Source organism: Ochotona curzoniae, unplaced genomic scaffold (assembly GCF_017591425.1).
Source record: "Ochotona curzoniae isolate NIBS_2020 unplaced genomic scaffold, NIBS_Ocur_1.0 contig_3703, whole genome shotgun sequence".
Taxonomy (NCBI): Eukaryota; Metazoa; Chordata; class Mammalia; order Lagomorpha; family Ochotonidae; genus Ochotona; species Ochotona curzoniae.
The window spans coordinates 490,490-562,578 of NW_024465951.1; positions in this window are offsets into that span (position 1 = coordinate 490,490).

Genomic DNA, 72,089 nt, shown 5'->3' on the forward strand with positions numbered 1-72,089 from the left:
TGCCTAGTCACTCTCTCCAGTCCATATGCCCAATCCAAGTATGCCATGAATTGCTCAATTCAGGCACCATTCACTGTGTTTTGTTCGTGAGATCGGATCAGGCACCCTACACCAAATATTGTTCCCAAAATCAGTTTTGGCACCCTTCACCGCATTTTGTTCCTGAGATCCACCTGCCCCTCTCCCCCTACTAAGGGTGGACACTTCCCTGTGTTAGCGACTGACCGAGGTTCACTCCCTGAATTTCCCTCACCAAATTTTGCTCTGGTCTCCATGGCCCAGGGCACCCTCCTTGTACTTCTCAGTTTGCTGATACCAGTCTTTTCCATTTGTTTTGCTGCTGTGTGTTGCCTTTCTCATTTCTGGCAGCACTGGGGGACTTCCCACTGTGTTCCCCATGGTTCTTTTCCTCTCGGGCTCACTTCAGACTGCTTCCATCCCTAACTTTCGAGACCCTTGGTCACATTGGTCTAACTCCATCAGCCGTCTTGACTCTTCAACCATCTCCAATAGTCTTGTATGATGGTGACAGTGCCTCAGTTACTTGGGTTAGACAGTAGTGGTTTATGCTTAATGCTTGGGTTTCATTTTTTAGATCCTGTGCAAACATGGCAGGGGGTTGCATGCCAGGCCCATATGAGGTTGGTGGTGATAAATACAGAAACAATTCCAAACTACACTATCTGATACTCGGGAAATTCTAGTGATGTTTTCCACAGAGACAGGAACCATTAGAATCTACTGAACAATGGGTTTTATCAACTAAGCACTAAATAACCAGACACTATTGTGGTTCCTTGATTTTGGTTTAGAATTATACAAGAGTGATAAAATCAGCCTTCTGTCTGTTTGGACTGGCTCTAGGTTTAGTCACACTGGGTGTCACAGTCAAATTTTCCTACCAAGTCCTGAGAGTGTTTTACAGTCCCCAAGGAAGGCTTGTCTTCACCTCATGTTGAGGCAAGTCTAGAGACTGCATGTGAGAGCCTAAGACTGGGTATAGATAAATTTGTGCTTTATCGCTGACAATGTTTTATTGTGGTTAACTGGGTTTCCAGTCACAAGACAGGGTCCTAGGCTGTTCTCCTGACCTACTCTTAGAGTCCAGAGTCTTTCTCTAGCTTCCTTCTGGGAATTGGAGTAGCGATTGTTGATATTTTTGGGAGGAAAATCAAGGTGCAAATCAGAGTACTGTAACCACTCTTGTGTCTTATTTGCTGCTATTATTCTGTTAATTGGATTCCCAGCAGCAGCTAAACCTCAGATGCTTCCTATGTGAGGAAGACGATGGGAACTGTGTTTGGGCACTTAGGACATTTGCCTCCTATTATACACCAAGCTTGGCTGTGACTTGGTGTTAAATATTCAAATGTTGTTAATGTCTTTCTTTACAGTGTAACATAACTTTATTAAAATAATGTAGACATTCAGAAAGATCTGTAATTAGCTTCTAGGACACACCTCCCTAAAGCAGCCCTGTTGTTGTCTGCTGGCCTACCACCAACAGTTATTGTTTGTGCAAAATGTTTGCCAAAGCTCAGGATACTTGTCTTTGATCACTGATGGAGATTAGCTAATACCTGAATACAGTTGGCTGCACCAGGCTCAGATGTCAGTAAGTGGGGTCATGCAATCTATGTACTTCAGGTTATAAGGCAGAATAATACACCTTATGTCATTTGATTTGGGAGATGTATCAGTTCTGGGTTGTAATCACTACTAATTTCAACCAACATTTAAATAACTAATAATTATTTTCAAGTGCTTTGTTTTCTAATACTGTGAACACTTCTGATATTTGATACTGATTATCACCCTTGGCTGGACTTTGAAACAACTTTGTTGATATATTTTTCAGGGTTTCATTCCTACAATACTCTCCATATTCAGATTCTCAGCAAATTGCCTTGCTATGCTGTTCAGAACAATACATGCCTTAGCCATGTTTCTTAAGGGGAAGAATTTCTCTACAAGCCACTTTCTGATGATTGGATAGGATCAGATTCCTAATCCTCTATCTAAATGGAGCTATGGAACACTGTTTCATCAGCTCGGACTGAATAAAAATTCAGTTTCATGGCTCCTTGCTTTTTGCTCAAAATTAGACAAGATTGATAAAGGCACTCTTTTGGCTTCTTGGACTGGCACTAGGTTTAGTCACACTGTCTCTCACAAAGTTTCTTACCAAATCCTGGGAGTGTATATCCATCCCAGTGGAGGACATGTCTTCAGCTCATGTTGAACAAAGTCTTGAGGCTACAGTTCTGAGCCTCACTGGGCACAGATGCCTTTGTACTTTATCAATAACAAAATTTAACTGTGGCTGGCTGGGTTTTCAGTCTCAAGAAAGGCTTGTAGGCCTCTTTTCCTGCCCTTCTCCACAAAGGCTGGACTCTTGCTCTATGGAGGTCACCTAGTTACAAAGGCCATATATTTTGCTGTGTAAGAATGCCCCATGTCCACATCAAAAGCAATTTGACAGTGATGAATCCCCTCCAGGAGGAGGTACTGGTGACAACAAAGTGGAGAATTACTTCAGAGATAAATTGTAAAATAATATACTCTACCTGTAAATTTCAATGGTAAAAGAGTAACACGTTTGTTTGTATTAGATATAAACATGTAGTTTTTCAGGATAATGAAATAAATATCCAGGGGATATATGCAGAAACCCAATTTTAGAGTTAATAATTAGGAGACTCAACTTGAGAATTAGCTTGTAAACTTTCTAGAACACAGATAGAAATGTTCCTAATTATTTTGACATGTAAATAAATGCAACATATTTTATCTTTTTTTTTAGTGCTCTCAGTGAACATGGAAGGCAAATATTCTTATTATTCTTATTACAGTGCTTGTCCTAATGAGGGGTTAGAGGAGATTGTCAGTGTATTCTTATTTATTTATTCTTTAGTAAACGGATTTAACCCCTTAATATAAAGAGAACTAATTTCATGTATTTAATAGGTCTTATTTATTATCACTCATTGATGTGAATAAACATATTTTTGTATTTTGTATTTTGTATTTTATATTTTCTATGTGGTGTTAGTAGTTTAAATTAACATTGTTCTGGAGCTTGTCCAAGAAGTAACTCACCTTGTTTCCTTCTAGCCTCCATCCTCCTAATTCTAACCCATTTCCTTCATTATTTTTCATGTAGTATTTTACTGATATAAATTGAACAAGTTCCCTTTCATTTTGTTTAATACTCAACATTTTTCTCTATGTTTATTTCCTGGGCTTCAATAATGTACCAATGATATCATTTTACAGTATTAAAATCATTAAGACTTATCTCCTGAGTATATTGTTATTTGTTTAATTTTCTGCAAGTAATTTTAGATTCAATAAACCATAGAGTTTCTAAGTTGGCATTACCTTTTATGTATTCATTCTAATTTTCCCAGTCCTCTCTTTTCCTAGATATCTCTAGAGTGGTGATACATCCATTTCATGGCCATTACTTTAAAGAAATCTTTTCAACTGATATCCTCTGCAAAGTGCTGTTAGTAGCTCAACAAATTAAGGTTCTACTTTTCATTTCAAAAAATTCCCACATAAAATACGTCAGATAATACTGTTTGGGGTCAATGTGAACACAAACTGAACAGTCTGGATTCCAGTTTAATTGAGTGAACCCAATCTTTTTTACACAGGAATGTCAGGAAACTCTTCAGTAAAAACAGAAGGTGAGTTCCTTTACCTTTTTTTTTTCTTTTGCTTCTAATTATTCGCTGTTAATATTTTTCAACTTTTTAATTTCTATCTTGGGTCTTAGTTTCTTTACATTTCTAAGATGTTACTACTTATATAAATGTTGATAAAATTAGTCTCTCAATTTGAACCCTACAAAATCCTTGGTTTAAAAGCTTATAATAATTCCTAAATGCACATTAACTTCCATGCATTGCTTGCATTTGGCATACCCAGTAATGAAAGATAATTTCTATCTCAAGTCTCAAGACCCTTAACATGTTTACATTTGCAATGTCCCCCTTAGTATGAAAGATAACATAACAGAGCAAGTAGGAATTCAATTTCTTTCTGTATATGTTTCAAGAATATCAGCATTTGTTTTAAAGAATATCCACATTTGTTAGGCTTACAAGGGATTTATCTTCAAAATATAATACAATTAGAGAAGAAAATTGAGCATCACAAGACATTCAAAGATAAATTATCAGTATATAAGTATAAACTTACTTAAAAATAGAAATGATTAGAACAGCTTATAGCTCCTGAGTTTTTAATAAAATATTTCCTATGATATAGAATTCAATGTAAATTATATTGTACATTATGCTCTTTTTGGCTTATTTCACTACACATTATGATTTGAGGTTTTTTCCAATCATAGCTTGCAAAGATATTTACATTTATTTATTTGTAAGAGATTTGTTATTGTATAGACACAGCAGATTTGTAGATGAGACTCTAGATTTATTTCCATTTTTTGCAGATTAGAAAAAAATACCTTGCACTTTTGTACAAGTCTCTTTTTCAAGGTTTACTAATTTTTATTGGAATGCCAGATATATAGAGAGGAGGAAAGACAGAGAGGAAGATCTGTTCATTGAGTCATTCCCCAAGCTTCCAAAATGACTGAAGCTCAGCTGATTGTAACCCAGGATCCAAGAGTTTTTTCCCGGTATCCCATTCAAGTGCAGTGTTCCAAGGCTTTGGACCATTCTTTACTGCTTTCCAAGGCCATAGGCAGGGAGCTGGATGGGAAGCAGCACTGCCAGGATTGGAACTGGCACCTATATGGGATCCCAGCGTGTGCAAGATGAGGACTTTAGACACTTAGGCCACCATAGTTGGCCTTGGACAAGTCTTTTCATAGATATACAATAATTTTTTTTGAATCCTGTGGTCTCTAGTAAATTAATAAGCTCATTTTTAAGAAATTCTATTTCTTTCCTCTTTTCATTATAGTTGGGATAATTTTGCTATTATTTCTCTGAGTCTTGAGTTTTGAAATATGGTTTATGGAGACCATGATGCCTAGAAAATTTAATTTTTATTATCAAAATTATTACATAAAACATGGATCTTAAATATATGGGGAAAGAAGAAGATTGCAAAAACAATCTTGTTAGAGAAGAAGAAAAAACAAAGATCATAGCACAAATAAAAAATTAAGAAAAGAATTCTTAAGACAGGTGTTATGGTTATATACTTAATATTAGCTGGCAATTTTTTTTTATTACAGTATGGAATTTCAATATTGATCAAACAAGAGTAATTACCATTTTCTTTTTCCACTTTTCCATAATTGAGACATTAGAGATTCTCTATTCTACCTGTTTTTTAATATACAATATTAAAATATATAAATATTTTTCTTTATTCACTGATTAACCTTGCTGACTGCATATCTTAATTGCTATGATTAGCCCTACAATAAACATGATGGATATGGTATCTCTTTAATTATTTCATGTTTTTAGATATATGCCCAGTAATATGATTTCTGGATCATCTGGCAATTATATTTCTAGTGGTTAAAGGAATCTCCATTTGGTTTTCCATAGTTGGCATATTAATTTACATTCCCACTACCAACTATGAGAGTTCTCCCTTTCTTAACATTCTTGTCAGAATTTATAATCCTTTGATAATAGCTAATATAAGTGAGGTGATATGGGGTGATCAGGCCCCTGAGACAACAAAGGGATGAGCCAATGGTGTTCTTCTGCCACAGAAACTACCAGAGATGGTCTAATCAAGCATGTCTATTCATTGTAAGGCTAGCACAACTTACATAGACTAGAAAAGGGGAAGGTAAAGGAAGGCAGAAGGGCATTCCTTGATAGTTTTCCAACCCAATAGTGACAGTCACTGGCTTGAAGGCATGCCTAGCTCTCTGGACTCTCCAACCAAGTTACAGCTTACATTCTGCATGTAGGCTGAAAGTTGTGCCTCAGATCACATTCACAATGTGTGGCTGGAAAATGGAATGTGGGTCGCATTTGACTTCTTAGAGCTGCTTTTCAAAAGAGGCCCAGCACAGCTCATCCAAAGACAGAGAAGAGACTGGCATGTAGCCCACCATTCTTGCCTATGTGACCAGTGACCAGGTCTGGTTGAAGTCTTGCTGAGGCAAAACCATTGTCAGGGAGTTCCCCTGAGGACATGATGTGCACCTGTGCACCTACCCATGATGTTCCATATAAGCCAAGCAGGCAGAGATCTAGGCGCGATCTCCCACAGGGTGATGTACAGTTTTATGGTAATTTTGATATACACTTCCCGATGAGGAAAAATAATGAGCTTTTTTTTTCTTGTACATTTATTTGGAGAATCTTCTTAGCTCAATGTAATGGAATTTATTTATGTTTGTCTCATTTTCCTGTACTTCTGGTACCTTTTCCAAGAAGCATCATCCTGTATTTTGTCTTACAGAGTTTCCTTCATCTAACTATTTGAGGGACACATAAGGGAAATTCTGCAAACCACGATTTGGGTATATGGCTAGCAATTTTATATATATATATAAGTTATATATATATATATATTATATATATATATGACACACACATATCCCATATATATGTTAATTTTGCCAGCATTTTCAATGAGAAAAATTTAATTTCTTTGTTGTATGTTATTGGTAGCTTTGTCAAAGAAATCAGCAATATGCACATGGAAAACTTTCTGGGATTTCCATTCTTTCCCATTGTTCCATGTGTCAGTTTTCATGGCAGTATCACACTATTTAATTACTTAGCTTTGTACAAGACTTTGAAATTGGTATTTTTGGTGTCTATGTCTATTTTTTTATTATTATTCAGGATCACTTTACATATTTTGGAACTTTTGTGATTCCATTTGCATTTTAGAACCTTTTCCTATTTCTATACATAACATCATTAATATTTTGATAGGGGTGGCACTGAAGCCATAAATTCAGTAGAAAGTATGGTCATTTCAGCAATGTTTTCCAAATATGAACAAGGAATTTCTTGATATTTGGTTGGCAGTCTAGAATATTGATAAATGTTTGATTTACTGAAGCATAAAAACAATGTTACTATGTTGTTGCTAAGTGTATTATAATTACATGGTTGTATTAGAGAGGTATATGCTTCTTTATTTATGTCCTCTGTGTATTTGATTGTCTTCAAGTTTTTAAAATAAAATGCTATGAATAGATTATTGAAATACTCATATAAATCTGTGAAAATATTTTTGCTTGTACATATATCACTTTTCACACATATACCCAAGAGATATTACAAATATCTTTCTAACTTAGGTCTAAAAATTTGTAAAATTATCATTCCTTTACTTCCTCTTATTTTTCGCAGTATTGCTCTCATTCATTTATGCACAATTTACAGCTTAATATATCTAATTATGCTCTTGCACAAAAATGTTATTGTTTTTTAATAAAGTAAATTCAGTATATTTCACTCATGAGTTGAAATTATGCTTTTGAAATATTAAAGAAATAATAAAGGACTATGGGAGAGAAAGGGAGAAGAAAGGAAGAATGATTATCTTCTGAGAATTATGATTACAAAAGTATAAAATATTTTCCATTAAATGCTGTTTTAAAATGGTTTTAAATATTTATACATAACCTGTAAACCAATATTCAACTTAAGTTTCTATTAACTGGTGTATATAATACTCTGCTGAAAATCAAAATCATATCCATTAAATTATATTGCAAAATTTATCACCATATTACACAAAGAAAGAAATAGAAAACAGCCACAAAACTAAAAGGCCTAGAGACAGTGAATGAAAAATATTTCAATATTGCTAACTATAAGGAAATTGTTGTTTTGTTCTGTTACACGCACTCTACTGTACACTCTTAGGTGAAAGAGAAAAAATCCATTTCTGTACTAACACAATATTTAGCAAATGAGACAACCAGAAGTATTCCATTTAATATGCTTGTATCTTTTTATTTTTAGCAATTAATCATTTTAATAAAAAGAATTCAAATTTTTCAAAGCTCAGGCTGATTTGCTGAAATTAAACAAATATCTGTCACATCCTTGAAATTATAAATTATTATACATCTGGGATATAGAACTGATGGAGGACAATGAATTGCTTAACATGTATTTAATCATACACAGTGTTTGAGGAAAATTAAAATTAAAGTTAAAAGGTATTAAAATTAAAAGTAACCATTGTGGTTACTTGAATGAAGCAGTAGATTGAAGATCTTTATCTCTTCTTTCTGTAAATCTGACTTATCAATAAAAGTAAAAAAAAAAAAGAAAAGCAAATCTTAAAACTGCATAAGTATTTATCAGAGATTTTTCAAAAGTTTAGTTGCTGAATCAATTAAATATGAATTGAAGTTTATTGAATCTGAAAAATTAATGTATGTATGTATCAAGACATTAATTAGTAACCAATAAATATTCATAATATCATTTTGAAAGTCTACCACATTAACATATTGAATACTAATTAAGAGAATTCTGTTTTAGTTAAACACAGATTATTTAACCTGCCATCTCCAGAGAAATCTGGCACAATTAAAATGCAAAATCAATCCTTTACTACTGAAATAATATCTGTTACAAAACACACAGAATCCACAGAGAAAAGCAATGTGTGAACACATACAAATGATTTCAAAAGCTTCATCTACAACTCTCATCACATATTATAAACTTTAATTCAGTTATTTAATGTGAAAGGCAGGGCGCTTTACCACTGCTCTGAATGCCAAACGTATCCTTTAACTTTGTTTTCTTGTCTATCCGAAAGATAGAAACTTGGAGAGACAAATGGAGAAGTATTATCTTTAAATATTTTCCAATAATTCCTTGCACCATTCCATTCACATGTGTGTTGTTGTTGTGTTTTTATGTTGTTGTGTATCTGTGTGTGGTTTTGGTGTGATGGACTTGTTGAGTTATTCAAATATTTTAATCTATATAAGAATGTATGATATGAAATACTACTTTCTCTTTCATGTCATCTATATTCTTTTAACAATTTTCCTTTTCTTGTCCTTCTTTCAGTTTTCTACACTAGAATTGTATTTCATTCTCAATTTGTTATTTTTCTATTTATGCTACCAATTTTACTTATTTGATTCTTTTGTCCTTTGCAATGTAGCATTTTACTAATTTTCACTACTTTTTACTAATTTTCACTGCTGATTTTCCTTAAAATTTTGGAATTTTAATCACCAAATAGTAATCAGATATGTATGGAGTATAATGTGTATTCATTCTTGTGCACATTTCAGGACTCAGTCAGATTCATTATTTGTCACCTCAACAATTTGTAGTTTTTATCTTGCAAAAAAAGAATCAAAAATACGTGATGTAAAGGAACTTTGAAATTTACCTTTTAATTGTGGTCACCATGTATTCTAAAACTTATTCTTTGAGGTTAACTTTGTACCCTTTATTCCCCTCTTTCCTTATTCTAACTATATGTCACCCTTTAGCATCCAGAACCACGTTCTCTCCCCGCTTGTATGATGATGACTCTTCACAAGTACATGTGTAGGCATACAATAGTTACAATTCTGAATGTATCTCATTTCCCCAAGCGTGATACTCTAACTACATTTGTGTTGTTCTTTGACATTTTCTTGAATTTTCCATTTTTGTTTTTAGAACCTCAGAGTGAAATTGTTAAGGCTTTCTGCTGCTTTTTACTCACTGGTTATTTCTTAGTTTATTTGATGGCCATCTCTTGACAGATTCACCTGATTTACACTCCTGTCTTTGCTTTCTGCTTGGGACTTGGGCACGTGTACCCGCATGGGAGACCTGAAAGAGGCTTCTGTCTCTACATTTGATCGCCCGGCTCTGGGTATTGTTATTTAGGGGAGTGAACCAGTAGATGGTTTCTCCCCTTGCTTTCTCCTTTTGTAACTCTCTCAGATGAAAATAATAAATCTTTTAAAAACATCTGAGACACAGGTATTGAAAGCAAAATAGACAAATGCAGGTGCATCAAGATGTGAGGCTTCTGCACTTGCAAGTGAAAACCTCAACAAGCAAAGGAGGAAACTGACTGAAGGGGAGAAAATATTTGAAAACTAAGCAAATGATGAAGGATTTACATGCAGGCCAGAAAGTACTCAAGACCCTCAACAACAACAAAGCATACAGTCTAGTAAAGAAAGGGGCAAATGACATGATCAGGCATTTTTCAAAGGTAAATTTGAATGGCCAACACACACATAGAAAGTTGGTAATGATAATTAACCATGAGGAAAATGCAAACAAACGAAAAACACAATGAAGTCTCACCTCACCCCATAGAATGGAAACTACAAAAAAAAAAAAAACTAAAAAATTAAACAAAAGATATTGACAAGGAGTTGGGCAAACACGTATACTACTCTACTTTTGTAGGGTATGTAAACTTACACAACCATGATAGAAGCCAGTAACAATCTCACCAGATATATGAAAAGAGACATACCTTTTAGTCAAAACATGTCACTCTGAATATTTGCATACATGAATGAGATAAGCATATGAAACAGTTACCAGTAACCCCTTGGTTACAGCAGTTAGAACATAAGAAAATGCTGTCTCTCTTTTTTTCTAAATGGATGCAACTAGAAATTATTATCTTTAGCTAAGCAAGCCAGACTCCAAAAAACTAATATCTTACATCTATTCCAATGTGTGTCAGTTAATGCAGAAAACAAAAAATGCATAGGAATCAAAATGCAACTTTATGATACGATTGTTATTTTAGTTTGTACTTAAACTAATATGGTTTTGAATGTTCAAACAACATGCCTGTTGATTATTATGGATAGTCTTGAATTAGGCCCTTGGTTATTGAGTGGATCACAGTCAATGTCTTTGCAAAAAGAAAAATGTCTTTGAAAGAAACTTTGACCTTTACATTGTTGCAGACTGTGATGATTCACTCCTCTGGTTTGAAACTTTATACATTATGATCAACCTATTTCATGTCCGTATTTGTAATCCTCTTCTTCAGCCTCTGGAAATCAAATTGAAACTCCATTTTAAAATATGGTGTTTGTTTTAAGACTGCTTTTGTAATGTTTATTTTAAAATCAGTGTTAGAGAAAAGAGGAAAGAGAAAAAGGAAGGGAGTTAGGTTCATAGAAGTTAGAAATCAGGGACTCTGTCCATCTGTATAAACACTGAATCTTTTTAGGAGGTCAAACACAGAGATACAAATATGAGATATAAAATAGATTGAAAGTATATTATTGTAAAAAATTAAAAGAAATATAAATATGGGAAGAAGAGGGGAAATGGGAAGGAGTATTAGAGGGTTGATGCAACTAGCTTTATCTTCTTGAAAATATATCTACCAAATGTGTGAATTTGATTCCTTTTATATAAATTTTAAAAGATAAATTAAAAAGTTGCATACTGCCATATTGGTTTTGATGTGACTACACCTTATAAAAATCTAACCAGAGGTTTCTTGTAAGAGCAATGGTTAGGCATCTCCAGGTCATTTTTATGGTCACTCAACAAAGCATGATCATCACCACTCTAATGTAAGAACATAATAATTAACCAACCAAGTAATAAAAGTCCAAATACCATCAAAAAGGAACCAATAACAATGTAAAAATGTAGTCCCTACACTTACCATTCTTGAATATTTATAATACATTCTATTTGCACAGATTTCATTTAGACTACAATTTAAAACACAATAAATGATCTACTATAGTGTATTCACTAGTGTATCTGAGAGTTCAAAGTTTGCATTTGCATTTTAATAAATTGAATTATTTTTAAAATTTTTTCTCTGTGATATTTGCATTCAAATTACTATAATAATTTTAAGGAAACCATCAGAAAACTAGGAGTAAATGTTCCCTGCAATCTTTTCTCTTACATCACTGTTTTCATTTTAAGTAAGTTCAGCTTATCTTAAATTTGCTTCCCATAGCAAATGTCTTCAGTTTTATTTTTCCATCTTATTTTTCAGGAAAACTAGAGGAAAATACGAAGTCCTTTCAGAATAGACCTTCTACTGGAAAAAGTAAGTGACATATTGATAACAATCTTTAGTCCCATGAACAATTGCACCTGGGAATGTGTAACTATTTACTTCTCTTCCCCTCATGTGCAACCCATGACCCATCCTTCTCCTGCATGTCTAAGATCTCCCCAAAAATGCTGGCATTCTCCCATATAAAATTCTCTCCATATATTTTCCCCTCCATTTTCCATCATTCCACTGGTGTCTTGATCAGCCATGCCTTTCCTTTCTCATTAAACTAGTTTATTCTGTGGCAATACTCTTGAAGTGCAAGTCCATAAAGCAAAGTCATGTACTGATATCCTGGTGTCCATGTGACCCGAAGCCTAGAAGCATGTGGAAATTGGTTTCTTTCCAGGATCAGTGGCCCAGCAGTCTCTACCTCAGGGTAGATGATGATTCAATACATAATTGCTACCATAATCATGAGAACACTCATTATTCATTGGTGTTAATCAAACACCCTCTAGATAGCTAATTCTAACAGTAAAATTGAAATACACAGGCACTAAAAATATTTTAAAATGCTAGCTGTCAAAATCAATATGTATCATTTTTACTCAAAATAAATTTCCTCCTTTCCTCATTTCCTACTGTATAGCATATTACTTTTCCATCATGGTGTTTGTGTCTCTGCATGTGTGCCTCAATCATAAGCTGGGGTTATCTTCACCCGGATTTTATAACAAGGATATTTCCATCTTAACTGTAGATAGACTCCAGAGATATGATGGACAAAATTGACTGACAGCCACTTACCTCATTCAATTTAAAATGATTGTTTTCATGGTGCCTTTAACTGCCTAATTCTCTTCCCATGATGCCAACACTTAGCTCTATTGGCTCTACAATTTTGCATATCCATGCTACTCTTCTCCCACCAACCACCACCTCTTTTATGTTATGTCTGTCTCCTATGTTATGTTCTCTCAAATTCCTTTTTCTAATTGTTTCTCTACCTTTTCATTTTTTTTCAAGAAATGTCTTTTCTTTGATAGAAATGTTGTGTCTATTGTATTTAAAATGATTGTGGCATTCTTTATGATTTTAGTGATGAGATGGGGGTTAAACAAATGGGCTAATATATTCCATTTCATATATATATAGACACATATTAGGTTTCCATTTAGTATATGTATATATGTGTAGTATATAGAGATAAATAGAAATTCTAGGAAACATTCTGGGTTTAGGAGTTTTACCAGATATTCCAAATATACATGGCCATTAATATGCATATTAGACCTCCAAAATTTTAAAGGCATAACATAAAAATAAAATCTGGTCAAGGACAATTTAACACATTTTGAAAAGTTTATTCATTTTATTAAATATACATAATTTCTTCCTGGGTTGGATATCATGTGACAGAAAATTTTCTTTTTCCATCAATAAATTCACACCATGACTCATTTCATTCCTGGAAGACTATCCTATACCCTCATGGAGAAAAGTTTCTGAAGGTCCCTGAATAGACAGTGAAATAGTCAACTACATAGGTTAATAGAGCAAAATTGATTTCTTTAAAATCAATATAAATATTCACTTTTAGACATATATATGTGATTCTAAAAACTTAAAACAAACAAACAAACAAAAAAAGAAAACTTGAAGGGCCCAAAGTACAAGAAGCACCAAATCACAGCATTCTTCTTTTCTTAATTTTTACTTTCACAGACTTTTAAAATTTGAAGAATCAGGGCTAGTGCATGAGCTTCTGCTTGTGCACTGGCATCCCACAAGGGTGCCACGTTGTATTCTGGATGCTCCACTTCTAAAGATTTATTTTTATTATTTTTTCATTGGAAAGGCAGATATACAGAGAGGAGAGACAGAGAGGAAGATCTTCCGTCCGATGATTCACTCCCCAAGTGAGCGCAACGGGCCGATACTATGCCAATCCGAAGCCAGGAGCCTCTTCCGGGTCTCCCACGCGGGTGCAGGTTCCCAAAGCTTTGGGCCGTCCTCTGCTGCTTTCCCAGGCCACAGGCAGGGAGCTGGAAGGGAAGCGGGGCTGCCGGGATTAGAACCGGCGCCCATATGGGATCCCCGGCGGCAAGGTGAGGACCTTTAACCACTTGCGCCATCGCGCCGGGCCCTGGATGCTCCACTTCTAATCCAGCTCCCTGCTTGTGGCTGGAGAAAGCTGCAGAAGAGGGCTCATGTACTTGGATCTCTATACACCCATATTGGAGAATCAAAAGATGCTCCTGGATCCTGGATCCTGCCTTCTTGTGTCAAATCGGGCTATTGAGGGTGGACTTGAGCTATCTAGGGTGGAAAACAACTCAATATACCTTTTCTACCATGATGATGAAACCCTACATCATTCATTTGGTGGGAATCAAGGACACAATTGTTAGAGAATTCTGTCAATAAGATTTTACAGGGCCCGGCGCGATGGCGCAAGTGGTTAAGTCCTCGACTTTCATGCCCGGGATCCCATATAGGCGCCGGTTCTATCCCGGCAGCCCCGCTTCCCTTCCAGCTCCCTGTCTGTGGCCCGGGAAAGCAGTCGAGGATAGCACAAAGCTTTGGGAACCTGCACCCGCGTGGGAGACCCGGAAGAGGCTCCTGGCTTCGGACCGGCATAGCATCGGCCATTGCGCTCACTTGGGGAGTGAATCATCGGATGGACGATCTTCCTCTCTGTCTCTCCTCTCTGTATATCCGCCTTTCCAATAAACACATAATAAAAACAAATCTTAAAAAAAAAAAGATTTTACATATACAGCACACACAAATGTCTTTAAATTGTAAGCTTGTAGCTAGCCCTGAAGTTGAATAGCCAGGACTCCACCAAAAAAGCATATAGGATTTGTAGCATTTCATATTTGAAAATTACAACCTTTACAATTTTCAACATAACTTGTTTACATACTTCTTATAGAAATCTCCGACAATGGGGAGAATCAAGATGGCGGAATACGGTATGGGCATGTTTAAACAGATGGAGAAACATTTAATCAGGATGAAGCAGAAAGGACACATTCCAGGAAATAGGAGAGGACAGAACAACAGCAGAAGGGTATCTGGAGGCTGACGCACACACAGGAAACCAGCAAAAACCACGATGTGGTGTTGCAGTGACTGATACTCCAGTGGCATTGAGTAAACAGTGATCTGAACTTTACCAGCAGCTGGAACTCCACCAGCAACCAGATGGGAAGGGACTTTCACTGGGAGCTTGGGAGTTGAACCCAGACAAAGAACTGTCCATCATGCTGTGCTGTTTGATTTGACAAGGAGCAGACAGAGCAGCACATCCTAGAGGGGCAGTGCAAGGACAGGGTGGATTTCACAGCTCAGTCTGTCCCCTACATTCAATGTGGGCACCATTTTGCCTAAGGAGGCAAAGGCAAGGAAAAGGACAGAGCATGTGCTGAACAGGAAGTTAACTCATTTGTGACTCAGTGAACTGCATCAATGTGCCTTCTACATGTTCCACCCAAGATAGGACTGTGTAATCCTAAAACCTGATGGCCATTAGATCAAGAACTCTAGCAGTGGTATGTCAGGTGCCATTTTGTACATTGTGGCAAAAGGTTTAGGACTGCAGGGGGCAACAGTGAAATGCGCATGTGTTGAGCTTACAAGAACTCACTGAATTCCATGGCTTGCACTGGTCCTGCAGTAAATAATAATAACTGTGGCATTGTATGAGTCAAAATAGGTCCATGTGGCACCCAGATCTAATGGCCAATAACTTCTGGCAAGATCAGTGTCACCAACAACCTAGCTATCTAGGACACCTGGTGTCTTCCTAATCCTGGCATCTGCTCTAAATGGAAGTGAGAGAAAGGTTGTATAGACAATGGTGCAGCCTCAGCAAGATATCACAGGAAGTGGAGATTGGTGAGCCAGGAGTTGAGGCCACGGAGTACTTTGTGGAAATCTAACATAAGGACCCAGACCTGGGGGAGTGGCAAAATTTGCTGCAAGCAAAGAGTTGTGTACTAACTGCAATAAGTAAAATCAAACTGTAGACCTGTGCCTGACACAGCTTAAAAACCTGCCCCAAGGAAAAGACTCTGTTAAACAGAAGTACAATTATCAAGAGCAAAAGAAGAGACAAAGGCACAATGAATATTACTGAAAACTCCTTTGCAAAGGAGCAAAATCCTTTGCAAACCTCAAAGTTTACTAAGGAAGACATTGAGAAAATGGGGACACAGAATTCAGAAAACTCATTTTAAAGATTCTGATCAACACTGAGAAGCACATACAACAGTTCAAAGAAATTAAGGTATGTGTTACACAAGAAATAGCAGCAATAAAGCAAATCAAGGCTGATGTATCAGAAATTAAGAACACAGTAGAGCAAATTAAAAGTACAGTGGAGAGACTCCAAAATAGAATGAAGCAAGCAGAGGAAAGAATCTCACAATTGGAAGATATTTCCAGTCATCATGGGGAAGCAAACAAAAAGCTGAAAGCAGAGCTGCATCAGGCCAAAACAAATATTCAAGAATTGAAAGACACTATTAAGAGGCCTAATATAAGAGTTATGGGAATCCCAGAAGGTGTAGAAAGAGAAACTGGTTTTACAAATATATTTAATGAAATAATCAAAGAAAATTTCCCTAATCTAGAAAAAGAATTGGGAAACAACATCCAGGAGAGGCACAGAAATCCCAACACGCTTGATCAAAAACGATCTTCACCAAAACACATGATCATCAAGCTCTCTTGAATCTAACATAAGGAAAAGGTCCTTAAATGTGCTTGTGAAAAAATTAATTGACATATAAAGGGATGCCAATCAAACTCATGGGAGATCTCTCACAGGAAACTCTACAGGCCAGAAGAGAATGGAGTGACATATTCCAGATTCTAAAAGAAAAAAAAAAATTGTCGGCCTAGGATAACATATTAAGCAAAGTTTTCTTTTGTCTTTGAAAATAAAACAAAATAGCTACACAGTAAAGAGAATTTAAAAAAATTTGCCTCTTTCAAACCTGCCCTACAGATGATACTTCAAGATATTCTCTTGACAGAGAAGAGGAATAGCACTCACCCAACAAAACCAAAGGCAAATGGGAAGAACATCCCAGTAAAATGACAACAGAACACCAAACCAATGAACAACCCATTCCTAAAATGACAGGACCAAAGTACCACCCATACATATTAACCCTGAATGTAAATGGCTTAAGCTCAATCAAATGTCATAGGTTAATGGACTGGATTAAAAAACAAAACACATCTGTTTGTTGTCTAGAAGAGACAGATTTCACCAACAAAAATCAGCGGAAACTCTATCACATGGGTTTCATTGTTTTCTGTTAATCTTACCTCTTCAAAAACATTTTCTTCTGAACAAATTCTTCAATGACTCATAGGTCATTCAGTAGCATCATTTTTGCAAGAAGGTTCTTGATAATCATTTCTTCAGCTACACGTAACTTCATGGTGTTGTTAATTTCTTTTTTCTTCCTGAATTGACTTTGTTTTATGACTTTTCATTTGAGCAGATTTACAGTATCTGTGAATGGAGACTAACAAATCCAGATATGAGGATGCAGTATAGATGCATTTCTGCTTCCAGACAAAGATGGACTTACAATGAAACTGTTTACTATTCCTTGGCATTAGGATGCTGGACTCTCTGCCATTATACATTCCCGCAATGATGGACTTATGACTGTGTATGAAGAGCTATACTTTAGTAATGATATAGAGAAACTAGCTGTGGAAGTGGGAATTGGGGCTGGAATAAGGAAAATACCAGGAGACTATGAAACCGTATCATAAAATGGTAATAATAATAATGAAATGTTAAAAAATAGCTCTATGTCCACATTGTATCTGGATAGTTATGTGCCTTTTCCATTTTGTTTTTCAGAAGTACTTCAGGCTGGCGCTGGTAAATTCTTCGGTCAGTTTTCTTTGTTTTGATATCTATTCTGCAAACCATGATTTGGTGTTTCTTTGCATTTCTCTGTTGACTAGCGATTGTGGGCATGTTTTCAAGTATCTCGCAGTCCTGTGTACCTCACCTTTAAAAATTGTTATTCATATGTATTGCCCATTCTTAATTGGATTACAAGTTTTAGATTTTGAGACTGCTGATACTTACAATATATCAGAAGAATAAAGTTAATTCTAACAGACTTCTCTCCTCCAAAATTACATGGGGAAATGAATTCCCTGTTACGCATAATTCAGCACATCAGTTTCTGTGCAGAAGATCTTGATCCAATGCTTAGCCAGGAGACAACAGACTGTAAAAAGGCTAATTTTCTTCCTCTTTCTTTGAGTCTAAAATATGCCCACAACTATTCATCATCACTGAAGATACAATTTTAGGCTAATATAGTGATGCATTTGATCATGATAGGGCAGCAAAAATGAGTATACTTATCTGATCTTACCTGACAGATTTGCCTCTTTCCACAAGTGGTAAATTATCTTTGTTATGAACATTTTATGCCATGAAATATTAACTGTTAAACTGCTCTTCATTTGGAAAGTGGAACATAGGATTTGTTCCAAGAGAAAGCAAGATCACTGAATACCTTTTAAATTTTTATTTCAGAGGCATCTTTTTAAAAAATTACATTGGCAAATATTCAATAATAACTGTACAACTGCATGCTTTGACACCCCTTTCATCTTGATTTGCAAGATTCACACTTTTCCTTCAATGCTGACTTTTCATTTTCCAGTTTGGCTATTAGAAGTCCATATGATGTTCTCTCCCTTCAGTTTATCCACCAGTTTTATACACTGCTTTTTCCTCTTCAAGGTTCTACATCTTTCTTCCTTATAAACACTGGCTCTCTCTGCTGATGCTGAACAGAGAAATGCACACTTGTGATTATAAACAAATTGTAAGAATGTTAGAGCAAAAACTTGAAAGGCAAGTAAGAAAGGGAGGAATCAGAGGAATTGGAGGAAGTGTGGAAAGGTGGGAAGAATCAAGCTATATCAAATATGTTTATTGTCTTTTATATAAATGATTTACTATGATTTATGTGAATGACTGAATATCATTATACTGATTGAGTGTGACTACACTTTGAGACAAATTTAATGCTTAATTTTCTGTAAGAAGTATGGTTTATGCAAATCCAGCTCTCTTGTATGATCACTCGACAAAGCATGGTTACTATAATAATGTTCATATTCCCTGCAATATGCTGGAATCAAACAGTGTGATAATTAATCAGCCAAATAACAACATCCAAATGACATCACAGAGGAATCTGTAACATTTAAAAGATGTAATTTCCCAATGTCCCATTCTAAAATGTATATAGAAATATTACATTTTCACATATTTAATTTAATATAGACTATGAAAACTAAATACACTACTTAAATTTGTATATGTATATCCAAGTGTTCTAAGTTTTAAAAATATGCATTTTTCATAAATTTGATGATTTTTAAATGTGTTTTCTGTGATATTTACATCAACCTTTGTAAAGCGATATTCAGGAATGCATCTGAAAACTAATGCTAAATGTTTGCTTGCAACCTTTTCTCTTTGCATTGTCAATAAGTTCCAATTTTCTGAAACATTGCTTCACATGGCAAGTGCCTTAATTTTTGTTTTTTCTTCTTATTTTTCAGATGATCTTGACCAAGGAAATGGTAACTATTTCCTGCCAGTGTTTACTTGCTTCTTCTTTAGCCATGCCTTTTGTTTCCCATTAACAATGGTTTATTCTCTGCCCAAATTCTGTTTGTTATTAATGTTTGTTTAAAATCATTTTTAATTGTACAGTCAGATAGACAGATAGAAGGAGAAACAGAGAGGAATAACTTCTGACTGCTGATTCACTCCCCAAGCGACCAAAACCACCAGAGCTGAGCCCATCCAAAATCAGGAGCTAGGAACCTCTTCAGGTCTCCCATGCCGATGCAAGGTCTCAAGGCTTTGGCCACAAGCAAGGAGCTTGATGGGAAACAGGGCTGCTGGTAGAAGAACCAGCGTCCATGCTGGATCCCTGTGGGAGCAAGGCTAGGACATTAGCCACTAGGCTATCACTCTGGATCCCTGTGATCTGATTCTTCAAGTGCCAGTCCATAAAGCAAAGTGATGTGTTGATTCATTTGTGTCCATGTGACCACAAGCCTAGAGGTGTCTGACCTGGGGCTGTTTCCAGGATCAATGGCCTAGCAGATTCTACTTCAGGGTATATGATGACTTAATGCATAATTGCTACCATGATCGGATCATGAGAATCCACATCATTCCTTTGGTTGGAATCAAATTCCTGTTAGCTAACTCTAACAATAAAATGTAAATACACAGACACTAAAAATTTTTAAAAGATTTATTTATTTCTTTAACTGGAAAGTGATATATACACAGAGGAGGAGAGACAGAGAGGAAGAATCTCTGTCAAATGACTCACTCCCCAAGTGACAGCAACAGCCGGTGCTGCTACAATTCAAAGTCAGAAACCAAGGACCTCTTCCAGCATCTCAATGCCTTGGGCCTTCCTCCATTGGTTTCCCAGGCCACAGGCAGGGAACTGGATGGAAACTGGAGGTTCCGAGATTAGAACTGGCGCCCATATGGGATCCCGGCAAGTTCAAGGCGAGGACTAGAGCCGCCAGGCTACCACGCCAGGCCCAAACTAAAATATTTTAAAATGTGTACTATCAAAAGTAATATTGCCACTATTTTTTTTTTTTACTCCAAAGTAAATTTCCTTATTTCCTCATTTCATTCTGTATAGCATGCTACTTAACCACCATGGTGTGTGTATGTATGTATGTGCACCTGTATCTTAAGCTGGTCTTCACATTGCTTTCTTTAAACAGATTTTCCTTCTTATATTCAAATAGATTTCAGAGAAATGGTGGTCAATACTGATAGCCTTTTACCTAATTTCACTTAAAAATCATTGACTTCACAGTTTTGTTACTTTGAAATTCTCTTCCCCTTGATGCCAACTCTTAGCTCTGCGTTCCTCAGATGTCAACTATACATATCTTCCTATATCACACCGTTCTCTATTATATCATTTTCTTGTTATGTTCGCTTCATTTCTTTATCATTTTTTCTATCTAATTTTTCATAAATGTGCTTTCTTTGATAAAAATATTGTACCTTCTGCATTTCAAGCATATGGGAGGTTTCAATAAATACACACATATATTCCATGGAGTGCATATAATGTGTTAAAAATTCTTGATTTAGGACTTTTACCAGAGATTTCAATTATACCTGGCCATTACTATGCATATTAGAACTCCCAAGTTTTGAAGGCATGACATAAAAATAAAATCTGATCAAGCACAATTTCACATGTTTTTAAAATTTATTATATTTTATTAAATATGCACGTTTTCTTCCTGGATTGGATATCATATGACAGAAAATTTTTTTCCATCAATAAATTCACACCATGACTCATTTCACTTCTGAAAGACAGGAAGACGATTCCTTCATGGTGAAAAGTTTCTGAAGGTCCCTGAATAGACAGAAATAGTCAACTACATAGGTTAATAGAGCAAAATTGATTTCTTTAAAATCAATATAAATATTTACTTTTAGACATATATATGTGATTCTAAATACTTAAAACAAAACAAAACAAAAAAAGAAAACTCGAAGGGCTCCAAAGTACAAGAAGCACCAAAACACAGCATTCTTCTTTTCTTAATTTTTACTTTCACAGACTTTTAAACATTTAAGAATCAAGGCTGGTGCCACGAGCTTCTACTTGTGCACTGGCATCTCACAAGGGTGCCACGTTGTATTCTGGATGCTCCACTTCTAATCCAGCTCCCTGCTTGTGGCTTGAGAAAGCTGCAGAAGAGGGCTCATGTACTTGGATCTCTCTACACCCATGTTGGAGAATCAAAAGATTTTCCTGGATCCTGCTTCCTGGCTTCTTGTGTCAAATCAGGCTATTGAGGGTGGACTTGGGCTATCTAGGGTGGAAAATGACTCAATACACCTCTTCTACTATGATGATGAAACCCTACATCATTCATTTGGTGGGAATCAAGGACACAATTGTTAGAGGAGTCTGTCAATAAGATTTCACATACACAGCACACACAAATGTCTTTAAATTGTAAGCTTGTAGCTAACCCTTAAGTTGAATAGCCAGGACTCCACCAAAAAGCATATAGGATTTGTAGCATTTCATATTGAAAATAACAACCTTTATAATTCTCAACATAACTTATTTACATGTTTCTTATAGAAAACTCATTGTCCACATTGTATCTTGATAGTTACATGCCTTTTCCATTTTGTTTTTCAGAAGTACCTCAGGCTGGCGCTGGTAAAATCTTTGTTCAGTTTTCCTTTGTTTTGGTATCTATTCTGCAAACCATGATTTGGTGTTTCTTTGCATTTATCTGTTAACTAGTGATTGTCGGCATGTTTTCAAGTATCTCTCAGGCCTGTGTACCTCACCTTTAAAAGTTGTTATTCATATGTATTGCCCATTCTCAATTGGATTACAAGTTTTAGATTTTGAGACTGCTGACACATACTTGCAATATATCAGAAGAATAAAGTTAATTCTAATAGACTTCTCTCCTCCAAAATCACATGGAAAACTACTTCCCTGTTACGCATAATTCAGCACATCAGTTTCTGTGCAGATGATCTTGATCCAATTCTTAGCCAGAAGACAACAGACTGTAAAAAGGCTAATTTTCTTCCTCTTTCTCTGAGTCTAAAATATGCCCACAACTATTCATTAATCACCAAGGGAAAATTTTAAGTTCAGTGTGTCGTTACATTTCATCATGGTAGGGAAGTATGAGTGAGTATTCCTACCTCGTCCTACCTGAAATACTTGGCTCTTTCCAAATTGGTAAATACTAGTTGTTACTAATATTTAATGATGAGAAATATTAATTGCAAACAGCTCTTCATTTGGAAAGAGGAACCCAGGATTTGTTCCTGGAGAAAGCAGGATCACTAGTAATGTTGATTTATCATTCAGAGGCATCTTATCAAAAAATTACATTGGCAAATATTCTGTAATAACTGCACCCCTACATGCTTTGACACTCCTTTCCTCTTGATTTGCAAGGTCCTCACTTTTCCTTGAATGCTGACTTTCCCTTTTCCAGTTTGTCAGCTAACCGTCCAAATTTTGTTCTCTCCCTTAAGTTTCTCCATGTTTTTTAATGCATTTTTTTTCTTCTTTGAGGTTCAATATCTTATTACTTATTAATACTGGCTTTTTATTTGATGCTCAATATAGGGATACAAACTATTGATTGTAATATAAGTTGCAAGAATTTTAGAGGAAATTATTCAAAGACATATGGAAGGAGGAAATTGGAGGGAATACGGAAAGGTGGGAGGAAACTAGCTTTATCTTCTTCAAGATTGTATATCAAATAAGATTTTTATTTTATTGCATGAATTATTTAAAACAGTCTAGCTGAATAGCTGCATATTGTAATATTCATTTGTGAGTGATTATAATGTGAGACAAATCTAATGATGGCTTTTCTGTAATTATAGTGGTTTAGGCATTTTCAGCACATTTTTTGGACATTATGAAAGCATAACTATCACAATAATGAAAAGGGCTCTAATGTGATGGAGTTAGAAGAACGTAATATTTAACCCAACATGTAATAAAGCTCCAAATACCATCAAATAGGAACTAGTAATCGTTTAAAATGTAATTCCACAACATCCCATTCTATATTTTTTCTAAATATATCCCATTTTGACCAGTTTAATTTAATGTAGATGATAACTTAAAATAAATTACATTATTTACATTTGTCTATTGGCATGTATATCCAGGAGTTCTACATTTATATATGCATTTTGATAATGGGATTATTTTTAGAATTTATTCTGTGTTAGTTACATAGACTTTTCTAAAAGAATTTTTAGGAATCCATCTGAAAACTAATGGTAAATGTTCCCTGGCAACCTTTTCTCTTTGCATTCCCAATAAATATGAATTTTCTTTCCATTTTATTTTTCAGATGGTTTTCTGCGAGGTAATGTTAACTCTTCTCTGACAGTCTCAACTCCCGTGCTGGTCTGAATTAAAGGTTTAGAATGGGTGTAAACATTGGCTTCTCCTTCCCCCATGTGCTTGTCATGACTCCCCTTTCTCCTGCATCTCTACTCTCCCTGCCGTACCTCTGGGATTCTCCCATATTAACTTCTCTCCATTGCTTTACCCCTCTGTTTCATCATTCCACTTGCTTCTTGTTCAGCCTTGTCCTTCCTTTTTTTTTGGGGGGGGGGGACCTTTTTTATTTTTTTACACATGACAAGATTTTACACCAAGAAGTCAGTTAAATAGTACAAATTTACATTCATGAGGAATGTTAAAAAAAATTAAACTAAAAAAACCCACTTTTTCCTGTGACCCAAAATCCCAACATTTTACAGTGCAGGGGAGGAGGGAGCTGTGCCCACATTCTGGACATGCAAGTCCATAAAGCAAAGGCATGTGTTCCTACCCTGGTGTCCATGTGACCTGGAGACTAGGAGTATCTGACCTTGGGTTCTTTCCAGGATCAGTGGCCCAGCAGTCTCTACCTCAGGGGGGATGATGACTCAACACATGATTGCTACCTCGATCTGATCATGAGAATCCACATCATTCCTTTGGTGTTAATCAGAGACCCTCGTGTTAGAGGATTGTAACAAAAATTTCAATATACAGACACTATCATATTTTTAAATGCTAACTATCATTATCCTCAAAACAAATTTTCTTGTTTCCTAATCTCATTCTTGATAGCATATTATTTTTGCACCATGGTGTGTGTGCATGCACATGTATCTGTACCATAAACTGGGATTATCTTCATTTTTCTTCCCATAACAAGGATTTTTCCATGTTACCTCACACAGACTTCAGAGGTATGCTGGTGAATTCTGACAGCCATTTAACTCATTTCACTGTTTTTAATGATTTATTTATTTTTATTGCAAAGTCAGATATACAGAAATGAGGAGGGTTAGAAAGGAAGATCTTCCATCAGATGTTCACTCCCCAAGTGGCTGCAATGGCCAGAGCTGAGCCAATCCAAAGCCAAGAGCTTGGAGCTTTTCCCAGGTCTCCTACACGGATGCAGGGTAACAAGGCTTTGGGCCGTCCTCAACTGCTCTCCCAGGCCACAAGCAGGGAGCTGGATGGGAAGTGGACCTGCCAGGATTAGTACCGGCACCCATAGGTGAGCTTGGTGTGTGCAAGGCAAGGACTTTAACCACTACGCTATTGCGCCGGGCCCTCATTTCACTTTCAAATGATTGCTTCCTTGGTGTCTTTACCTGGCCAGTTCTTTTCTCCTACATATTAATTTTTAGCTCTCCAGTCAATTGATAGCCAATCTGCTCTTCTTTGACCAACCATCCCCTTTTTCTGTTATGTCTGTTTCCTGTATTATGTCCTCTCTGTTTTTCCTTATCTTTTCTCTCCTTTGCATTGTTTTCAAACCATGTTTTTTCTTACTAGAAATGTTGTATCGTCTGCATTTGACATGTTTGTGAGTTTCATTGAAATTTCAGTGATATGATGATTAAGAAAATGGGCTCATACTTTCATGAGCGTGTATATATATAAAATTTCTAGGAAGCTGTCATGATTTCAGAGTTTTACCACATATTCCAATTATAACTGACATTTCAAAGTGTATAAGACCTTGCTAAACTTTAAGTTATGACAGAAAAATATAATCTTGTAAGGGTGAGTTTCCATATGCATTTTCTTTTGTTAGAGTTTATTAAATATGCCAGTTTTCTTCCTGGAATGGATTTCACTTAACAAAACACTATTTTTTGCATCAGAAAAATCATACTGTGAGTCATTGCATTTCTGGAAGACTATACTCTTCCTTCACGGAGAAACATTTATGAAGGTCTCAGAACAGACAGTGAAATAACCAGAAAAACAGTTTAACAGAGCAAAACTAATTTCTTTTCAATCCATGTAAGTATTTCTTAGATATATGTGAAGGTGCATTTAAATACATAAAAAAACAAACTATCTTGAAGCGTTCCAAAGTGCAAGAACCACCAAAACACAGCCTTAAAAAAAAAAAAAACCTAAGAATCAGCGCCAGTGACTTGTCCAATATGGCTGAGAATCTATCTTAGCAATGAATCCCACATAGGTGCTAGCTTGTATTCTGGTTGCTCCACTTCTGATCTAACTCACTGCTTGTGGCTTGGGAAAGCTGCAGAAGAGGGCTCATGTCCTTGGATCCCCAAAATATCCCCAAAGATGCTAACTGTTTCCAGTTCCCAGCTTCTGGTGTCAAGTCGAGATATAGTGCGTTGACTTGGGCTAATTAGGCTGGAGGACAATGACTCACAGTAATAATGAGAACCAACATTATTCATTTGGTTTCACTGGGAATCAAAGACAGTATTTTTAGAGAATTCTGTCAAGAACATGTCATAACTTAGCTTTGTTACAAACATTATAGTAAAATGCGAAATGTTGTTTTAAAACGTCAACTTTATAGCTAAATCTGAAGTTAAACAGCCAGGACTCAAACCTATACCAATTTAGAAATATCTTTATTTTACTTGTAAAAGTTACAACCTTTGCAGTTCTCAACATACTTATCATCACACTGTGTATATCAAACTCGGACTACATGCTCATTGTATCTTGATATTTACATGAGTTTTGCATTTTGTTTTTCAGAGTTCCATCAGACTGACACCGGTAAAGTCATTGGTCAGTTTGGCTTTGTTTTGATATTTCTTCCTCAAACCAAGATTTGGTATTTCCTTGCATTTCTCTGTTGACTAGTGATAGAGAACATGTGTTTTCAAGTGTCTTTCAGTCCTGTGTATCTCAGCCTTTAAAAAATGCCCTTCATGTGTGTTGCCCATTCTTTACTGGATTACTAGTTTGTGAGTTTTTGAGAGTCTTAAATGTTCTGGGAATATATCAGAAGAAAAACGTTGATTCAACTCCATATTTCTCTTAACACAGATTCTCTGTCCTGTGTCACTCACTGCATCCACTCTGTACAGATGATATTAACCCAATCCTTAACCAGAAGAGAACAGACACTAATAGGGCTGAGGAAATTCTGCTTTCTGTCAGTCTTTCAAAATATGCCCACAACTATTCATCATCGCACAAGGAAAATTTTAGGGTCGGCATAGCACTACATTTGATCATGGTGGGGCAATATGAGTATTCTTACCTAATCTTAGCTGATACCCCTGGCTCTTTAAAAATGTGGTTAAAAAAAAACAACTCTGCTATGATTGTGTTATTATATGAAATAGTTGTAAATTTGCTATTCCTTTGGAGACAATGAACCTAGGATTTTTCCTAGGGAATTCCAGATCACTTTGTAATTTTAATCTATCTTTCAGCACCATCTTACCCAAAAAATGACTTAGCAAACACACTCTGACAAATGTACACCTGCATGCTTTGACACCCCTTTCCTCTTGATTTGCAAGATCCATCCTTTTCCTTAAAGGCTGACATTCCCCTTTCCAGTTTGGCTGCTAGACCTCATGTGATGTTCTCTCCCTTCAGTTTCCCTAGTTATATCCATTCCTTTTTCTTCTTTGAGGTTCTACATCTTTATTGCTTATAAACACTGGCTCTTTCTGCTGATGCTCAGCATAGAGACAGAAACTTTTGAATATAAGATAAATTGAAAGAATGTTAGAGCAAAAACTTGAAAGGCATAAAATGAACGGAGAAAGAGGGGAATTTGGAGGGAGTGTGGGAACGTGGGAATAAGTTAGCTTTGTCTTCTGAAAAGGGTATATATCAAATATGCTTATCATCTCTATATAAGTTATGTAATATAACTTCAGTGAAAATTTGCATATCGGTATACTGATTTGAGTGTGACTACACTCTGAGATGAATCTAATGCTTGTGTGTCTTGCAAGAACCCTGGTTTAGGCATCTCCAGCTCACTTGTTTGATCACTCAACAAAGTATGGCTATGACAATATGGATCACCACCACTCTGATATACTGGAGTCAGAATGTAAAAATTAACTTACCATGTAATAAAAGTTTAAATACCTCCAAGAGCAATGAATGGCAATGAATGGCAATTTAAATATATAATGCCCCAATGGCCCATTCTATAATGTTTCTAAATACATCCCATTTTTTTATACAATGTAAACTATGGCTTAAAACAAAATACACTATTTAAATTTGTCTATTGGCTTGTATATACAGAATTCTCTATTTACATAAGCAGTTCTAGTAAGTTTTTTTATTTTTAAAATTTGTTCCTGTGATACTTACATTGACCTTTGTAAAGCAATTTTTAGGAAACCATTTGAAAATTGGTGGTACATGTTCCTTGGAATCTTTTCTTTTACATCACTGTTGGCATTGTCAGTAAGTTCAAATATTCTGAAATATATTCCCATGGCAAGCGCCTTACTTTTGTTTTTCCCTCTTATTTTTCAGAAATTATTGAGCGACATGATGGTAACTATTCCCTGACAGTCTTTAACCACATGTTGGTTTAGAATGACTACACTCGGTGTGTGTTAACATTTCCTCTTCCTTCTGGCATGTGCATCTCATGACTCATTCCTCTACTGGATGTCTACTGTCTACCAGTAACACTGGGATTCTCGCAGATTAACTTCTGTCCTTTTCTTTTTCCCTCCATATTCTTCATTCCACTTGCTTCTGCATCAGCTATGTCTTTCCTTTCCCATTAACACTGGTTAATTCTTCAAATGCAAATACATAAAGCAAAGTGATGCATTGATACCATGGTGTCCATGTAACCTGAAGCTTAAGAGTATCCAAACATGGGTTCTTTACATGATCAGTGGCCTAAATGTCTGTTCCTGAGGGTGGATGATGTTTATTCTCCATGCTTCAGATATTCACTCTACACCTCTCTTCCAAACTACCCCCCTTTCTGTTATTTCTATTTTCTGTAACATGCTTTCTGTATTTCTTTTTTGAGACATATTAACTCAATTCTCATTTTTACAAAACATGTCATTTCTTTGCTCACAATATTGTATTCTCTGCACTTTCACTAAGATTTTAATAATATTATAGTTAAAGAAACAGCCCATTCTTTCCTTATATACTGGTGTATATATGTATATAAGTACACATACACACACAGAAACACACAAACACATGAAATTTCTGGAAAATTTACTTAATTTAGGAGTTTGATCAGAAAATCAAAATTAAATGAAAATTAGTGCGCATAATAGACCATTCAAAACTTTAAAGCATGACAGAAAACTAGGATCTTGACAAAAATGACTTTATATTTTACACATATAGTATCGGACATTTGGTTTTTCATGGAGAAAAAATATATTTCTGAAAAGCACAGGACAGACAGTGAAATAATCAGAAATGCAGTTTAACAGAGCATGACACATTTCTTTAAAATCAATACAAATATTTATACTTAGAATTAGTATGTGCATCCAAACACTTAACAAACACAAAGTACTACAAAGTGCAAAATCCCACAATCCATCCAGCTTCCCCCACCGCCCCAAAAACACAAAAAGGGATCAGGGCCGGTGAAATGGCCAAATTGGCTGAGCTTCTGCCTGTGCACTGGCATCCATAAAGATGCCAGCTTGTGTTCTGAATGCTGCAGTTCTGATCCGTTTGCTATTTGTGGCTTGGGGAAGCTGCAGAAGAGCACTCATGTCCTTGGATCCCTGCACCCATGTGAGAGACACAAAGTATGCTTCTTGTTTCTGATATAGCCTCCTGGTGTCAAGTCGGGCTATTGTGGATGGACTCTGGCTTTCTAGGGTGGATGTTGACACAATACATATTTCCTGTAGTGATATCAAGAGCAAACATCATTCATTTCCTTTAAATAAAGACACTATTGTTAGAGAATTCTAACAATGAAATTTTATATGCAGAGCATACAGAAGTATTTTCAGATGGTAACTTTTCTGGTAGCACTGAAGTTGAATAGCCAAGATTCACAACAACGAACATCATATATTTGCAGCATTTCACTTGTGAAAAGTAGTGCCTTTGCAATTCTTAACCTAACTTATTATTACACTGAGTGTGCAAAACTCCCTTGTCATATCTTGATATTTACATGAGATTTTCATTTTGTTTTTCAGAAGCACCTCAGACTAACACTGGTAAGTTGAGCAGTTTTGCTTTGTTTTGACATCCATTATCCAAACCATAATGTGGTGTTTCCTTGCACTTCTCTGTTGACTAGTGTTCCTGAGCATGTGTTTTCCACTGTCCTTCAGCCCTGTGTATCTCATTCTTTAAGAAATGTTGTTTATATGTTTGGCCATTCTGAACTGGATTACATTTTTTTTTTTGATTTTGAGACTCCTTATATGTTCTTGAAATATATCAGAAGGATAAGGTTTCTCTTTTCTAATAAAGTTCTTTTCTACAAAATTTCATTGAGCACAAATTCCCGGTCATGCCTCATTTAGTGCATGCATTTCTGTGCAGATGATCTTGATCCAAACCTTATACAGAAGAGAGTAAACCCTAGACGGGTTAAGTAAACTCCTCTTTCTGTGAGCCTTTGGAAATATGCACACAGCTATTCATCATCGCTCAAAAACTAATTTTAGCCTCAGTGTAGCGCTGCTTTTGATTGTGGTAGTGCCGTATGAACAAGTACTTACCTGATCTTACCTGACACAACTGCCTCTTCCAAATGTGGTACATTTTCTTTCTTATGAACATTCTGTGACAGGACATGTTAATTGTGAAAGAGTACCTCTTTGGGAACTATGGAACACAGTCTTTATCCTAGGGAAAGCAAGATCACTTAGTAATGTTAATTTATCTTTCAGCGTCATCTTACCAAAAACGGACATAAGCAAACAAGCATGACAACTGTATACCTGCATGCTTTCACTCCACTTGCCTTAAGCTCTGCAAGGTCTGCACTTTAGCTTGAATGCTGACTTTACCAGTTGGGTTGCTGCTAGACCTCAATATGATGGTCTCTCCCTTCCATTTCTCTCCCATTTCTATGCATTGCTTTTTCTTCTTTGAGGCTCTGGATCTGTATTCCTTATTAACACTGGCTCTTTCTGCTGATGCTCAACAGAGAGATGCAAACTTGTGATTATGAAACACATTGTAGGAGTGTTAGAGCAAAAACTTAAATGCCACGTAAGGAAGGGAGGAAGATGGGAACTTGGAGGAAGGGTGCAAAGTTTGCAGGAAACTAACATTAACTTCTTAGAAGTGTATTTATCATGCAAGTATCATGCATGTTTATCATCTTTTTATAGAAGTCATTTAATATGATTTCAGTTGTATTAATATATTGGTATACTGATTTGAGTGTGACTACTCTCTGAGACAGATCTAATAATGGAGTTCTTATAAGACCCGTGGTTTAGGCATCTCCAGCTCATTTATATGATCACTCAGAAAAGCATGACCGTTAAATAAGGATCATTCCCACTCTAATGTCCTGGAATCAAAGAATGTAATGAGTAACTAATCATGTAGTGAAAGTCCAAATTCCATCAAACAGGAAACACCAACAATTTTAAATCTTATCCCCCAGTGTCCCATTTTCTAAAGATTTATAATACATTGAATTTTCACAAGTTTCATATAAAGTAGAGCATGATTGAAAACAAAATATACTATTTAAATGTATGTATATCTGAGAGTTCTAAGCTTGCATTTGCATTTTGGACAAATTTATTATGTTTCATTTTTTTCTGTGATATTTATTTATCGACATTTCTATAAAACTTTGAAGAAAACTATGAGAAAGCTAGAGTAAATGTTCCCTGGCAGCCCTTTTTCTCTGTCAGTTTTCATTTTAAGTTCAGATTAGGTTAAGTTATGCTTCACAGAACAAATGACTTCATTTTTATTTTTCCAACTTATTTCTCAGGAAAAGCAGTGCAACCAGCCCGGCCTGTTCAGAACCAATTCGCTGCAGAAAAAAGTAAGTGGAATATTGGTTACAACTCACTGACCGTGTCTGCTCTCATGCCACTTTAGAATGACTGCTATCTGGGTGTGTGGCAACATTTCTACCTTCTCTCCCCTTCACCTCATGCGCCTCTCATGACACACCTTCTCCTGCATGTCTACTCTCTGCTCTACCCTGGGATTCTCCCATATTAACTTCTCTCCACTTCTCTTCCCCTCCGTTTTATCATTCCTCTTCCTTCTGGTTCAGCCATGTCCTTCCTTTCCCATTAACATTGGTTTATTCTGTGCCCACATTCTTGAAATGCAAGTCCATAAATCAGGATGAATATTTACTTGTACGTGTGTGTGTGTGTGTGTGCAACTAAATACATAAAGAAACAAATATATAGTGTTCCAATGTGCAAGAACCGCCAAAATGCAGCCTTTGAACAAACAACCTCAGAATCAGGGCCGGTTCCATGGCCAAATTGTCTGAGCTTCTGCCTGTGCAGCGAGTGCTCCACTTCTCACCCAATTGCTGTTTGTGGGCTTGGGGAAGCTGCAGAAGAGCACTCATGTCCTTGGATCCCTGCACCCATGTGAGAGACACAAAGTATGCTTCTTGTTTCTGATATAGCCTCCTGGTGTCAAGTCGGGCTATTGTGGATGGACTCAGGCTTTCTAGGGTGGATGTCGACACAATACATACTTCCTGCAGTGATATCAAGAGCAAACATCATTCATTTCCTTTAAATAAAGACACTATTGTTAGAGAATTCTAACAATGAAATTTTATATGCAGAGCATACAGAAGTATTTTCAGATGGTAACTTTTCTGGTAGCACTGAAGTTGAATAGCCAAGATTCACAACAACAAACATCATATATTTGCAGTGTTTCAATTGTCAAAATTAGCCCCTTTGCAATTATTACACTGAGTGTGCAAAACTCCCTTGTCATATCTTGATATTTACATGAGATTTTCATTTTGTTTTTCAGAAGCACCTCAGACTAACACTGGTAAGTTGAGCAGTTTTGCTTTGTTTTGACATCCATTATCCAAACCATAATGTGGTGTTTCCTTGCACTTCTCTGTTGACTAGTGTTCCTGAGCATGTGTTTTCCACTGTCCTTCAGCCCTGTGTATCTCATTCTTTAAGAAATGTTGTTTATATGTTTGGCCATTCTGAACTGGATTACATTTTTTTTTTGATTTTGAGACTCCTTATATGTTCTTGAAATATATCAGAAGGATAAGGTTTCTCTTTTCTAATAAAGTTCTTTTCTACAAAATTTCATTGAGCACAAATTCCCGGTCATGCCTCATTTAGTGCATGCATTTCTGTGCAGATGATCTTGATCCAAACCTTATACAGAAGAGAGTAAACCCTAGACGGGTTAAGTAAACTCCTCTTTCTGTGAGCCTTTGGAAATATGCACACAGCTATTCATCATCGCTCAAAAACTAATTTTAGCCTCAGTGTAGCGCTGCTTTTGATTGTGGTAGTGCAGTATGAACAAGTACTTACCTGATCTTACCTGACACAACTGCCTCTTCCAAATGTGGTACATTTTCTTTCTTATGAACATTCTGTGACAGGACATGTTAATTGTGAAAGAGTACCTCTTTGGGAACTATGGAACACAGTCTTTATCCTAGGGAAAGCAAGATCACTTAGTAATGTTAATTTATCTTTCAGCGTCATCTTACCAAAAACGGACATAAGCAAACAAGCATGACAACTGTATACCTGCATGCTTTCACTCCACTTGCCTTAAGCTCTGCAAGGTCTGCACTTTAGCTTGAATGCTGACTTTACCAGTTGGGTTGCTGCTAGACCTCAATATGATGGTCTCTCCCTTCCATTTCTCTCCCATTTCTATGCATTGCTTTTTCTTCTTTGAGGCTCTGGATCTGTATTCCTTATTAACACTGGCTCTTTCTGCTGATGCTCAACAGAGAGATGCAAACTTGTGATTATGAAACACATTGTAGGAGTGTTAGAGCAAAAACTTAAATGCCACGTAAGGAAGGGAGGAAGATGGGAACTTGGAGGAAGGGTGCAAAGTTTGCAGGAAACTAACATTAACTTCTTAGAAGTGTATTTATCATGCATGTTTATCATCTTTTTATAGAAGTAATTTAATATGATTTCAGTTGTATTAATATATTGGTATACTGATTTGAGTGTGACTACTCTCTGAGACAGATCTAATAATGGAGTTCTTATAAGACCCGTGGTTTAGGCATCTCCAGCTCATTTATATGATCACTCAGAAAAGCATGACTGTTAAATAAGGATCATTCCCACTCTAATGTCCTGGAATCAAAGAATGTAATGAGTAACTAATCATGTAGTGAAAGTCCAAACACCATCAAACAGGAAACACCAACAATTTTAAATCTTATCCCCCAGTGTCCCATTTTCTAAAGATTTATAATACATTGAATTTTCACAAGTTTCATATAAAGTAGAGCATGATTGAAAACAAAATATACTATTTAAATGTATGTATATCTGAGAGTTCTAAGCTTGCATTTGCATTTTGGACAAATTTATTATGTTTCATTTTTTTCTGTGATATTTATTTATCGACATTTCTATAAAACTTTGAAGAAAACTATGAGAAAGCTAGAGTAAATGTTCCCTGGCAGCCCTTTTTCTCTGTCAGTTTTCATTTTAAGTTCAGATTAGGTTAAGTTATGCTTCACAGAACAAATGACTTCATTTTTATTTTTCCAACTTATTTCTCAGGAAAAGCAGTGCAACCAGCCCGGCCTGTTCAGAACCAATTCGCTGCAGAAAAAAGTAAGTGGAATATTGGTTACAACTCACTGACCGTGTCTGCTCTCATGCCACTTTAGAATGACTGCTATCTGGGTGTGTGGCAACATTTCTACCTTCTCTCCCCTTCACCTCATGCGCCTCTCATGACACACCTTCTCCTGCATGTCTACTCTCTGCTCTACCCTGGGATTCTCCCATATTAACTTCTCTCCACTTCTCTTCCCCTCCGTTTTATCATTCCTCTTCCTTCTGGTTCAGCCATGTCCTTCCTTTCCCATTAACATTGGTTTATTCTGTGCCCACATTCTTGAAATGCAAGTCCATAAATCAGGATGAATATTTACTTGTACGTGTGTGTGTGTGTGTGTGCAACTAAATACATAAAGAAACAAATATATAGTGTTCCAATGTGCAAGAACCGCCAAAATGCAGCCTTTGAACAAACAACCTCAGAATCAGGGCCGGTTCCATGGCCAAATTGTCTGAGCTTCTGCCTGTGCAGCGAGTGCTCCACTTCTCACCCAATTGCTGTTTGTGGGCTTGGGGAAGCTGCAGAAGAGCACTCATGTCCTTGGATCCCTGCACCCATGTGAGAGACACAAAGTATGCTTCTTGTTTCTGATATAGCCTCCTGGTGTCAAGTCGGGCTATTGTGGATGGACTCAGGCTTTCTAGGGTGGATGTCGACACAATACATACTTCCTGCAGTGATATCAAGAGCAAACATCATTCATTTCCTTTAAATAAAGACACTATTGTTAGAGAATTCTAACAATGAAATTTTATATGCAGAGCATACAGAAGTATTTTCAGATGGTAACTTTTCTGGTAGCACTGAAGTTGAATAGCCAAGATTCACAACAACAAACATCATATATTTGCAGTGTTTCAATTGTCAAAATTAGCCCCTTTGCAATTATTACACTGAGTGTGCAAAACTCCCTTGTCATATCTTGATATTTACATGAGATTTTCATTTTGTTTTTCAGAAGCACCTCAGACTAACACTGGTAAGTTGAGCAGTTTTGCTTTGTTTTGACATCCATTATCCAAACCATAATGTGGTGTTTCCTTGCACTTCTCTGTTGACTAGTGTTCCTGAGCATGTGTTTTCCACTGTCCTTCAGCCTTGTGTATCTCATTCTTTTTTTTTTTTTTTTTGTTGCTTACATTGTATTATGTAGTACGGTTTTATAGGCGCTGGGGATTCCCCCCACCCCTCCCATACCCCTCCCCCCATGGTGGATTCCTCCACCTTGTTGCATAACCATAGTTCAAGTTCAGTTGAGATTCATTGCTTGCAAACACATGCCTAGCATAAAGTTCAGCGTCTTATTGTCCAGATAAGTTCAGTGGTTTCTTGGGGAGACCTTCTATGGTCTGAAGATAGGTCTAACAGAGTAAAGATCCGGTCAGTTAAAAGCCCCAACAAGGCCTCAGTATCAATATACAACATTACGGAATTAATTGACATAGTATTGGGTAAACAATATGTTAAAAATAATGCAAGTTCCATTCTTCGAAACATCTGGGTTGAGACAGTATCAATGACAGGTTCAAAAAATAACAAACAACCAAACAAAAAATTACAGGTTAAATCAAGGCAAACATGTGGTATCTAATCTTTTGGGATTCGCTCATTTCCCTTAGCATTATAGTTTCCAGTTGGGCCCATTTAGCCACAAAGAACTGCATTTTGTTTTTTTTAATAGCTGAGTAGTATTCCATGGAGTAGATGAACCAAAGCTTTCTTATCCAATCTTCTGCTGATGGGCCTTTTGGTTGCTTCCATGTTTTTGCGATTACTGATTGTGCTGCAATGAACATAGGGATGCATGTTGGTTTGTCGTAAAACAGGTGTTTTGGATATATTCCTAGGAGTGCTATTGCTGGGTCTTATGGTATGCAGATTTTGAGTTGTTTGAGTGTTCTCCAGACTGATTTCCATAAAGGCTGTACCAATTTGCAGCTCCACCAGCAGTGGAGTAGGGTTCCCTTTTCCCCGCATCCTCGCCAGCAAGCGTCGTTGGTGTTCTTGTTTATGTGGGCCAATCTTACTGGTGTTAGGTGGTACCTCATCGATGTTTTTATTTGGATTTCCCTTATTGCTAGGGAGCTGGAACATTTTTTCATATGTTTGTTTGCCATTTGGACTTGTTCCTTTGTGAAATGTTTGCCCATTTCCCGTGCCCATTTCTTGAGAGGCTTGTTTGTTTTGGTTTTTTGGTTGATTTGAAGTTCTTTGTATATCCTGGAAATTAGCCCCCTATCGCCTATATCGTGTGCAAAGATCTTCTCCCACTCTGTGGGTTGCTTTTTTACTTTGTTGATTGTTTCCCTAGAAATGTTGTTTATATGTTTGGCCATTCTGAACTGGATTACATTTTTTTTTTTGATTTTGAGACTCCTTATATGTTCTTGAAATATATCAGAAGGATAAGGTTTCTCTTTTCTAATAAATGTCCTGGAATCAAAGAATGTAATGAGTAACTAATCATGTAGTGAAAGTCCAAATTCCATCAAACAGGAAACACCAACAATTTTAAATCTTATCCCCCAGTGTCCCATTTTCTAAAGATTTATAATACATTGAATTTTCACAAGTTTCATATAAAGTAGAGCATGATTGAAAACAAAATATACTATTTAAATGTATGTATATCTGAGAGTTCTAAGCTTGCATTTGCATTTTGGACAAATTTATTATGTTTCATTTTTTTCTGTGATATTTATTTATCGACATTTCTATAAAACTTTGAAGAAAACTATGAGAAAGCTAGAGTAAATGTTCCCTGGCAGCCCTTTTTCTCTGTCAGTTTTCATTTTAAGTTCAGATTAGGTTAAGTTATGCTTCACAGAACAAATGACTTCATTTTTATTTTTCCAACTTATTTCTCAGGAAAAGCAGTGCAACCAGCCCGGCCTGTTCAGAACCAATTCGCTGCAGAAAAAAGTAAGTGGAATATTGGTTACAACTCACTGACCGTGTCTGCTCTCATGCCACTTTAGAATGACTGCTATCTGGGTGTGTGGCAACATTTCTACCTTCTCTCCCCTTCACCCCATGCGTCTCTCATGACTCACCTTCTCCTGCATGTCTACTCTCCCTACTGTACTACTGGGATTCTCCCATGTTAACTTCTCTGTGTTTCTTTTCCTATCCATTTCATCATTCCACTTGCCTCTTGTTCAGCCATGCCCTTCCTTTCCCATTAACACTGTTTTTTTTTTCTGTGCCCACCTTCCTGAAATGCAAGTTCATAAAGCAAAGTGATGTGTTCATACCCTGGTGTCCATGTGACCTGGAGACCAGGAGCATGTGAACTTCGGTTTATTCCAGGATCAGTGGCCCAGCTGTCTCTATCTCAGGGGGGATGATGACTCAATATATAATTGCTACCATGATCAAGAGAAGCCACATCATTCATTTTGTAGGACTCAAACCTCCTCTAGTTAGCAAATTCTAACAATAAAAGCTTAACTACACTACACTATCATATTTTTAACACTAAGTTTCAAAGCCGATACATCTCAATGATTTTTTCTCAAAATTTCCTTATTTGTTCATTTCATTCTGGATAGCATATTATTTTTGTACCATGGTGTGTGTGTGTGTGTGTGTGTGTGTGTGTGTGTGTGTGTGTGTGTGTGCTTGCGTGCTTGTATCATAAGCTTGGATTTTCTTCACCTTGCTTTCCATAAGAATCATTTTCCCATTTGATCTCAGATAGACTTCAGACAAATGATGGTCAATATTGACAGCCATTTACCTCATTTCACTTTAAAATGATTGCTTTCATTGGGTCTTTATCCGTCCAGTTCTTGTCCCCTAAATGCTGACTCTTAGCTCTGCATTCTTCAGATACCCACTCTACTTTTCTATCAACAGCCACCTCCATTTTCTTTCATGATGGTTTCCTATGTTATAGTCTCTCCATTTTTCCTTATCTTTTCTCTCTTTTCTCATGTTTTCAAACCATGTCCTTTCTTTGCTAGTAATGTTGCATCTTCTGCATTTCAACCATTTGTGAGTTTCATTAAGATTTTTGTAATATGATGGTTAAGCTGATCAGCTCGGCCTTTTCAATATATGTATAAATTCTGGGAAACCTTCTTCACTTAGCGATTTTGCCAGATATGCCAATTATAAATGGCCATTTTGGTGCAGAGTAGAACTCCCAAACCATTAAGGCATCTCAAAAAATTACAGTCTTGTGTAAGGTGACATTACACAGATACTGTCTCTCATTTGAGTTAGTTAAATATGCAAGTTTTCTTTCTGGAATGGGTTTCACTTAGCAGAACCCTAGTTTTTCATTAGAAAAATCATACCATGAGTCATTTCATTTTTGAAGGACTATACTCTTCCTTCATGGAGAAACGTCTCTGAAGATCTCAGAACAAGCTGTGAAATAACCACAAATACAGTTTAACAAAGCAAAACTGATTTCATAAAATCAATATGTGTATTGAGCATATATATTTGTGCCTCTAATTACATAAATAAACAGACAAAATTGAATTGCTTTTAAGTGCAAGAACCAATAAATGCAGCTTTTTAAATAACTTAAGAATCAGTGCCGGTGCTATGGCCAAGTTGACTGAGCTTCTGCCTGTACACTGCACTGTCATCCCACATGGGTGCCAGCTTGTGTTCTGGATGCTCCCCTTCTGATCCAGCTCCCTGCTTGTGGCTTGGGAAAGCTGCAATAGAGGGCTCATGTCCTTGGATCCCTGCACCAATGTGGGAGACTTAAAAGATGCTCCTAGCTCCTGCTTCCTGGCTTCTTGTGTCAAATCAGGCTATTGAGGGTTGACTCATCCTATTTGTTTCACATTGTAAATTTTAATTGTAAAACTGTTCTTTCTTCGAGCCATGTAACCTAGACTTTTTCCTAATGAAGGTCAGATCACTTTGTAATGTTAATGTAACTCTCAGAGGCATCTTCGGAAAATATAACTCGGCAAACATTGTCCCACATACGTACACCTGCATGCTAGGACACTGGATTGCTCTTGATCTAAAAGGTTCTCCCTTTGCTTTGATGCTGATTTTTGCTTCTCAAATTTGACTGCTAGACTTCTCTGCTCAGTTTCCCTATCTTTTCTATTCATTGTTTTTTTTCTTTTGGAGGACCTATATCCTAATTATTACTGAGAGTGGCTCTTTGTTCCTGATGCTCCACACAGAGACGCAAACATTTGATAATAAAATAAATCAAGTATGCCATAGCATAAAATTGAAAGAAACAAAAGAAAGGGAGCAAGAAAAAAAAATGAGAGTAATTGGGGAAATGGGAATGAGTATGAGATGGTGGAAGGGAACTGGCTTTATGGTCTCAAATGTGCTTATATCAAATGCGTGTGATTTGCTCTCTTAATATATATTCATTAAGAGATGCTAAGAGCTGCTTGAGGGTCTTTGTGTTGTGCTAAGTGGGGCAAGCAGGAGCCCCATCCCCTCAAGGGGCACAGAATTGTGACTGGGTGAGGGAAAGTAGCCTAGGTCTGCAACCAGGAACTTTCACAAATGCAGATGCCAAGAGGCACTGGCTGGTTCCTGGGTTGCACCGGGCAAGTTCTGAATATTTGAAGGTTTGTACATTTGATGCATTTGGCAGATGGACTAGCAAGAATTAAAGAAAATCAACAGAATGTATTTCTACTAAAGAATGAAGATATATTTTCAAAGATACTTGCAAACATATGTTGACAAAAAAAAGTACATCTGCTACTACTAACCATGCCAAAAATGTCAAGACAGAAGTAAATAGGAAAAAAAAATCGGAAACATTTTGATTTCACTTCCAATTCTAACATATTGCTGCCTGGTGATGCTCAATATTAACATGTCTGGGGGATATTTTTTATCATCTTTTCAGATAATGGTCCTTTCTTGATGTTTTTTACAGTTTTAAGGTGTCAATTCTAACAATTTTTCCTGTGAACTTTAACTTTTTGCAATCCCTATTTCTTTGTATCTTTCTCAATAACTTCATGTGATTCATTAATTGATCATTCATAAGAGACTGATTGCTTGTAAACACTTCAGACTGTTGATGTGTTTTGGTCACTGGTATTACTATATCTTATGCGCATTGATGTCCTAGTTTTTCTTGTAATCTCTTTAGCACAACATGGATCATGGGCTGGCGTGTATTCTTAACCACTGTGCCTTTGCGCCGGGCCTGGGCTGGCGTGTATTCTTACGTGAAAGACCTTAATACTGTTTTTCACCACTGCAGTAATACATTAGCATTTTTGTTGCATATTTGCTAACTTCGTGTTGATGAAAGTATATTATTTTTCCCCATTGTGGACTCTGTACAATGCCTCTGTATTTAAAGAGATACAAAATGGAAGTGTAGCAGAAACGCATATGCTCAAATGTGGAGACAGAGAGCACTATGTCTTCATGCAAACAGAACAAGGATGGACTCTCAGCGGAATGTTTGAAGATGTCTGGACACTAGGATGCTGCACTCTCTGACATTGTCCATGCCTACATTATCAGAATACACTTATACGGCAGTACAATGGACTTATGACAGCTTAAGAAAGACACCCATTGTAAACTACAGGCGAAACCAGTGGGGAAGGGAGGGGACTTGGGAAGACAGACAGGAAATCCCAGAGCCTATTAAACTGTGTCAAAAGAGAGAGACAGAGAAAAAGAGAGGGAGAGAGAGACAGAGAGAAAAGAAAAGAAAGGAAGGAAGGAAGGAAGGAAGGAAGGAAGGAAGGAAGGAAGGAAGGAAGGAAGAAAGGAAGAAAGGAAGAAAGGAAGAAGAAAGAAAGAAAGAAAGAAAGAAAGAAAGAAAGAAAGAAAGAAAGAAAGAAAGAAAGAAAGAAAGAAAGAAAGAAAGAAAGAAAAGAAAGAAGGAAGGAAAAGAAAGATAGAAATGTCCCCTGGCAACCATCCTCTTATACCACCTTTTTGAATTTTCATGAAGTTCAAATGTTCTTAAAATTTGGTTCCCACAAAATGTTCCTTATTTTGATTTTCCCTCCTTCTTTTGCAGAAGAACATCAGCGACGTATTGGTAAATATTCCCAGCAGTTTTCAAGCCATGCAGCTTTAGAATGATTGCTCTCTGGATGTGTGTACCCGTTTCCTGTTCCTTCTGCCTGTGCATCTCACGGTTCAGCCCTCTGAATGTCTACTGTCTCCCCATTACTACTGGCACTCTTCCATATAAACTTCTCTCTTCTTTTCCCTTCATTTTTTTTTATCACTCCACTGTCTGCTTTGTGCAGCCATGCCCTTCCTTTCCAATTATCACTGCTGTTCTGTTCCCAGATCCTTGAAGTGCAAGTCCAGGAAGCAATGGCGTAATGGGAAATGAGGCCTAGAAGCATCTGAGCTTGGGTTCTTCCAAGATCAGTGGCACAAAAGTCTCTACTGAGCATGGATGATGCCTGATTGCATAATTGCTACTATGCTAATGAGAAACCTCATATTTCATTAAGTGGGAATCACAGGCAGTATTGCAGAATTCTAACAATAAAATTTTTAATGCATAGGGCAAAAAGATCTTTTATATACTATATAACAAAACCTGAATCTCTCATTTTTTCTTATATTAAATTCCCTCTTTCCTCATTTCATTCTGTATAGCCTGTTAATTTTCCATTTTGTTTTTTTTTTTAAAGATTTATTTTTATTATTTTTTTATTGGAAAGGCGGATATACAGAGAGGAGAGACAGAGAGGAAGATCTTCTGTCCGATGATTCACTCCCCAAGTGAGCGCAACGGGCCGATACTATGCCGATCCGAAGCCAGGAGCCTCTTCCGGGTCTCCCACGCGGGTGCAGGTTCCCAAGGCTTTGGGCCGTCCTCGACTGCTTTCCCAGGCCACAGGCAGGGAGCTGGAAGGGAAGCGGGGCTGCCGGGATTAGAACCGGCGCCCATATGGGATCCCGGGCGTGCAAGGCGAGGACCTTTAACCACTTGCGCCACCGCGCTGGGCCCTAATTTTCCATTTTGGTGTGTTTCAGTACAGATGTATTTTCCATCTCATCTTCGGATACACTTCAATGTAGTGCTGTGAAACACTGCCAGCAATGTACTTCATATCACCTAAAATGACTGCTTTTTTGGTGGCTTTATATTCTCAATTCTCTTTTCAAATGTACCATCCCATATTTCTCCCTTCCTCTAGTATCCATTCCACTCTTTTACTCTATTTATAGTGCACAACCAAAATTATTAAGATGTGAGAGAAAAAGTCAAATTCTTGAGGAGGATTTTACATTTTACATCTGTTTTGCATTTATTCTGGTTTATATAAACATGGAACATTTCTTCCTTAAATGGACTTTAGATAATAGGATCCTATTTTTATTTCAAGGAGAAAAATCATTATACTTCTGGAAAACTATACTATCCCTTCCTGAAGAAAAGTTTTGGAAGACTCCAGGACAGAAAAATAAATAACCTTCAAGATAGATTTACAAGACAAAATTGTTTTTTATACACATTGGGAAATGTGTATATATGTACGTGTGTGTGTTAACACATATATTCACATATGAGGTGAGCAAATTGAGGAATGACAAAGTGGAGAAAACTACCAGAAACAGCATTTTAAGAAACCTAGGATTCAGGACTGGTGTCATTGTCAATCTGGCTGAGCTATTACTGACTATAGCACTGGCATCCCACATTGGTGCCAGCTTGTTCCTTTTTTGCTCCGCTTTGATCCAGTTCCTTGATTGTGGCTTGGGAAAGCTGCAGAGGCTGACTCATGCCCGTGGATCCCTGCACCCAATAGGGAGATTCAGCAAAAACTCCTGGCTCCTGGTTTCAGAATCCTGGTTTCAATTAAGGCCATATATGGTGCAATGGGGCTGAACATCTTAGAAGATGATTCAATATATAACTACTACCAGAATAAACAGAACCACCATCAAGCTGGTTGAGCTTCTGCCTGTGCACTGGCATCCACATGGGTGCCACCTTGTGTTCTGGATGCTCCACTTTTGACCCAGGTCCCTGCCTGTGGCTTTGGAGCACTAAAGGCGAGGGCTCATGTCCTTGGATCCCAGCACCCTTGTGGGAGACTCAAAAGCTGTTCCTGGCTCCTGCCTCCTGGCTCCTGCCTCCTGGCTCCGGAAATCCAGTCAGGCTATTGAGGGTTGACTCACACTCTCTAGGGAGGACAACCACCAAATGCAACTATCCTACAGTGATAATGAAAACCAGCATCATTCATTTGGCATAATTAGAAAGAAATCTATTATTTAAATGTGGTCACTTTTCTTTGTTAGTAACATTTTATAATACAAAATTATTGTGGAAAGATGGTGTTCCTCTAGTGCTATGGGTTTTCCCTAGGGAAACGCAGACCACTTATTACTTTTACTTTATCCCTCAGAGGCATCTTACCAAAAAAGGATTTGGCAAACACTCTCTGACCACTGTCCTCTGCATGCTTTGACACCTCCTTCTTCTTGATTTGCAAGGTCCTCACTTTCCTTGAATGCTGACGTTCCCTTTTCCAGCTTGGCTGCTAGACCTCCATATGATGCTCTCTCCCTTCAGTTTCTCCATTGCTTTTCTCCATTGCTTTCTCTTCTTTAGTTTCTACTTCTTTATTCCTTATAAACACTGGCTGTCTCCTGAAGTTCATCAGACACATACAAACTTGTGACTGTAAAATAAATTGGAAGAATGTTAGAGCAAAACTTTGAAATCATGAAAGGAAGGAATCAGGCAAATTGTGGAGATTATGGAAAGCTGGGGGAAAATTAGCTTTATCATTTTAAAGGTGTAGATACCAAATGTGTTTATCATCTTTTTTATATAAGTTCTTTAATATACTTTCTGTGAAAAGTTGCCTATGGGTATGTGGATTTGAGTGTAAATAACCTCTGAGAAAATTCTAATGCTGGGTTTCTTGTAAGAACCGTGGTTTAGGCAGCACCAATGCATTTTTATTGTTACTCAACAAAATATAGCAATTATAACATGATCATTGCCACGCTAACATTCTGGAGTTAAACAACATAATAGTAACCAGATAAGTAACAATAGTCTAAATACCATCAACACTGAACAAGTAACATCTTTAAAACAGAGTCCATGAAATTCCCATTGTAAAATGTGTATCAATACATTCCATTCTCACAAATTTCATATAATGTAGGTTATGATTGAAAAGCAAAATACATGATTTACCCTTGTGCATTGGTATGTATAAAAGAGTCCTACATTTACATTTTCTTTAAAGTGATTATTTTTAAATTTTGTTTTCTCTGATATTTACATTGACTTTTCAGTAACAACTTTTTAAAAACATCTGAAAACATAGGCGATTTGTTTCCTGGAAACCTACTCCCTTACATCACTGCTTGCATTGTCAATACATTTGAATTTCTTCAATATTGCTTCCTTGGGATAAGTCCTTAATGTTTGTTTTTCTGTCTCATTATTTTTCAGAAGAACCCCAGCCACGTAATGGTAACTATTCCCTGACACTCTTACTCCCAGGCTGTTTTAGAATGACTACCCTACTGGTGTGTGTAACCATTCCAAGAGGCACTGGCTAGACCCCAGGTTGCACTGGATATGCCAAGAATATTTGAAGGTTTATACACCAAAAAAAAAAAAAAAACCTAATGTGAAAGTCCTTGATACTCTTCTTAACCACTCTAGCAACACACTGGTATTCCTCTTTGTGTTTGCTAACGTCATGGTGATGAAAGTATATTATTTTTCCCCATTGTGGACTCTGTACAATGCCTCTGTATTTAAAGAGATGCAAAATGGAAGTGCAGCGGAAACGCATATGCTCAAATGTGGAGACAGAGAGCAGTATGTCTTCATGCAAACAGAACAAGGATGGACTCTCAGCGGAATGTTTGAAGATGTCTGGACACTAGGATGCTGCACTCTCTGACATTGTCCATGCCTACATTATCAGAATACACTTATATGGCAGTACAACAGACTTATGACAGCTTAAGAAAGACACCCGTTGTAAACTATAGGGAAAACCAGTAGGGAAGGGAGGGGGACTTGGGAAGACAGACAGGAAATCCCAGTGCCATTTAAACTGTGTCAAAAGAGAGAGACAGAGAGAAAGAGAGAGAGAGAGAAGAAAGGAAAGAATAAGAAAGAGAAAAGGAAAGAAGGAAATAATAAAAATAAGATCAATTCTTAAAAATGGGAGGAAATGTTGCCTATGGATATATTGGTTTGATTGTGACTGCATGCTTAAAAGAATCTGAGCATGGCTTTCATGTGAGAGCAGTGGTTTCCACATCTCCAGCTCACCGTTTAAGGTCATGCAGTACAGCATGGCTATTACGATGCTGATAAACACCTTTCCAATTTACTGGAGTCATACAACTGGAGTATTTATTAGTGAACTGCAAAATAAATGCCCATGTATGCTTAAAAGACAATAACAATTTAAAACTCTAACCCCCAATTTCCCATTCTAAAATGCTTATAAGTGCATTCTATTTGCACAAATGTCCTGAAATGTAGACTATGATGGAAAACAACATATACTGTTTGCCTTTTTCATTGGTATGTATATCCAAGTGCTCTAGTTTGCATTTGCCTTTATGATAAATTGAATCACGTTCTAAATTTGTTTTCTATGATGTTCACACCAATTTTTCTATTTTAACTTTCAGGAAACCATCTGAAAACTAATGGTAAGTGTTCTCTGGCAACCATCCTCTTATACCACCTTTTTGAATTTTCATGAAGTTCAAATGTTCTTAAAATTTGGTTCCCACAAAACGTTCCTTATTTTGATTTTCCCTCCTTCTTTTGCAGAAGAACATCAGCGACGTATTGGTAAATATTCCCAGCAGTTTTCAAGCCATGCAGCTTTAGAATGATTGCTCTCTGGATGTGTGTACCCATTTCCTGTTCCTTCTGCCTGTGCATTTCATGGTTCAGCCCTCTGAATGTCTACTGTCTCCCCATTACTGGCACTCTTCCATATAAACTTCTCTCTTCTTTTCCATATAAATTTTTTTTATCACTCCACTGTCTTCTTTGTGCAGCCATGCCCTTCCTTTCCAATTATCACTGCTGTTCTGTTCCCAGATCCTTGAAGTGCAAGTCCAGGAAGCAATGGGATGTGTTGATAACTTGGTGTCAACGGGAAATGAAGCCTTGAGGCATTTAAGCTTGGGTTCTTCCAAGATCAGTGGCACAAAAGTCCCTACTGAGCATGGACGATGCCTGATTGCATAATTGCTACTACGATAATGAGAAACCTCATATTTCATTAAGTGGGAATCACAAGCAGTATTGGAGAATTCTAACAATAAAATTTTTAACGCACAGGGCAAAGATCTTTTATATTCTATATATCAAAACCTGTATTTCTCATTTTTTTCTCAACAGTAAATTTTCTTGGTTCCTCATTTCATTCTGTATGACAAATTCATCTGTACCTACATCGTAAGCTGGACTCTTTTCACTTTGCTTTCTATCGCAAGAATTTTCCATCTCATTTCCAGATAGACTTCAGGGTAGTGATGGGAAATACTGACAGCCATTTACCTCAGATCACCTAACATGACCACCTTCTTGGTGTCTTTCTATTCCCCATTCTCTTCCTCTACAGGCCACCCCTTAGTTCTCAATTCCTCAGATATCCACTCTACCCTTCTCCTCTAACCTTCCCCCTTGTTTTGATATGACTCTTGCATACATATTATGTTCTCTCCATTTCATTTCCTCATCTTTTCTCTACTTTTCAACATTTATTACAAATCATTTGGTTCTCTTTGCTGTATATGTGGTATGTTCTGTGTTGTGAATAATTGTGTGGTTTCATTGGTATGATGGGGATTAAGAAAATAGGCCCATACTTTATATGTTGTAATTGCATGGAAATTATGCCATGCCAATGCTTTGTTTATTTGTTTGTTTGCTTGCTTTATTTATCTATTTATTTATCTGATTTATTTCTGATTTAGGACTTTTATCAGGCATTCAGCTGCAATTATCCATTACTATGTATAGTGTATCTCCCAATTTTCTTTAATGTGATGGAAAATTTCAAGCTTATTCAGGATGATGTTACACTTTACACTTATTTTGTATTTCATGTGATTTAAATAAATGTGCAAGCCTTTTTCCTGGAATGGATTTCAATAACAGGATATAACTATTTTTTCCATGAGAAAAATCATTTTAATTCTGGAAGACTATTCACTTCCTTCCTGAAGAAAGTTTCACAGCCTCCGGGACAGAGAGTGAAATAATAATGAAGATAGGTTAACTTAACAAAATGGATTTGTTTCAAACAAACATAAATATTTGATTTTATATATATATATACACACACACACATACATAAATCTGCTTATGTGCTTGTGTGTGTGTGTGAATGTGTGTAGAAGCATAATAATATATATGCCATACAAATGTGAGGCATTAAGAAGTACAGGAACTAGCCAGAAACAGCATTTTAAGAAACCTAGGATCAGGGCCTGTGTCATTGTCAAGTGGCCTGAGCTGCCGGAGTCCAGCTCCAGCCGAGTTCGGAACTCGCGAAGGGTGCGTGGATGAGGCGCAAAGAGGAAAGAAAGAGACGGACCACTAGGACTTGATGATCATAATGGACAATACGGGAAAGCTGTCCGCTTTATTTATACAAAATCAGTCAAATTCTGGCTCAGACTTTTTACGTCATGAACAAATGGATATTTCTAAGGATCATTCTGCCATTAGTTTTACCTAGAAACATTAGAAGTTCCTGCTAGGATTCTTATCCTACAACTCAATCTTGTATCACAAAGAAAAGGAGAACTTTAAGGTCAAGGAAAGAATGAAAGCCTAAATACAGGTCCCTTGATTAGCATAGGTTCAATGGGGACAGTTAAGATAATAGGAATGACAAAAGGCCCCATTTGCAAGACATTGACCTCCAAGTTCAGGCTGAGCAAAAGGTTAACCTCGCAGTAGCAAATGTCAGGATGGATTAGAATTCTTCTGCAGGGCGGTCCAGTGTCCATGCAAAAGAAGATGGAGTTACTTCAGCACAAGCTCGAACATAGTCTGACAAATCTCCTGTCCTTCTCACTGGCTGAATTAAGGTCTGGCAAGTTGGAGTAGCATTTTCAAAAGCTAGCTGTTTAACTATGAGATCTGTAGCTGTATTGTTAATTACTGTCCGGCTCACTGCCTCGGTGAGTCTAGCTAAAAACTCTTCAAAAGGCTCCTCAGGCTTCTGCTTAACATTTACAAAATTTGAAGACTTTTGATCTGGAGATGGCAGGCGTCTCCATGCTCCTAGTGCCAGGGAGGAGATAAGCTGTAAGGTCTCCTTAGGCAGAGTAAGTTGTTCTGAAACGCCAAGATGAGTGCCCTGTCCTAAAAGCATGTCTAGGGTAAAAGAAGGTTTGCCACACCTCACAGATCCCTGAGACTTTACTTCTGCCTTAGCTAATTCCTCATATTCCATTTTCCACAAAAGGAAGTTTCCTCCTGTGAGGCAAGCCTTGGCAATCTGAAACCAATCATATGGAGTCATCCACTTTGCTGCTAGGCTCTCCACTATTGCCATAGTATACGGGGAGTTTGGCCCGTAGTCAGAGACAGCATGCTTAAGTTCTTTAATAAGCTTATAAGGCAACGGCTCCCATTCAGGTTCATCCCATTCATAAACAACAGGAAAACAGAAAAAATCACCTTCCTTATGCGCCTGCTGCATTGCCCCATTAAAGCCAATCTTTGCTAGATCTGGTCTTGCTGGAAGGGGCTCACAAGGCTTAGCAGAATACCTTGAAGGCTTATCATGTAACTCAGCCATTTGCCCCTTTTCACAATCTCTAACTCCTGATCTGAATATTTCTGGTTTTAAAAAATCTTCTTCCTCATCTGTTAAACTTTCCTGATCAGTTTTACAATATTTTACATTATCTTCAGGACAGACACTTTCCAGTGAGCTATAACTAAGGCCTAAGCCTCCCTTCTGAGGATCAAGAAGGGGAGTATGTTCTCCCTGCTGAGCTGAAGGCGCAGGATAAGGCTCAGGTCCCACATCTAGTAGTGCCTGCCGTAAAACATTCCAAATGGCATATGCAGAGGATGGCATGCCCACTCGTCCATTACTCCGATACCACCTTTTCATATCATTTCCTACCTGGTCCCATGTGTTTAATTCTAAAGTGCCCTGCTCAATGAACCACGGGCTAACTTTTTGTACAAATTGTAAAAATTCTAATAATTGCTTCTTGCTAACTTTAATGCCCTTCCTATGTAAGGTATGTTTAATAATATCAGCATATAAACTTCTTTCACTAGAATCGCTCTGGCCCATTTTTACAGCACAGAGGGTACACAACTTCTCAATATAAGTTCTGACTATTCACCCCTCCTAACCTGACCTTCTGTCAGGGGGCCTGCAGCACCCTGGGTGAAGTCCTATCCACGCCGCAAAGAGAAAGAAAAGACTTACCTTCGTCGAGCCCTCACGTTGGGCGCCACTTGCCGGAGTCCAGCTCCAGCCGAGTTCGGAACTCGCGAAGGGTGCGTGGATGAGGCGCAAAGAGGAAAGAAAGAGACGGACCACTAGGACTTGATGATCATAATGGACAATACGGGAAAGCTGTCCGCTTTATTTATACAAAATCAGTCAAATTCTGGCTCAGACTTTTTACGTCATGAACAAATGGATATTTCTAAGGATCATTCTGCCATTAGTTTTACCTAGAAACATTAGAAGTTCCTGCTAGGATTCTTATCCTACAACTCAATCTTGTATCACAAAGAAAAGGAGAACTTTAAGGTCAAGGAAAGAATGAAAGCCTAAATACAGGTCCCTTGATTAGCATAGGTTCAATGGGGACAGTTAAGATAATAGGAATGACAAAAGGCCCCATTTGCAAGACATTGACCTCCAAGTTCAGGCTGAGCAAAAGGTTAACCTCGCAGTAGCAAATGTCAGGATGGATTAGAATTCTTCTGCAGGGCGGTCCAGTGTCCATGCAAAAGAAGATGGAGTTACTTCAGCACAAGCTCGAACATAGTCTGACAAATCTCCTGTCCTTCTCACTGGCTGAATTAAGGTCTGGCAAGTTGGAGTAGCATTTTCAAAAGCTAGCTGTTTAACTATGAGATCTGTAGCTGTATTGTTAATTACTGTCCGGCTCACTGCCTCGGTGAGTCTAGCTAAAAACTCTTCAAAAGGCTCCTCAGGCTTCTGCTTAACATTTACAAAATTTGAAGACTTTTGATCTGGAGATGGCAGGCGTCTCCATGCTCCTAGTGCCAGGGAGGAGATAAGCTGTAAGGTCTCCTTAGGCAGAGTAAGTTGTTCTGAAACGCCAAGATGAGTGCCCTGTCCTAAAAGCATGTCTAGGGTAAAAGAAGGTTTGCCACACCTCACAGATCCCTGAGACTTTACTTCTGCCTTAGCTAATTCCTCATATTCCATTTTCCACAAAAGGAAGTTTCCTCCTGTGAGGCAAGCCTTGGCAATCTGAAACCAATCATATGGAGTCATCCACTTTGCTGCTAGGCTCTCCACTATTGCCATAGTATACGGGGAGTTTGGCCCGTAGTCAGAGACAGCATGCTTAAGTTCTTTAATAAGCTTATAAGGCAACGGCTCCCATTCAGGTTCATCCCATTCATAAACAACAGGAAAACAGAAAAAATCACCTTCCTTATGCGCCTGCTGCATTGCCCCATTAAAGCCAATCTTTGCTAGATCTGGTCTTGCTGGAAGGGGCTCACAAGGCTTAGCAGAATACCTTGAAGGCTTATCATGTAACTCAGCCAGCACTGAGCTACTCCGGCCTGTGGCACTGGCATCCCACATTGGTGCCAGCTTGTGTCCTTGTTGCTCCACTTCTGATCCAGCTCCCTGCTTGTGGCTTGGGAAAGCTGCAAAGGCTGACTCATGCCCTTGGATCCCTGCACCCCAATTGGGAGACTCAGAAAACGCTCCTGGCTCCTGGTTTCTGAATCCTGCTTTCAATTCAGGCCATATAAGGTGGACCGGGGCTCAACAGTGTAGAAGATGACTCAATACATAGGGACTACCATAAAAATGAAACCAAGACCATTCATTTGGTGGAATCAAAAACCATATTGCAGCATTCTAACAATAAAATTTTAAATACACAGGATAAAAAAAGGTTTAAATGATAACTTTCTAGCTAGATCTGAATTTGAACAGGCAAGACTCAAACCAATATGCCTGTAACAGTTTTAGTATTTCACAGATGAACATACAACCTTTATCTTTCTGAACACATCATGTAATTATACTTAGCATTCACTACTCTGACTACACCCGTGTGGTATCTTGACATTTACATCAGTTTTCCATTTATTTTTTAGAAAACCTTCTCAGTGAATTTGGTAAGTTTTAAGGGAATTCTTTTTTAAATTATTCATCTTCCTGAATCCTCACTGTAGTGGTTATGTTTATTTTTCTGATTGCTACTGTTCATGAGCATGTCTACATGTGTCTCCAGCCATTTGCATCTCATTCTTTAAATAATTTTTATCCTATCCTTTTCCCATTTGTTAACTAGATTACTTGTTTGAGTTTTGATGCTCCTTGTATATTCTGGGAATATATCAGAAGAACTAAATTGTTTCTACTCATCTTCTTTTCTAAGAAACTGCTTATTACTGAGATTCTCTGTCACAAGTTTTTTAACTTCAGATGTCATGGGTTTTCTAGTGCATCCATTTATGTGCAGGTGATCCTGACCCAATACTGCTAGACTTCCATATTAAGTTCTCTCCCTTCAGTTTCCCAATCGTTTCTATCCTTTGCTCTTTTTGGTTCCTTTTTCCTGACGCTCAACACAGATACACACCTATGATTATGAAATAAATCAAGTGTGTGATAGCAAAAAATTGAAAGAAAGTAAGAAAAGGAGTAAGTGGGGAAATAGGAGGGTGTGTGAGATGGTCGAAGGGAACTAGTTTTATGTTCTTAAAAGTGAGTACATCAAATATTACAGTGCAGAGGAAACTGAAAGGTGTACCAGAGGACCCAGAAAGACAGCCTAATCTAAATAGCGGTCACCAAACAATTCGGTGTCCCTGAGCACTTTAGGCTGCCACCTGGCATTTGACGTCATACATGACAGTGATGACCACTGGACACCTTGTGTTAAACACATTATGGGAGCAGATGTGAAATTGCTATAAAATTGTAACTCACTTCAAATTCAAATGTGTGCCTTACTGTAAATTAGCCTTCTAATTTATTACCTAAAGTTGATGTCTGGAAAACTTTGAATATAATCACTTATTTAAGTACTGGTGTGAGTGTAATTAAACTGTGTCATTTTAAAAGAGCTCATTTATCAAATATGTGGTATTTGTTCTCCTAATATAAATGAATTATTAAAAGGAGGATGCAAACTTACATATTGATGTGTTGATTTGAATGTGACTACACGCTTTAAAGAATCTGAGCCTGGCTGACCTGTAAGAGCCATGGTTTAAATCTCCAGCTCATTGTGTAAGGTCACTCCACACAGAATGGTACTACAATAATGATAATCACCACTCCACTCCAAGTTACTGGAGTCAAACAATTTACTAATTAGCAAAGCACAAAATAAATGTTCAAAATGATGAAAAAGGAACCAGTAAAAATTTAAAATACAATTCCCCATCTCCCATTCAAAATGCCTACGAATGCATTCCATTTGCAGTTTTCATATCATGGGGACTATGATGTAAAAAATGATAACCTCCTTGCCATCCATGTTTGCATTTGCCCTTTTGGTGAATTGAATTTTGTTGTAAATTTGTTTTCTGTGGTATTCTAATTGAATTTTCTTTTTTAATTTTTAGGAACTAACTTGAAACTGAATGGTAAATATTCCCTGGCAACCCTTCCTCCTTATCGCCTTTTTATACTTTCATTAATTTCCTATGTTCTTAAAATTTTATTCCCATAGAACACTCCTTAATTTTGATTTTCCCTTCTTATTTTTCAGAACAACGTCAGCGACATTTTGGTAAATATTCTCTGGCAGGTTTTACTTTCATGTTGCTTCAGAATGACTGCTCTTGGGGTGTGTGTAAACACCTCCTTTTCGCCAAAGGTGCTTTCATGGATCACATTTCTCCTAAAAGTCTGCCCTCCCCCCTTTACTGGAATTCTCCCACATACATTTCTCTCCTTCTCTTTTTCCCTTCATTTTTTCATCACTCCACTGTAGTCATTGTATAGTCATGCCTTCTATTTCCCATTAACGCTGGTTGATTCTGTGCCCAGATCCTTAAAATGCAAGTGCATAAAGCAAAGTAATGTGTCATTGACACCATGCTGTCAATGGTACCCGAGGCCTAGAAGCATCTGAACCTGGGAGCATTCCAGGATCAGTGGCCCAGCAGTCTCTAACTCAAGGCTGATGATGACTCAATACATATATGCTATTAAGATAATGATAACCCTCATCATTTATTTGGTGCAAATTGACATAGTCTCTGAGAAATCTAACAATAAAATGTTAAATGCTAACAACTATGAAAACCTGCATTTCTCTCTCTCTCTCGTTTTTTTTTTCCTTTTTTTGCAAAAGCAAATTTTCTTCTTTCCTCATTGCATTCTGTTTAGCATATTATTTTTTCAACATGGTGTGTGTGCGTATTCATGTGTACCCATATCATAAACTGAGATTGTTTTGGCCTTGCTTTCAGTAGTAAGATTTTTGCATCTCATCTTCAGATAGATTTCAGAGAAATGATGGCAAATCCTGACAGCCATTTACCTCAGATCACCTGAAATGATTGCTGTCTTCGTGTCTTTAACTTTTGATTCTCTTTCCCTAGAGGCCACCCTTTATTTCTCCATTTGTCAGATGTCCACTGTCCCCACCCCACCCCTACACCAGCATGGTATTTTCGTTACAGCTGTCTCCTACATTAAGTTCTCTCCAATTATTTTCCTGTGTATTCTGTCTTTGTATTTTTAATTTTTTTTACAAACCATGAGGCTCTTTTGCTGTAAATTATATATGCTATTTATTACAAATGTTTGTGAACTTTCATTATGATTTCAGTGATATGATGGGGCTTAAGCAAATAAGCCCATACTTTCCTTGATACATGATAGGTAAATAGATAGATAGATTGCTAGATACTTAGATACATAGACACAAAGATAAATACAAAGAGTGTGAAAATTTCCTGATATAGGAGTTTTAACAGATATTCAAATATAAAATTATAAATGCCCAGTGTATCTCCCAAATTTTGGGATGTGATGGAAATATTCAAGCTTATTCAGGATGATTTTACATTTTGTTCTATTTCATGTGATTTAAATAAATAGGCAAGTTTTGTTCCTGGAATGCATTATAAGTAACAGGAACCTATTTGGTCCTTGAGTAAAATAACTTTGATTTTGGAAGACTATGCTCTTCCTTCCAGAAGAAAACTTTCTAAAGCTTCCAGGACAGAGAGCAAAATAAACAGGAACACAGGCTAACATTGGTGCCAGCTTGTGCACTTGCTGCTCCACTTCTGATCCAGCTCCCTGCTTGTGGCTTGGGAAAGCGGCAGAGGCTGACTCATGCCCTTGGATCCCTGCACCCCGATTGGGAGACTCAGAAAAATCTCCTGGCTCCTGGTTCCTTAATTCTAGTTTCAATTCAGGCCATATAAGGTGGACCGGGGCTGAACAGTGTAGAAGATGATGCAATACATAAGAACCACCATGATTGTTAGAGGCAACATCATTCATTTGGTGGAATCAAAAACAATATTGTAGCATTCTAACAATAAAATTTTAAATACACAGGATAAAAAAAGGTTTAAATGGTAACTTTCTAGCTAGATCTGAATTTGAACAGGCAAGACTCAAACCAATATGCCTGTAACAGTTTTAGTATTTCACAGATGAACATACAACCCTTATCTTTCTGAACACATCATGTAATTATACTTAGCATTCACTACTCTGACTACACCCGTGTGGTATCTTGACATTTACATCAGTTTTCCATTTATTTTTTAGAAAACCTTATCAGTGAATTTGGTAAGTTTTTTTTTTTTTGGAGGGGGGTGTTGTTTGTTTTGTTTTGCATCCTTCTAAAACCTTGGTGTATTGTTTATTTACATTTCACTGGTGCCTAGTGGTCCTCTACATGTGTCTGTCTGCCATTTGTATGTCATTCTTTTTTTTTTTTTAAGCTGGAAACAAAGAAGGATTTATTTCATGCATTCATACATTCATGGGTCAATACCACAGAGTCATCAGCACATGGCTCTTTTGTTCCCTATGTGTTCTCATCCACATGAATTCCTTTCCCTCCTTTTTATACAAGTTGGAGGAAACACAGAGGGGTGGGAACCCACATTTGTGGTATACCACTCTATGCCATGCATTTTTCCAGGCACTCATCATACTGTGTCCCCACAAGAATGTGGTGGCCAGAAGGACTCATCAAAGTGGCAAAACCTTGGGGAAACCATGGCAGCCAACCACTGCAGCTCAACCTTGTCAATTCAAAATCCAATCTGTCCTTGCGCCAGACTTTGCCAAACTCATTAATTAGAATTAACACAAGCTAGATCATGGAGACTTCTGCACAAGCCCAGGAAATAAAACTGATTAAGTATAATTACAAGATACTAGTGTCAAGGGATTCTCCAGGCAAAACATTCTTTCTATTTAAAAAATATATCAGAAGCTAGATTATAAACAAAATATTATTTATCACTGTGAATTCAGAGTAAAGGAGTTGGTTTAAACATAATGCTTATCAGCATCAACAAAAACTAGTCAATGCTACAATCTCCACAAGCAGAATCTGCGAGGTAGCAAACTTTTCTAGAAATTTCTGCCAAAGTGTATCCTGTGGATTCTTTGTTTTCTCCCTTCAGATGTCAAGCTGCCCCAGCTTATTTCCATTTGACACATTACCTCCATTAAAATTAAACTTGATTAAAAATCAAAGTATGGGGTCCAGCACAATAGTATAGTGGTTAAAGTCCTCACTTTGTATGTCATTCTTAAAAAAGAAATATGTTGTTTATTTTTTTCCATTTGTTAACCGGTTTACTTGTTTGAATTTTTGAGGCTCCTTACATATTCTGGGAGTGTATCAGATGAACAAAGTTGTTTTTACTCATCTACTTTTCTACAAAACTTCTTTGAACTCAGATTCACTGGCATGGGTTTCATTTCTGGGCAGATAATCCTGGTTTAATCCTTAACCAGAAGGAAACAGACACTAAAACAGCTAAGCAAATTCCTCTGCTTATGAGCTTTGTAAATTGTGCCCAAAATTTATCCAGGGAAATTGGAGTTCAGTAGAGCTCTGCCTTTCTTTATGTTTTTGCTGTGTGACTGAGTGCATTTAACCTGGTGTTACCTGACACACTTGGCTCTTTCCCAATGTAGTAATTGTTCTTTCTAGTGAACATATTATAATGTAAACTTTAATTGCAAAACTTCTCTTTCTTTAGAGCAATGGAATCTAAGATGTTTTCTTATTAAAGTCAGTTCACTTTGTACTTGTAGTGTATCTTTCAGAGGCATCTTAGAAAAACGTGACTTGGCAGATGTTCTCTTGACCACCCATACACCTGCACCCCATAACACGCCTTTCCTCTTGATCTGTAAAGTCTTCCCTTTGCTTTAATGCTGACTTTTGCTTCTCAAATTTGGCTGCTAGACTTGCATATTAAGTTGTCTCCCTTCAATTTTCCTATCTTTTCTGTCCATTGCTTTTCTTCTTTGAGGTTCTACATCTTAACACTTACCATCACTGACTCTTTGTTCTTGATGCTCCACACAGAGATACAACATTGTTTTAAATTACATAATAAATCAAAAGTACATTATAGCAAAAAATTGAAAGAAACAAAAGAAAGTGAGGAAGAAGGAGAATGGGAGGAGTGTGAGCTGGTGAAATGGAACTGGTTTTATGTTCGTAATATTGCATATAAAAGACATGTGGAATCTGATGTCCTAATATGAACCAATTATCCATGAGGGGTTGACAAGTTGCATATTCATATGTTGGTTGGATCGTGACTGCATGCTTAAAAGGATCTGATCCTGGCTTTCCTGTAAGAGCCGTGGTTTATGCATCTCCAGCTCATTGTGTATGGTGACGCAACACAGCATGGCCATTACAATAATGACAATCACCACTCCAATTTTCTAGAGTCAAACAATGTATTAATTAGCACACCACAAATTAATTGCTCAAAATGATCAAAAATGAGCCAATAAAATTTAGCAGTATAATTTGCCAATATCCCATTCTAAAACATTTACAAATGCATTCCATTTGCCCAGTTTCCGCAATCTATAGCCTATGCTTTTAATAAAATGAATTATTTCCCATCATATATATGATACTATATATATATACATATATCTCTGATGATACTGATGATATATATTTACATGATATAAAGATCCCAAGAGTTCTACATTTGCATTTGCCCCTTTCTTGATGGAAATTATGTTTTACATTTGTTTTCTGTGATGTTCACACTGACTTTTCTTTTTGAATTTTTAGGATATCATCTGAAAATGAATGGTAAATATTCCCTGGCAACCCTTCCTCTTAGATCATCTTTTTGCATTTTCATTAAAGTCAAGTGTACCTAAACCTTGGATCCCATAGCACTTTCCTTAACTTTGATTTCCTCTTCTTATTTTGCAGAAGAACGTCAGCGACGTATGGGTAAATAATATCTGACAGTCTGTACTTCCATGCTGCTTTAGAATGACTCCCCTATGGGTGTCTGTAAACATTTCCTCCTCACTTCCCAATATGCATCTCTCTAATGGTCATCAAGATCTTGAGTGTCTAATGTCTCCACTGTACTACTGGGATTCTCCCATACCAAGTTCTCTTCATTACTCTTACCCTCTATTTTTCATCATTCCACTGGCCTCTTGTTCATCCATGCCCTTCCTTTCCCATCAACATGTGTTTATTCTGTGCCCAGATCCTTGAAGTGCTAGGCCATAAAGTGAAGTGATGGGCTGATACTTTGGTGTCCTTGGGAACAGACGCCTGGAAGCATCTGAACCTGGGTTCTTTCCAGGGTCAATAGCCCAGCAGTCTCTACCTCAGGGTAGATCATGAAGTCAATTAATAATTGCTACCATGCTCATGAGAACCCACATCATTCCTTTGGTGGGAATCAAAAACACTGTTTTTAGAGAATACCAACGATAAGATTTTAAATACACAGACACTAAAATATTTTAAATACTTACTATCAAAACCAATATTGCTCATTTTTTCAAAGATGTGTTTATTTTTATTGGAAAGCTGGATAGACAGAGAGGAAGAGACACAGCAAGATCTTGCATGCCATGGTTCACTCCCCAAGCGGCTGCAATGGCTGGAGCTGAGCCAATCCGAAGCCAGGAGCCAGGAGCCAGGAGCTCTTCCAGGTCTCCCACATGGGTGCATGTCCCAAGGCTTCAGGCCATCCTCGACTGCTTTCCCAGACAATAAGCAGGGAGCTGGGTGGGAAGTGGGGCTGCTGGGATTAAAACCGGTGCCCATATGGGATCCTGGCGCATGCAAAGTGAGGACTTTAACCTCTTCGCTATTGCGCCAGGCCTTCATCTTTCCTAAAGTAAATTTTCTTACCACATTTCATTCTGGATAGCTTAGTTCTTTTCCACCATGGTGTGTTCATACGCATGTGTACCTGTATCATAAACTGGGATCGGCTTCACCTTGTCTTCCATAATAAGGATTTCTCCATCTGATCTCACATAGACTTCGGAGAAATGATGGTCAGTACTGACAGCCATTTACCACACTGCCCTTTAAAATGATTGCTTTGGGGTTTCTTTAACTGGCCAGCACTCTTCTCCTAGATGCCAACTCTTAGCATTCCATTCTTCAGATAGCCATTCTACTCTTCTCCCACCAACCTTCCTATTTTTCTTAGGTCTGTTTCCTATACTTTGTTCTCTTCATTTTTTTTTATCTTGAGCTTTTCTCTCCTTTCATTGTTCAAACCATGTCCTTTCTTTGCTAGAAATGTTGTATCTTCTGCATTTCAAACGTTTGTGAGTTTCATTACTCTTTCAGTGATGTGATGGGAATTAAACAAATGGGCCCATACTTTCCAGACTATATATCATTCTTTGAAATTTCCTTGATTCTGACGTATTGCCAAATATTCTAACTATAAATGGCCATTTCTTTGTGTATTAGGGCCTCCAAATCCTTAAGGAATACAGAAAAAAAATAAAGGCTTGTGAAGGACGACTTACACAGACTTTTCTTTCATTTGATTTTGTTAAATGTACGTGTTCTTCCTGGAATTGATTTCACTTCACAGAACCCTATTTGTTCCATGAGGAAATTCATACCAAGAGTCATTTTAATTCTTGTACACTGTACTCTTCCTTCATGGAGAAATGTTTCTGAAGGTCCCAACGCAGACAGTTAAATAGCCAGGAGCGTATGTAAACAGAGCAGAATCGAATTCTTCAAAATCAATGTAAATATTTATTTTTAGACATGTATGTGCATCTAAATACATAAAATCAAACAAACATAAAGTGCTCCCCAGTGCAAGAACCACCAAAACACAGCCTTTTAAATAACCTAAGAATCAGGGTCAAGTTGGCCAAGCTGGTTGAGCTTCTGCCTGTGCACTGGCATCCACATGGGTGCCACCTTGTGTTCTGGATGCTCCACTTTTGACCCAGGTCCCTGCCTGTGGCTTTGGAGCACTAAAGGCGAGGGCTCATGTCCTTGGATCCCAGCACCCTTGTGGGAGACTCAAAAGCTGTTCCTGGCTCCTGCCTCCTGGCTCCGGAAATCCAGTCAGGCTATTGAGGGTTGACTCACGCTCTCTAGAATGAACAACCACCAAATGCAACTATCCTACAGTGATAATGAAAACCAGCATCATTCATTTGGCGTTATTAGAAAGAAATCTATTATTTAAATGTGGTCACTTTTCTTTGTTAGCAACATTTTATAATACAAAATTATTGTGGAAAGATGGTGTTCCTCTAGTGCTATGGGTTTTCCCTAGGGAAACGCAGACCACTTATTACTTTTACTTTATCCCTCAGAAGCATCTTACAAAGAAGGATTTGGCAAACACTCTCTGACCACTGTCCTCTGCATGCTTTGACACTTCTTTCTTCTTGATTTGCAAGGTCCTCACTTTCCTTGAATGCTGACGTTCCCTTTTCCAGCCTGGCTGCTAGACCTCCATATGATGCTCTCTCCCTTCAGTTTCTCCATTGCTTTCTCTTCTTTAGTTTCTACTTCTTTATTCTTTATAAACACTGGCTGTCTCTTCTGATGTTCATCAGACACATACTAACTTGTGACTATAAAATAAACTGGAAGAATGTTAGAGCAAAACTTTGAAAATCATGAAAGGAGGGAATCAGGCAAATTGTGGAGATTATGGGAAGCTGGGGGAAGATTAGCTTTATCATTTTAAAGGTGTAGATACCAAATGTGTTTATCATCTTTTTATATAAATTCTTTAATATACTTTCAGTGAAAAGTTGCCTATGGGTATGTGGATTTGAGTGTAAATAACCTCTGAGAAAATTCTAATGCTGGGTTTTTTGTAAGAACCGTGGTTTAGGCAGCACAAACGCATTTTTATTGTTACTCAACAAAATATAGCAATTACAACATGATCATTGCCACGCTAACATTCTGGAGTTAAACAACGTAATAGTAACCAGATAAGTAACAATAGTCCAAATACCACCAACACTGAACGAATAACATCTTTAAAATAGAGTCCACAAAAGTCCCATTGTAAAATGTGTATCAACACATTCCATTTTCACAAATTTCATATAATGTAGGTTATGATTGAAAAGCAAAATACATGATTTACCCTTGTGCATTGGTATGTATAAAAGAGTCCTACATTTACATTTTCTTTAAAGTGATTATTTTTAAATTTGTTTTCCCTGTTATTTACATTGACTTTTCCATAACAACTTTTAAAAACATCTGAAAACTTAGGCGATTTGTTTCCTGGAAACCTACTCCCTTACATCACTGCTTGCATTGTCAATACATTTGAATTTCTTCAATATTGCTTCCTTGGGATAAGTCTTTAATGTTTGTTTTTCTGTCTCATTATTTTTCAGAAGAACCCCAGCCACGTAATGGTAACTATTCCCTGACACTCTTACTCCCAGGCTGTTTTAGAATGACTGCCCCCTACTGGTGTGTGTAAACATTTTCTCCTCCTTTCCCTCATGTACATTTCATGATTCAGTCTTCTCTAAAGAGTGTCTACGGTCTCCTCATCCTACAGGGCTTCTCCCATGTAAACTTTTCTTTATTTCTTTTCCCCTCAAATTTTCATAATTCCACTTGCCTCTTGTTCAGCTATGCCCTTCCTCTCCCATTAACACTGGCTTATTCTGTGCCTACATTTTTGAAGTGCAAGTCCATAAAACAAAGTGGTGTTGTGTTGATAGCTTGGTGTCAATGTGACCAGAGGCCTAGAAGCCTCTGAATTTGGGTCCTTTCCAGGATCAATGATGCAGCAGTCTCTACCTCCGGGTGGATGATGACTCAATACATAAGTACTACCATGATCATGAGAATCACATCATTTATTTGGTGGAATCCTAAGACACCATTGTTACAGAATTCCAACAACAGCATTTTAAATACACAGACACTAACATACTTTAAGTACTAACTATCAAACCAATATTTCACATTTTTTTCTAAAGAGCGGATTTCCTTCTTACCTCATACTGAGCCATTTACCACATTTCTCTTTAAAATGCCTCATCTCATGGTCTCTAACTATCCAGTTCTCTTCCCCCAGATGCCAACTCTTTAATAGCTACTCTACTCTTCTACCACTAACCACCACTTTATTTATGATTTTTTTCAAATCCTGTGTTCTCTCCAATTTTTTGTCTTTCTCTTCTTTATCAATATTTCAAACCATGTCCTTTCTTTGGTAGAAATGGTGTATCTTTGGTGATTTTCAACGGTTGTGGTTTTCATTGAGATTGTAATGATGTGATGGGAATTAAGCAAATGGGCCCATACTTTCCATTCAACGTATATATAATTTCTGGAAAATTGTTTCATTTAGAATTTTTGCCAGATTTTCCCAATATAAAGAGCCATCATTATTCATATTAGAATCATCATATACTTAACACATGACATAAAATAAAATCTTGTTAAAAACAACCTTATACTTTTGCTAGAGGTTTCTAGCAATAAATTTTACAGACACAGAGCACAAAAATATTTTTAACTGCTAACCTAATAGCTAGATCTGAAACTAAGTAGCCAATGCTCAAACTAAAATCCTATAGAACATTTCAGCATTTCACCTGTGGAATTTACAACCTGTGATACTCTCAATATAACTTATTAGTAAACCTAGTATATAATGCACAGGCTACATCCACATTGTATCTTGATATTTACATGAGTTTCCATTTTTCTTTTCAGATGAAATTCATATGGAAATTGGTATGTTCTCAAACTGTTTTGCTTGTTTTGTTTTTATTTATCTTGCTGGACATATACTTTAGTGTTTATTTGCATTTCTCCTGTGCCTAATGTTCCTGAGAATGGTTTTCAAGTGTCTTTCAGCCTTGTACATCTGACTCTATAGATAATTTTGATGTTCATGTCCTTTTCCCATTTTTAAGTGAACTATTTCTTGGGTTTTTCAAGAGCCTTATATATTCAGAAAATATACCAGAAGAGCTAAATTGTTCCTTCTCAATTACTTTCCTACAACACATATTTTATCTCAGAATCTCTGTTACGGGTTTTCTAGTGAATCCATTTCTAGGCAGATGATTCTGATGCAATCCTTAACCCGAAGTGAACAGAAACTAAAAGGCCTAAGTAAATCTCCCTCTCTGTGAGCCTTTTGAATTTGCCCACAATTATTCTTCATCGCTCAAGGGGAAATTGGAGCTCCATAGAGCTTTGCGTTTTATTATGTTACTACAGTAGTAGTATTTAGCTTGATTTTACCTGAGACACTTGGGCTTTTCCCAATCTAGTATCTCTTTTATTGCACACATTTTGTTTGCACTAAACAAAATTGTAAAGCTGCTCTTCCTTTGGAGCCAACAGCATCTAGGATTTTTTTCCTGGTGAAAGCCATTTCATTTTGCACTTTCAGTGTATTTTTCAGAGGCATCTTAGAAAAATATAACTTGGCAAACATTCTCTCACCACCGCACACCTGCATCCTAGGCCACGGGGTTCCTCTTGTTCTGAAAGGTTCTCCCTTTGCTTTAATGCTGACTTTTGCTTCTCCAATTTGACTGCTAGACTTCCATATTAAATTGTCTCCCTTCAATTTTCCTATATTTTCTATCCATTGCTTTTTCTTCTTTGGGGTTATACATCTTAATTCAGACAGACACTGTCTCTTTGTTCCTGATGCTCTACACACTGATGCAAACTTGTGATTACATAATAAATCAAAAGTACTTTATAGCAAAAAAAAAATTGAAAGAAACAAAAGAAAGGGAGGAAGACGAAAATGGGAGTAAGTGGGGAAATGGGAGTGAGTATGAGATGGTGGAAGGGAACTGGCTTTATGTTCTTAAAAGTGCTTGCATCAAATATGTCTGATTTGTTCACCTAACACAAATCAATTAAGAGATGCCGAGAGATGCTTGAGGGTCTTTGTGTTGTGCTAAGTGGGCTGAGCAGGGGCTCCATCCCCACAAGGAGCACTGAGTTGTGACTGGGTGAGGGAAGGCAGCCTAGGTCTGTGACCAGGGAGTTTCAGCAGTGCAGATGCCAAGAGGCACTGGCTAGACCCCATGTTGCACTGGATATGCTATGAATATTTGAAGCTTTATACACCAAAAGAAAGAAAAACCTTACGTGCAAGTCCTTGATACTCTTCTTAACCACTCTAGCAACACACTGGTATACTTGTTGTGTGTTTGCTAATTTCGTGTTGATGAAAGTGTATTATTTTCCCCGCTGTGGACTCTATACACTGCCTCTGTATTTAAAGAGATGCAAAATGGCAGTGCAGCAGAAACGGATATGTTCAAATGTGGAGACAGAGAGCAGTATGTCTTCATGCAAACAGAACAAGGATGGACTCTCAGCGGAATGTTTGAAGATGTCCGGACACTAGGATGCTGGACTCTCTGACATTGTCTATGCCTATATTATCAGAATACACTTATACGGCAGTACAATGGACTTATGACAGCTTAAGAAAGACACCCATTGTAAACTACTGGCGAAACCAGTCGGGAAGGGAGGGGACTTGGGAAGACAGACAGGAAATCCCAGTGCCGATTAAACTGTGTCCAAAGACAGACAGAGAGACAGAGAGACAGAGCGAGAGAGAGAAGAATGGAAAGAAAAAGAAAGAAAAAAGGAAAGAAGAAAATAATAAAAATAAGTTCAATACTTAAAAACGAGAGGAACAGTTGCCTATGGATATATTGGTTTGATTGTGACTGCATGCTTAAAAGGATCTGAGCATGGCTTTCACGTAAGAGCAGTGGTTTCCACATCTCCAAAACACTATGTAAGCTCACTCGGTACAACATGGCTATTACGATACTGATAAACACCTTTCCAATTTACTGGAGTCATACAACTGGAGTATTTATTAGTGAACCGCAAAATAAATGCCCATATATGCTAAAAATCAATAACAATTTAAAACTCTAACCCCCAATTTCCCATTCTAAAATGCTTATAAGTGCATTCTATTTGCACAAATGTCCTGAAATGTAGACTATGATACAAAACAACATATACTGTTTGCCTTTTTCATTGGTATGTATATCCAAGTGCTCTAGTTTGCATTTGCCTTTATGATAAATTGAATCACGTTCTAAATTTGTTTTCTATGATGTTCACACCAATTTTTCTATTTTAACTTTCAGGAAACCATCTGAAAACTAATGGTAAGTGTTCCCTGGCAACCATCCTCTTATACCACCTTTTTGAATTTTCATGAAGTTCAAATGTTCTTAAAATTTGGTTCCCACAAAATGTTCCTTATTTTGATTTTCCCTCCTTCTTTTGCAGAAGAACATCAGCGACGTATTGGTAAATATTCCCAGCAGTTTTCAAGCCATGCAGCTTTAGAATGATTGCTCTCTGGATGTGTGTACCCGTTTCCTGTTCCTTCTGCCTGTGCATCTCACGGTTCAGCCCTCTGAATGTCTACTGTCTCCCCATTACTACTGGCATTCTTCCATATAAACTTCTCTCTTCTATTCCCTTCATTTTTTTGTCACTCCACTGTCTTCTTTGTGCAGCCATGCCCTTCCTTTCCAATTATCACTGCTGTTCTGTTCCCAGATCCTTGAAGTGCAAGTCCAGGAAGCAATGGGATGCGTTGATAACTTGGTGTCAACGGGAAATGAAGCCTTGAGGCATTTAAGCTTGGGTTCTTCCAAGATCAGTGGCACAAAAGTCCCTACTGAGCATGGACGATGCCTGATCGCATAGTTGCTACTACGATAATGAGAAACCTCATATTTCATTAAGTGGGAATCACAAGCAGTATTGCAGAATTCTAACAATAAAATTTTTAACGCACAGGGCAGAAAGATCTTTTATATTCTATATATCAAAACCTGTATTTCTCATTTTTTTCTCAACAGTAAATTTTCTTTTTCCTCATTTCATTCTGTATAACAAATTCATCTGTACCTACATCATAAGCTGGGACTCTTTTCACTTTGCTTTCTATCGCAAGAGTTTTCCATCTGATTTCCAGATAGACTTCAGGGTAATGATGGGAAATACTGACAGCCATTTACCTCAGATCACCTAACATGACCACCTTCTTGGTGTCTTTCTATTCCCCATTCTCTTCCTCTACAGGCCACCCCTTAGTTCTCAATTCCTCAGATATCCACTCTACCCTTCTCCTCTAACCTTCCCCCTAGTTTTGATATGACTCTTGCATACATATTATGTTCTCTCCATTTCATTTCCTCATCTTTTCTCTACTTTTCAACATCTATTACAAATCATTTGGTGTATTTGCTGTATATGTTGTATGTTCTGTGTTGTAAATAATTGTGGGGTTTCATGATAATACTAGTCATATGGTGGGGCTTAATAGTCCCAATCTTTATATGTTGTAATTGCATGGAAATTATGCCATGCCAATGCTTTATTTATTTATTTATTTATTTATTTATTTATTTATCTATTTATCTATTTATTTATCTGATTTATTTCAGATTTAGGACTTTTAACGGACATTCAGGTGTAATCATCCACTGCTATGTGTAGTGTATCTGCCAATTTTCTTTAATGTGAGGGAAAATTCTAAGCTTATTCAGGATGATGTTACACTTTACACTTATTTTGCGTTTCATGTGATTTAAATAAATGTGCAAGCCTTTTTCCTGGAATGGATTTCAATAACAGGATATAACTATTTTTTCCATGAGAAAAATCATTTTAATTCTGGAAGACTATACACTTCCTTTCTGAAGAAAGTTTCACAGACTCTGGGACAGAGAGTGAGTGAAATAACAATGAAGATAGGTTAACTTAACAAAATGGATTTGTTTCAAACAAACATAAATATTTGATTTTATATATGTATATATATACACACACACATACATATCAGCTTATATGCTTGTGTGTGCGTGTGAATGTATGTAGAAGCATAATAATATATATGCCATACAAATGTGAGGAATTAAGAAGTACAGGAACTAGCCAGAAACAGCATTTTAAGAAACCTGGGATTCAGGGCCTGTGTCATTGTCAAGTGGCCTGAGCTACTACTGCCTGTGGCACTTGCATCCCACATTGGTGCCAGCTTGTGCCCTTGTTGCTCCACTTCTGATCCAGCTCCCTGCTGAGGCTTGGGAAACCTGCAGAGGGTGACTCATGCCCTTGGGTCCCTGCACCCCAATTGGGAGACTCAGAAAATGCTCTTGGCTCCTGATTCCTGAATCCTGGTTTCAATTCAGGCCATATAAGGTAGACCAGCCTAAACCAGTATAGAAGATGACTCAATACATAAGTACTACCATAAAAATGAAAACCAACATCATTCATTTGGTGAGGATCAAAAACAATGTTGCAACATTCTAACAATAAAATTTTAAATACACAGGACAAAAAAAATGTTTAAATGGTTAACTTTCTAGCTAGATCTGAATCTGAACATCCATGACTCAAACCAACATACATATTAGTTTAGTATTTCCCAGATGAAGATACAGTCTTTATCTTTCTAAACAAATTGTGAATACACTTAGCATATACAACTTTGACTACACCCGTGTGGTCTCTTGACATTTACATCAATTTTCCATTTATTTTTCAGAAAAGCTTCTCAGTGAATTTGGTAAGTTTTTCATCGAGTGTATATATATTTTTATTCATTTTAACAAATTCACTTTGCAATGTTTAGTTTTGTTTCTCTGATGGGAAATGTCCCTGAGCATGTCTACATGTGTCTTCAGCCATTTGCATCTCATTCTTTAAATAATTTTTATCTTATCTTTTTCCATTTGCTAACTGGATTACTTGCTTGAGTATTTGATGCTCCTTGCATATTCAGGGAATATATCATAAGAACAAAGTTGTTTCTACTCAACTTCCTTTCTACAAAACTTCTTTTAACTCAGATTTTCTATTACAGTTTTCTTATGCATCCCTTTTTCTGAAGATGATCCTGATCCAATCCTTAGCCAGAAGAGAATAGACACTAAGAGACCTATCCCACTTTCTATGAGCCTTTTAACTGTGCCCACAATTTTTCTCCATCGCTCCAGGGGAAATGGAGTTCCTTAGTGTCTACATTTTATTATGCTACTGTATTGCAACTATTTATATTTAACCTTGTCTTACCTGGCACACATAGGTCTTTCCCTACTTAGTATTCTTCTTTAGTGTGAACAATTTATAGTGTAAATTCTAATTGTAAAGCTGCTCTTTCTTTAGAGCCATGGAATCTAGGATTTTTTTCCTCAGAAAAGTCAGTTCACTTTGTACTTTTAATGTATCTCTAGAGGCATCTTAGAAAAACATAACTTGGCAAATATTCTCTGACCACCCATACACCCGCACCATTTGGCAACCCTTTCCTCTTGATCTGTAAGGTCTTCACTTTCCTTGAAGGCTTACTTTTCCTTCTCCTATATGACTGGTAGACTTCCATATTAAGTTCTTCCTTCAGTATCCCTATAATTTTTTTTTAATTAGATTGTTATTGGAGTGTTCAATATATAGAGAGAAAGAGAGACAGAGGGAAAGATCCTCCATCTCTTTATTCTCTCCCCCAAGTGGTCGCAACAGCTGAAGCTGAGCCAATTCAAACCACGGAGCCAGGAGCTTTTTCTGCGTCTCCTATGTGGGTGCAGGGTACCAAGGCTTTGGGCTGTCCTCTACTGATTTCCCAGGCCACAAGAACAGAGCTGGCTGGGAAGTGGGGCTGCCAGCATAAGAATGTGTGCCCATATGGGATCACGGAACATGCAAAATGAGGACTTTAGCCACTAGGCTACCAGGTTGTCCCTCACTAACCTTTTCTAGCCAATGTTTCTTCTTCTTTGAGGTTCTACATCTTAATCTTATAAACAGTAACTCTCTTTCTTCACGATGCTCCATACAGAGGTATAAACTTGTGGTTATAAAATAAGTCAACTGTGTTACAGCAAATAGTTAAAAGAAACTGAAGAAAGGGACTAAGAGGGAAAATGAGAGGAAGTGTGAGATGGTAGAAGGGAACTAGCTTTGTGGTTTTAAAATTGCATATACCAAATATTATGGTACAGAGGAAATTGAGCTGAATACCAAAGGACCAGAAAGACAGCCTAATCAAATAGTGCCAGCAAATAGCTTTGTATTCCTGAACACCTTAGCCTTGCATATGACATTTGAAGTCATTCATAACAGTGATGACTACCTGGTGTTACAAATATCCTGCGAGAAAATGTGAAATTGCTATAAAATTGTATCTCACTTTAAATGTGTTCTTAATGTAAATAACCTTTCTACTTTATTACCTAAAGATGATGTTTGGAAAACTTAGAATATAGTAGTTTCTTTACATACTGTTCTGAGTTCAATTAAACTGTTTCATTTAAAACAATTCATTTATCAAGTAATTGGCCTTTGTCAACATAAATTAATAGAAATAATATTATTTAATAAAAATTATTAAAACCAGGCGTCAAAGTTCAATATTGATGTGTTGGTTTGATTGTGACTGCACGCTTAGCTTAAAAGAATCTGGGCACAATTTTCTTATAAAAGCAATGGTTCAAGCATCTCCAGGTCACTGTGTATGGACACTCAACACAGAATGTCTATGACAATACTGATAATCACCACTCCAATTTACCCTAGTAAAGATATATTAATTAGCAAACCACAAAATCAAAGACCAACTATGATCAAGAAGGTAATAATGGAAATTTAAAAGTATAATTGCTCAATAAACCATTCAAAATGCCTATAAATGCATTCCATTTGCACAATTATGTTCTAAATGTGTTTATTGTGATGTTCACATTGACTATTTTTTCATTTTTAGGATATCATCTGAAAATTAATAGTAAATATTCCCGGGCAACCCTTCCTCTTATATCACCTTTTTACATTTTTATTAAGTTCAAAAGTTCTTAAGCTTTGGTTCCCATTGCACACACCTCAATTTTGATTTTCCCTTCTTATATTTCAGAAGAACGTCAGCGACATATTGGTAAATATTCTCTGACAGTTTTTACTCCCACGCTGCTTAAAACGATTGCCCTTGTAGTGTCTGTAAACACTTCCTCCTCCTCCCATCTGTATCTCATGATTCATCCTTCTTCTGAATGTCTACTCTCTCCCCCTTTGCAATGATTCTCCCATATATAATTCACACCATTTCTTGTCCCCTTCATTTTTCATCACTCACGTGAAGTCACTGTGCAGCCATGCCCTTCATTTTCCTTTACCACTGGTTTATTCTATGCCCAGATCCGTGAAGTGCAACTCCGTAAAGCTAAGTGATGCATTGATACATTTGTGTTGCAGAGACCAGAGGTTAGAAGCATGTGAACCTGGGTTCTTTCCAGGATCAGTGGCCCATCAATCTCTAACTCAGGGTGGATGAGGACTTAAGGCATAATTGCTACAAAGATAATGATAACCCTCATTATTCATTTGGTGGGAATCAAAGAGAGTGTTGGAGAGTTCTAACAATAACATTTTAAGTGCACAGATATAAAAGCATCTTTTAAATTCTACGTGTCAAAAGCTGTATTGCCCATTTTTCCACAAAATTAAATTGTGTCCTTACCTCATTTCATTTTGTTTAGCATATTGTTTTTTCACCGTGTGTGGGTGTGTGGGTGTGTGTGTGTGTATCCATGTGCGCCTGTTCGTTCACTGGGTTAGTCTTCACCTTGCTTTCCATAGCAAGGATTTTTCCATCTTACCTACAGATAGTTTTCTGAGAAATGATGATGATGATATTCAACCCACACTCCAGACCATTTGTTTTCCTTGTTGTTTGTCCCTATTTTTTGTTTTACAAATCATGATTTTCTTTTACTGTAAGTGTTCTATGTTCTGTATTTCAAATGTTTGTGGAGGTTCATCATAATATTAGTGATATAATGACTGTTAAGAAAATAGGCCCATACTTTCAATGATATATATGAATATGAATATATACAAATTAATCTATATATGTATATATATATGTATTTAGTTATTTATTCATGGAAACTATCCTGATTTAGGACTTTTAGCAGACATTCCAACTATAAATGCCCATTGCTATGTGTAGTGTGTCTCCCAATTTTCTTTAATGTGAGGGAAAATTCTAAGCTTATTCAGGATGATGTTACACTTTACACTTATTTTGCGTTTCATGTGATTTAAATAAATGTGCAAGCCTTTTTCCTGGAATGGATTTCAATAACAGGATATAACTATTTTTTCCATGAGAAAAATCATTTTAATTCTGGAAGACTATACACTTCCTTTCTGAAGAAAGTTTCACAGACTCTGGGACAGAGAGTGAGTGAAATAACAATGAAGATAGGTTAACTTAACAAAATGGATTTGTTTCAAACAAACATAAATATTTGATTTTATATATGTATATATATACACACACACATACATATCAGCTTATATGCTTGTGTGTGCGTGTGAATGTATGTAGAAGCATAATAATATATATGCCATACAAATGTGAGGCATTAAGAAGTACAGGAACTAGCCAGAAACAGCATTTTAAGAAACCTAGGATCAGGGCCTGTGTCATTGTCAAGTGGCCTGAGCTACTACTGCCTGTGGCACTTGCATCCCACATTGGTGCCAGCTTGTGCCCTTGTTGCTCCACTTCTGATCCAGCTCCCTGCTTGTGGCTTGGGAAAGCTGCAGAGGCTGACTCATGCCCTTGGGTCCCTGCACCCCAATTGGGAGACTCAGAAAATGCTCTTGGCTCCTGATTCCTGAATCCTGGTTTCAATTCAGGCCATATAAGGTGGACCAGCCTAAACAGTATAGAAGATGACTCAATACATAAGTACTACC